Genomic DNA, 68,524 nt, shown 5'->3' with positions numbered 1-68,524 from the left:
TGTTTTATGATTTTTCTGTATGTAGTTTTAGGTTATTGTACAGTGGTGACTGAACTGAAATTTGCCAAAGAGGACAAGGTTATGTTAGCGGTATCTTCAGTAATATAAATATCTTTACGATCTGATGTCGTCATTGATGTATAAGGTAAAAGGTAGCGGGCTTAACATGCATCCCTGTCTTATTCCTTGAAAACACTGGAAGAATTCTGTTAGACCACTGGAAGGTCTGACACATGATTTTTTTGGAATACATGTTTTGCAGGGCTGTCAGAATATTACCATGTATGTTATAGTTGATGACTCGGTACCAAAATGTGAATGATTTAAGTTGTCGAAGGTTTTCGAAAAGTCTATGAAAAAGCAATAGAAACGGACAATCAATTTTGGTCGATATTTTCTGATCATTCCATGCAGAATACGGTGAATATGTTGTCCACCACTGAGTTGTCCTTCCTAAATCCAGTCTGGTTTTCACATATAATACTATTATCAGATGTCCATTGCTGTAAACTTTGAGTTATTATTTTGGTGAAAACTTTCCCGATGACTGATAAACGTTCTTCTCTAGTTATTCACATTATTTAGCGACCTGTCCTTAAGGAGGGGACATATTACAGCTCGACACCACTCGTCGGGGAAATTTCCTGATTCAAGAATCTTGCTGAAGAGTCGTAAAAGTACAAGCGATATCACATCAGAAGGATGGCTCAGTATTTCTGAAGGTGTACCATCACAGCCTGGTGACTTGTTCTGCTTTAGAACAGAACAGAACAGAACTTTTTATTTCAGTAACAGGCCTCCGGCCCAAAATACATATATAAATTGATGGATAATTAGAGCACATATAATGTATTTCATTTAGATTTGTTTCTCTTGTCAACAAAGTATAAAAAATAGACATACATCCTTGATGATATTAACATTTTTACTCTGTAAATTACAACACCGAAATCGGGGAAATATAACTTTTAAATATTGAGGAATATCATTATTTATCAAGTAGCTCCCTACATTTAACAAAGAATTTAGTAAAAACATTTACAGCTGCTATCCAAAGACGATTGTCAGGATTGGAATAAATTATCATGTAATCTCTGTTTAAATGATAAAATAAATATTTTGTGATCACGAATTTCCTGGCTTATCCAAACAAATCCAAAACCAAATTGAAAAAAGAATATTTTTAATTCTAGTTGCCCATGAATTTCGACCTAGCCTGTCTAAAGATAATAGCATAAAATAACATTGTTTTGGTAATCTATAGTCAGGCATGTTTAGAAGTCTGCACCAGTATTTCACTGCATTGTTCTGCTTTAGTTGTTCTTGTTAGCTCAGTTAAAGTTATAGGTGCATTAAGACACTGCGCTGTTCCATTTTCACAGTTAATACACTGGTTATCGTGTAGCGCTGTTCCATTTTCACAGTTAATACACTGGTTATCGTGTAGCGATAAGAAATCTGCCATCAACGTCAGTTTCTGTTCATTGTTTAGTAAACTGTCAAAGTGTTTCAGCCTCCCTATTGTGTTAGTAGATTTTGTTTTCAATTTCTTGAGTTCCTTCCAAAGGTTTTCATTACTGTGTTTAATTGACAGAAGATTATATACTCCTTTCGTGTTCTTCTTAATTTGTTTCTACAAATATCTCTGAATGTCGATTTTAATGCACCTGGCGCATGTCTATCTCACGCTATGCAGATCTGTTTTGTTCTTATATGAGTCTTGTCATCTACCTGTCACACGTTGATGGACGCACACGTGTCTAGAGTAAGTGAGTTAAAATTTACACGTTTCTTGAGACGTCGAGGGGAACGTCATGTTCAAAAAAGGTGAAATACGTCGATTGTTTGGTGGCGGTAGTGGAAGTGGAGTCATAAGTGCAGAAATTGCATGTGATAGGTGCACTATCGGGCACCAGATATCGGGACGTGATCCTGCAGCATCATTCTGCACACAAACGACTGCTACAGATGCCAACGCCAAACCATCCCGTATTGTTCTCATGGTGTAATGATCTTTAGTTGCTTTTGAGGTTTTGTAATTAGACTTTGAAAGATAATGTAATGTGTCCTTATTGAAGAGTGTATAACAAATAAATCTGAAAATTGCCAACTTGGAGAAACTTTGGCAAACCATTCCTTACAATCTAATTACATACCTCGTGTTCACAGGTACCAAAAGCAGCAAGAAAATAGATTTGAATATTGATTACTGAGGATTACAAGGAAACTTGTTCACTCCATGAATAAGGCACCGACGTTGAGCAAGCATATGACACTGCAGCGTCAGTCATTATTATAATAATAAATGTTAATTTATAATGCGCCTTGTCCATGTACAACAAAAGGCACATGCTCAAAGCGCTAACACAGTGGATGGATAAAATACATACATACAATGAGGGAATTGTGGCTGGTCATAATACAATGAGTCTTGAGCAGACGTTTGAAGGAATTAAAGTCAACTGCTGAATTAATGGTGATAGGGAGAGGGTTCCAAAGTAGAGGGGCAGAACAAGCAAAGGATTTCCTTCCAAACGTATGCAGTTTGAAACGAAACATGGAGAGTAAGTTCAGATTCTGAAACGGAGCTGTCTTTCTTGAGTGTAAGTGGTAAGAGGTTCTTGTAAGTATTCCGGATTTGCGCCATTGAGGCTTTTGTACACAAAACACAAAAAATTAAAGTTGATTCTTGATTTAAGAGGAAGTCAGTGCAGGTGTTTCACGACATGTGTTATGACAAGTGTTAGAAATTCTACTAATGATTCAGGCGGCTGTATTTTTGACATTTTGTAATTTTCAAAGCAGCTTCTGAGAAATTACAAAAAGGAGGCTATTGCAATAGTCAGGTCTTCATATTGTATTAGGCGCGTTTTAATAGGCAGCCAAGTGACAGGAGTTTCAATGCGGAATGTACCCTGATGTTTCCCTGCTCATGGTGTTATAGTGGACTTGTTGTGCGTTGTGTGATATTAATATAAGGTGGAAAAACTACAAAACCAGAAGAACAGTGTACAATTCCTCTTCGCTTCAATGGCATCTGTCAATCCTTTCAACTAAATATGACACAAGGCAGAAATGTAAATACTAATGATTTATTCTGTTAAATGAAAGCAAGGAAAATAACAGAAATAATAACAAAAATAGCTCTTCACTCAAGAACCTTCCCTACACTACATTCTATATATCCTACTTTATTCCTATAACTAATTTTAACCCCTACCCACACTACCTACATGATATAAAAATACCAAACAAATATACTACATCACAACATATGTATATATCTACCCTATTGTTATTATTATTATTATTATTATTACTGCATAATTCCTATCTCTCCTTTATCCCACCCGGCTACCGTCAACAGCACATCAACAGCTAGTCTTAAGGAAAACCTAACGAGCCAGATGGAATATCTCCCGCAGAGGCAGTGGACTTACTGCTCGTATCACCTACATGCAAGACAATTATATCGGTCTTATATACCCCGTGAGCCAACCTCCTGAAGGTCATCACGACGTGTTACCATTGGTTAAGACCATAGTAAACAACTTCACCGCGGCACTACACATCTTTCGCATCCGCACCAGCATGACGGACAGCGAAGCGATGCAAAAGATACCCAGTTACTTAACATGACCGACGAGGGAAATTCCAAAGGAATTATACCGCCAAACGTAAGTAATAAGTAGAATAAATGACAACACGATAACGACGTCAATACAGCGCTTAAATAATAGGTGAAAACGTAATTATATGCCACATGATTAACCTGTGAGATAATTGTTTACAATCACTCAAAAACATGTACTGAAATCCACCCAAACTCCCGATGAATAAATATAAACGACCCATAATTATAACACTATTTCAAACCACCCAACAAGCCATATAAATATAAATAAATACACCCGATTTCCTACAATATAACCCCCTAAACAAGGCTGTGTACTGCATCACGACTGACAAGATTCTGCCAAAGATTCTGCCAATGGCTCTCATATGAAAGAGGCATATTCTGCAGAGTTAATTAACATGGTGTCCATCACCAGGTGTGAGTCAAGTGTAACTCCAAGGTCTTTAACAGAGTCCACTGGTTGTGTCACTGCGTCTGCTACCAAAACTGTACTGGCGGCAATTTGCTGTTTTTATTTGCCTGGATCCAACAACCATAATTTCAGTTTTGTCATGGTTTAACTTCAGCATGTTGTTTCTCATCCATGACTTCACATCCTCAGCGCAGCTTGTGATGTTATAAAGACCAGTGTGAAAGTCCTTGGGAGTTGAGTTGTTCTGAAGTTGTGTGTCATCTGCAAACGAATGATGGCAAATACCATGTTTCACAATTACATCCGCGACATCGGTTGTGTATGCTATGAAAAGAAGCTGACCAAGTACAGATCCCTGGGGTACATCACAGTTGACCAAGAGAAGTTCGTGATTGGATGTTTTCCAACAGAACAGTCTGACTTCTGCTTTCATGTACTGCATCACGACTGACAATTGGATCGGCACCAGATGAGGGGCACCCCGTGGATTCCAAATTGTATAGAAGGCAGAAGAGAGATCAAGCAAGATAAAAATAGCTAGTTTGATGTGAGTAAGTCATTGGATACCCTGAGGAGAGCTGACTCCGTGCATGATTCGATCTGTAGGCCGATTGGAATTTATCCAAAAGTAAACAGACAGGGAGATGATCCTTGAGTTGACTGCTATCTCAAGCAGTTTGGAGATTAACATTATGTTGGAGACGGGTCGAATGCTTTTCAGCACGTTTGGATCAACGTTATCATTCTTCTTACCTCCTGAAACACTTGCCCTGGTTAGTGTTTGTAAAACCTAAATTATTTAATATGTAGACAAACCAGTTTTCCTCCGTGGTTTGTTATCATTCTTAACCAAAACATGGACGTATTGCACAAATAATCTTTAACTAGCTGGTCAACAATCAGTTAGTCTGAAACTTGGAGTCCCATAACATATATAGTAACCTTCAGTCTGGTTTCAGAAAATCTCGGAATACAATTAGAATCGTTTATTAAAAACATCTTTTGAGTGAGTGAGGGAGTTAAGTTTTACGCCACACTCAGTAATATTCCAGCTATATGGCGGCGGTCTGTAAATAATCGAGTCTGGACCAGACAATCCAGTGATCAACAGCATGAGCATCGATCTGCGCAATTGGGAACCGATGACATGTGTCAACCAAGCCAGCGAGCCTGACCACCCGATCCCGTTATTCGCCTCTTACGACAAGCATGGGTTACTGATGGTTCATTCTAACCCGGACCTTCACGGGTTCAATCTTTTTCGACATAAGACATAAGATACGATGTGAAAATGTGTTTTAAAAGATATGCAGTTGATATCTCTGTACCACCATTGCCCTCCTGTGTGGCCTGACAATCATATTATGTGTGTATTATCAAGTACTTAAGCCAATTCATTGCTGAGTATGTTGTAATATTGGCTGGTATTACGTACAACTACCAGCGGCTAAAGTAACGCATAATCACAATATCGTGCCGGAAGCTGAGATACAAAGTGCATCGTGAGCTGACTTAGGTTTAGTTTCTGTGTCCTTTAGCCCCCTTTTTCACAGTTGTAAATACGTTTGTTGTGTGAAAATATGTTGGACAAATTTGCTTTTATATATGACTTAGTATTTGTGATGCACTTTCATATATGTCCTCGCTGTCGTCACTGTATTTCTTTCGCTATATATTTAGATTAAATTCCTCGTACGAGTGAGCACACCTTTTGATTATTACAATCACGAAGAGTCCATCAAGGCAGAAGCCTATTTGTCATTTTTAACAGTATAGTGATTATAAACACATGTGTTGATGGGTTGCACTTTGCGGATAATGTTAAGAATGCATACAGTTGGAAGACAGCTGCAACTGTGGGTAAACTAAATGGTTATTAATTAGCCAATGTAAATGGCTTCAACTCTTTTTAACCCCAAACAAATTCCATTTGGGTTTGTCGTAAATATAGACTGCACAAAGCTCCAGAATTGTTGATAGATGGTACTCCCATCAAGGAAGCCAACTGTCTGGATCTCATTAACACATCTTAAGCATCTGAAGGCCGAGTACCTGAACCCTCTTCACTTGTTTCAAAGTGTGAGTGGAGTATCACTACAATACATCAAAAAACTGTTTTCAGGACCATCAAACCCAGCACATAACTCTCATAAACAAGAAGTTATTTATTTAAACAGATTTCTTTGGTCACAAATAGCGCTATTAAAGTCCACAATACACTTCCATTCCACGTTGAGTAAGACGACACCAATGTTCCAGTATATTTACTCATTCCAAACAACTCAGCTTAACTGGGAGGTTCTTTCTTGGTGGTTATTTTACTGCTCAAGGAAGAGCCACGTGCCAGGATTATCAACATGGGTGCTAATACTAACGTAATGTATCGCAAAGGGGCTCGTTGACGTCCATTGCAAGAATCGCTGGCTCCCAGCAACCAGTCTCTTTCCTGCAGAGATGACGACATTCTTCCAGCTGAGCCAAAATGGTCTGTACTCGTTGCAGGATACAATAGATGATTCATCATGGGATTCCATGACAGTGGTTCCCAAAACCACAAATAACCCCCTCGAACGCAGCAATGGTATACGTGTTAGGATTTATGTGTTGGGCAAAGTTGGTATCGTTGCATGTCTTGACTAGAAATATGACGATAGAGGTGCCGCCTGTCATAGTTTGAAAGTCCAAACATGGGCGGATTGAGGGAGAGAAAGAGAAAGAGAGAGAGTGTACAGTATACAAAAACATATGAACATATACATTTTAAGTTAACTAAACACTCTAAACACAATCATATTGTTATGAGAGTGCGTTTTTTTGTAATTTGTACTTTGTAATAATATCACACTGATTAAGTGATAATTATTATGGGTCACAATTTTTAAAGTCTTGAGTGTGGGTTTTGGCTCGCATCTCGCATCATATATGTTCAATGGCAATAGTATTTTTAGCGGTTCGCGTTCTTGATAGCACTTCAGAGTTGCCTCCCTTGGCTGGCTGGCTTTATTTTGTTTTGACTTCCAGTGGTATGTTCGAGAAAATTGCCTAATGTTCTGAGAGAATAATGAGGGAGCCTAGCTGTGCTAGAATGCTCGAGAACTGTGTAAGAGCTATGTAAAGGCTGGTTGTTGAGTAGTGCGAAAAGGGAATTTTCACATGACTGGAGTTTCTCAACATTTCAAGACTGACCGTGCTTGCCTGCTGTCATTGTAAACAACCTTCAGTCAGTATATCTGCTCTCACTGTAAATGTCAAATGTGAGTTAATATTTAATATTTGTTACCCAATATTTTAGATTTGCCACTCAATTGCATTGTACTAGATATCTGTATTGTCATTTATTGTAGCTTGCTCATTTGTTTGTTCAATATATTATTGAATATTTTAGACTTGTCTATGTTCTATTTTGCTGGTTCAAAGGGGACTCTTAAACCTTTCGTCACGGCAAATTATTAACTGTAACAACATGTAGAAAAACCTTTACACACGTACATACTAAAGTAAATACCTACATTCAAACACATATAATGCACGCGCACACACACACCTTCATTATAAGATGAGACATTTATATATCAGATTGCTGCATTGTTGAGAACAGGTCGTCTCGCAGGTCGTTGTACATATCACAGTCTACAAGGAATTGGATTTCACTTTCTATTTTATCCGGGCAGACGGGACACACCCTTGCGTTGAGAGGAGTTTTTGTCAATGTTTAATTGCTGGCTTCCACAGCGAAGAAGTGCGATTATCTTTCTTGATTATCGGGGAAAGGATCAACGCAAAACATAAGCTTCAGGCTTCAAATCTTTCTTAGTTAGGCGGTATGTAATAATGGTAATACACATTGAAACTGACTTTCAGTCAATCTGTCAAATAAATCGATAGTAAATTGACTGAACATTTCAGGCAATTTACAAACTGACATATTTTACATGTTGACTGTAACATATTTACTAGATCTAGCTATCGATTTAGACCATGGAGATAACGGTTAACTAAATATCGATCAGATAACTATTCATATCAGAGACGGATCTTTGAGCAAACAGGTGTATACATTTATCTGTGTTACTCTAGTAATGTTACTGTCCACTGAGATGTTTGGGTTTGTTCTAAATGTATTCATTTTAAAAATATATAAATTGTTCTCGTCATATGGCTGAAATATTGGCCATGTAAGGTAAATTGTTAACTCACTCACTTATCTGGGGGGTTCTTTCAAGACGACTGTTTTACTGCTCTAAGAAGAGCCACGTGCCAGGATTATTAATTTATGTGCTGATGCTAACGTGATTTATCACAATGGGGCTAGTTGGGGTCCATTGCATAAATGTCTGGCTCCCGGCAACTAGTCCTTTCCCTGCAGAGGTGACGCCATTCTTCCAGCTGAGCCAATATGGTCTGTACTCGTTGCAGGATACAATAGATGATTCGCGGTGGGAAGCCATGTTCCTGCAGTGAAGGCATTTATTGATAACGGACCTGGAAATACTGATTCCACCAATTGACACCTCATACATAGCAGCAGTATCCGTGTTGAGACTTGTGTGTAGGGCAAAGATGGCATCGGTGCACGTCTTGACCAGAAATACCACGGTGGAGGTGCCGCCAGTGATACTCTGAAGGTTGCTGGTTGATATCTGTTGGAAGGTGTATGTGCCGATACTAGGTGTGGTCAGTCTGATGTAGGGACCTTGGAATGAAATGATTTGATTTGATTTGTTGATAATTGTTAGTGAAAGTGAAGAACAATAGTAGATCTGTCTTATTAACCATTCTCTCAACTGTTGTTCGGTTGAGCAGGCCAAATGGGAATACACAATATGGAAGGCTTTCGGATGCGACCCAGATTCGTGTTTCACTCTTAGGTTTACTGGTTTAACGATGAAGAGACGCAGACACACCAAGCCATCATCCGTGTCAAGTGGTATCAGTCCTAAATAAATACACCCTTTCTGTGTAACAAACAGTTGCTGACAGACACAAAAGCACCATAATTTCTTTGGAAAAACGTTTACTTGTGCAGTTGATCACGGGTAGAGTCCAGCTGCCATCAGCCATGCAGGTGTTGTTGACGAGAGCAAATTATCAAGCTGAGAGAGAGAGAGAGAGAGAGAGAGATTGGTCACATAAAGATTTGCTGGATGGCAGGACCTTTTGCTCCAGAAGCTGTTCTTGTCTTGAGTTCATTCCTTGCAAGGGCACAACAGTCTGTAAACTGCCAAGTTGACAGTGGCTTACCAAAGGACCATGACATGCCGAAGAGTGACACTGATGAAGCTGATGTTATCATGCGGAACAGTGACTATCACTACACAAATTAAGGAACTTGAAGGTGCTCTCACCCTTTGAAATTAAAGACCTGTCTTCAGAATAAATTAAATGATAAGTGTTTGAAAACGTTACTTGAACTTACAATTTTGACTCTTATAAAACCAGCAAAAAATTATGATTTAAAGGTATCAAGTAAGACCACTTGATATTAAGAAGCGTTTGGTGGTGAGATCGGTTCAGGCATGTGCTTTCTTCTTTCTGTATTCACAGTAAGGCGACTTTTTCTGCGTGTAAAAGTATTGACCGGTTTGCGTGTTCAATATACCGAGTAGTGTTATTCAACCTTTCGTCTCTTCAGGAGCCCGTCAGAACCGTGTATAAATTACAATTGGGGCTTCATATGTGTCAAGTAGTCCTTAAAATACACGGGCACCCGTGAAGAGCCACCTCCTCGTGGTGGGTGCTGGGTAACGCTAAGCGCTCTTCGACCTCCGTTGTGACCCCGGTGGTATATTTGGTCCACCAACCCGTTTGCCGTGGGTTGCGCCCCAGTGTCGGTGGAGGAAGGGATTCTGGTGGTTGAGGGCACTGGTTCCAGGAACAGTGTTCCTTTGCCCAACACACCACTTCGGCCCTAACTTTACCTAGACGGGTGGTAGAACTGGCCCGGTTCTATCAATCGACTGGTCACGCCAAGCCCTGTGCATTGATTATATGTAACTGCACAAAATTTGATTTGGAATTGTTGAAATTTTGGTCTTGGCACCCTTTGTTCATTTACACTAATTGATTTTGTAATATGTTTATCATGAACTTTGCCTAGAGTCTTAATGCCCAGAAGGCGGTGGCTCAAGGGCCAATCTGGTAGGATTTATCTTTTCAAGATTTTTTCTGCTTGAGTATACCCTCCTAGTATCTTTGGTGCCGTCTGCTGGAGATCCACAGACATGAGGCATCGTCCTTGTTGACACTCCATGGTGGGGGGAGCTAGGAGGGTGAATCATATATTTTTCTACCATGGCACCCCCACTGAAAAAATGTTCACACGAATCGGATGATTCGTTGTCTTCAGATGATGAAGCGCAAACACCTGTCAATAACCCTGATAATTGGCCTCGTTTCATTGTGATGTGTGCCCCTGACGGTGGCCCTCTCAAGCTAAATCCCTTTGCCGTGTCAAAGGGCATTGAAGGTTTGGCTGGGGAGGTGAAAGACATCAAAAAGTTGAGATCTGGTTCCCTGCTAATCGAATGCAGGAAAGAAATACAGTCCAAAATTTTGCTCAAAACAAAGTCTTTGGCAAATGTTCCTGTGGAGGTGTCCCCTCACAGGACATTAAATACCAGCAAAGGCATCGTCCGTGATACTGGACGTTGCCTGTCAGACATGAGTGAAACTGACATCATTACTGAACTGCAATCCCAAGGCGTTACTCATGTTAAACGATTTACAGTAAAAAAGAATAATGATGTCTTCAAGACAAGCACTTACCTGTTTACATTTTGTCTCTCGATTCATCCAAAATCTCTGAAAGCAGGATATTGCAACTTAAGGGTTGATACGTTTATCCCCAACCCCTTAAGGTGTTATAACTGCCAAAAGTATGGTCACGAGTCAAAGTCTTGCCACAATCCAGCTGCATGCCAACGATGTGCTGGAGCGTGCCAAGACAGTACCCTTTGTGATAAAACACCTGTATGTGTCAACTGCTCTGGTTGCCATCCTTCCTCATCGAAGGAATGTCCTTCCTGGAAGTTATAATCAAAGATTTCACGAGTGAAGCATGAGCAAAACGTTTCGTTCTTTGAAGCAAAACAGATTGTTCTAGCACAAGAACAGTCAGGCCCGAGTTATGCTACCGTTGTGTCTGCTTCTGTTCAGGCCTCTAAACCAAAACATGTTTCATGCAGTTCAGTCGGTTGTCAAACGGATTATACATGGGCTAGAACATCAGCTCCCACATTGCTGTCTGCTGAAATTCAGGCGAAAACTCTAAAAGTAACTTCCAGTGTACAAACCATTGTTCAGACCAAGGCATCTTCTGAGACGGATTCATCCTCTTCTCGGAAACAAGCATCTAAATCAGACTCAAATGTGAAATCAAATGTGAAAACTACATCCAGACCGAGCAATGAAATCAATAAGAAAAATCAAAGCAACAGACCTCCGAAGGGGTCAAATGACCAGGTCCAACTGTATAATAAGTTTGGATCACTTGAGGACATGGATGTGATTCCCATCTTTGAGATGGCGAATGCTAGATTTAGAGCCCTTACCCTTGATTTTCTGAATCATATTCCACACCTTTGATCAAAGCAACAGACCTCCGACCTCCATAGCTTGTCACCCTCAAGGAAGGTGAGGGGTAGATCTCCTGTACATCCGCCGAAGAAGTAATGTCTTCACCTATAATTCAATGGAGTTGTAGAGGACTCTGGAATAATTTAAACGATTTACAGCTATTAAACCAAGATTTTACACCTTCAGCGTTCTGCATCCAAGAAACTTATCTGAAACAGACAGATAACTTTGACTTACGTCAGTTCAATGCATATCACTGTTTTTCTCCTCCGGTTGATAGAGCTTCTGGTGGATCATCCATCCCGGTGAGGAACACTGTCATCCATAGCTCAGTTCCACTTAAAACAAATCTTCAAGTCGTGGCAGTTCGACTTACATTACAGGTTGCTTTTACTTTATGCTCTTTGTACATTCCGCCTTCATCGGCTGTTCAACTAACAGATCTGCAAGCTCTTTATGATCACTTACCTAAACTCTGTATAATCATGGGTGATTTAAATGGCCACAACCCGCTCTGGTGTGGCACTAATAAAAACACCAAAGGTAAATTACTGGAGGAATTTATTTCCCATAATGATTTATGCATTTATAATGACGGCTCAAATACGTATTTACATCCTGGCACAGGAACATATTCAGCTCTTGATTTGTCTCTTACTGACTCCAACCTATTGAGTGAATTCGAATGGTCAGTCCACGACGACCTCTGTCGAAGTGACCATTTCCTAACAATACTGAAACCTGTGGATCCATCTGATGTTCCTCCATCATCAAGATGGAATTTTAAAAAGGCTAACTGGCCTCTGTATAAAATTCTCTGTGCTGACAAACTAAAACCTGAACTTTTTAATGATATTCCTGATGCCATACAATGTTTTTCAGATGAACTAAATAACATAGCTGACAAGTGTATCCGAAAGTCCTCTGCAATTCCACACGTACGAAAACCATGGTTTAACGACGAATGCAAACAAGCAAGGAAGGCACGGAAGAAAGCTGAGCATTATTTCCGTCGCCATGCTATGGTCCACAATTAAGACAAATTTAGAATTTTAAACGCTAAAGCATGACGTACTTTCAAGCAAGATAAACGCCACTCTTGGCGAAACTATGTCTCAAAAATCCATTCGCGCACACCAATATCAAAGGTGTGGAATATGATTCAGAAAATCAAGGGTAAGGGCTCTAAATCTAGCATTCGCCATCTCAAAGATGGGAATCAGCTATTGACTGATAAATCAGATATTGCAAATAAACTTGGTGAGACGTTGGCCAAACATTCCACCTCATCTAACTATGTACCTGAATTCCAAAAATATCAAAAACAGCAAGAAACGAAAGCTATAAATTTCAATTCAGATAATGGGGAAGATTACAACGAAACCTTTTCAATCCACGAGCTTCCTACTGCTCTTGACCAGGCTCATGAAACTGCTTCCGGAGCTGATAACATCCATTATCAGCTCCTGAAGCACTTACCAGAATCATGTTTAGAGACGCTCTTATCTATTTTTGATGATATTTGGACATCTGGAAAATTTCCTTTGTCGTGGCGCGATGCTATAATTGTGCCCATCCCTTAACCTGGACGTGATCATACTGATCCTTCCAATTATAGGCCAATTTCACTAACTAGCTGCGTTTGCAAGACCATGGAACGCATGATAAATAATCGACTTGTTTGGTACTTGGAAACAAATAACCTTACAACAGATATACAATGTGGTTTCCGTAAAAACAGAAGTACTGCCGATCACCTAGTGCGTTTGGAATCATTTGTTAAAACTGCTCTAATTAATAAACAACACGCTGTGTCTATCTTTTTCGATCTTGAAAAAGCATATGACACTACGTGGAAATATGGCATTTTAAAAGATTTACATGGCTTCGGATTGCGAGGCCGTTTGCCTCAATTTATAGCTAACTTTTTAAATGACAGACTATTTCAAGTCCGCGTGGGATCTACCCTGTCTGATCATTACAATCAGGATCAGGGTGTCCCACAAGGCAATATTTTGTCTCTCACATCGTTTAGTATCAAGATCAACAGTTTATCCAAGGTTTTAAATGATTCAATCGATGGATCACTTTTTGTGGATGATTTTAATATTTCTTGTCGTGGTTAAAATATGCACACTATTGAACGACAACTGCAGTTGTGTTTAAACAAAATAAATAAATGGTGTCTGGAAAACGGCTTTAAATTTTCTAAATCCAAAACTAATTGTATACATTTCTGCCGTAAATACAAACTGCATAAAGACCCTGAACTATCTCTAAATGACACACCCATCAAAGTTGTTAAGGACGCCAAGTTCTTGGGTTTAATTTTTGACTCGCACTTAACGTTTCTGCCACATATTAAATCCCTTAAAACTAAATGCCTGAAGGCCCTTGATTTGTTGAAAGTTGTTTCCAGTGCAGTGCAACAGATGAGAAACTCAAACCTCTTGTAATCGGTGAAGCTGAGAGACCAGCTGTTTCAATTATGTTAATATGGAGACTCTCCCCGTGACTTGGCGAGACAATCAGAAGGTGTGGATGACCTCACACATATTCAGTGATTGGCTAGATCAAGTCAACAGACAGATGAAGAAAAGAAGGAGGCGTATCCTCTTGTTCATTGACAATGTTCCGTCCCACCCTCAAGACATAGTGCTCAGCAATGTTACTGTAAAATATATTCTGACAAACACAACGTCAGTTCTCCAACGTCTTGACCAGGGAATAATTCGAGCCTTCAAGCATCGATATAGGAAATTTCTGATGAAATCCCTGATATCACGGATCGACACATGCAGCAGTGTGACTGAACTTTCGAAGAACATTAATGTGTTAGACGCTGTGCACTGGATCCACAAGTCTTGGCAGGATACTACAAGTTTGGCAATCTTGAAGTGTTTAAGTGCATGCGGGCTTTCAACGTGTGCACTGGATTCTGTAGAATCGGACAATGAAGAAGATGACATTCCACTGGTTGTGCTTGTTACAAACATGACAAGTAGCGCATGTAAGGTGGAAGAGTTTGTGAATTGTGACTGTGACATTCTGACAGAGGACCCAGAAAGTATCGACTGGGAAGCAGGAATTTTGAAGAAACTGCATAGTGGTAACGAGGACAATGAAGAGTGTGATGAAGAGTGTGGCAATGACAATGAAGAAAGTGATGAGTGAGTTATTATTTAACTTCACATCGGCAATATTTCAGCCATATCGTGACGAGAACATATGCGACATTGAAATGGAATAGATGTATATTATACAATAAACTGTCGACGAAGGACAGTAAAACAACTAGAATATCACAATTACAACTAAAACTAGTGTGGAAAATTAAAACTAATAGCACTATTTGGACAATACAATATAAAAACTGGCTATAGATCGCCAACAATTGAAGGTAGATCACCAAACTAGGGACCATGGGGACAAACAGTACTTTTGCAACCTGCATGGGCCCTAGTTGGATTTATATCACCCCTTCAGCCGCTGGCGATTGGAGTCAAATTTAGCCAAAATTAAAAAGACAAGAATACTACATTTAAAACAGCTGGTAATATTTAAATTTCCTTTGAATGTTTCGGGACTTACGTACCCTCGCAGGAGGACAATAATTTTTCGCTACTTCAACCCCCTTTGAGGGTACAGCCACTAACAATCTCAGGAACTAATCTAAACTACCAATAATAAAATATGTATCTTTTTACAAATCAGTTAACAAGTCTTATTCTTTTAAAAATGCATTAATTAAACGAGAACTTAAATTAATAAAAAGATCCTTCATAGTTTGTGATTTGAAATAGATATCCCTTGTGATGGAATATTCAACACAGTCAAGCAGGATCCTCACCTTTTAATAGGTACTCATGAGTATATCTTGTGTGGCCAATACGACATCCTCGTATGATGACCTCTTTAAATCTGGACTGACAACCCAAGTAAGTGTAACCGATAGTTGGTTTTATTGCATGTAGTTTATTGATACTTACTTGGGTGTCCCAATTCTTTTGCATCAGATCACGGATATAAGATCTTATGGCAGCTTTGTAATCAGAGTATGGGATCAGATTTGTTGAGTGCTGCCTTTTAGCAGCAATATCAGCCATTATATTCCCAGAAATGCCAACGTGGCTGGGTAACCAACAAAAGACGATGTCGCATTGGCCAGTAGCAAGCTCACTATACAATTCAATAATTTCTAATAAAAGTGGATGTTTACAAGAAAGATGTTTAATAGCCTGAAGACACGAAAGAGAATCGGAAAATATTATGTATTGTTTATATTTTTGGTGTTTATTAATATATTTAAGAGCTGTTAATATGACGTTAGCTTCTGCTGTGAAAATAGAGCTGTTATTTGGTAGTCGAGAAGATATTGTTCTGGATCCAATGACAGTGGCACATGCCACCGCGCCACCATCCTTGGACCCATCTGTAAATAAGGATTTGTATGTATTACATTTATTTTTTAATTGATTATATTCTTGTTTATATTATGGGACTCAACACGAGAGCACTGTCTTATCCGAAAACTGTCCCAAGACATATACAGACTGCCGCCTGACATGGAGATAAGATGCAACCCAAGAGAGCAGTGTTCCACTGATACCAATTTGATGCTGTAAAATATCCAGAAGCTTGGAATGATCAACCGTATCAAACGCTGCACTGAGATCTAAAAGAGTCAGCGTTGCCATGTCACCAGAATCCACTAGACACCTGAGATCATTAACAACTCTCAGGAGCAAGGTCTCTGTTGAATGCTGCTGACGATAAGCAGACTGATAGTCATCAAGGATGTCATGGAGGTTGATATGCTTCATCAGTTGTCTGGTAACAGCTTCTCTTGAAGAAAAGTCAAAATGTTTCGGGACTTACGTACCTCACAGAGAAAGGATTTCAGAAAAAATGCATTTGAAGGATTCTCATTAAATTTCTTAATATGTTAGCCAATATTATAGGATTCAAAATATAGGGACCACAAATCTTGAACTCAATCCAGCCTTTATTGCTTATTAATGAGCAAACTTCACAGCTGAATAGGTGCAAGCTTAAACAAACAGAAACACAATAATAAGTAACTGTCGAAAATACTACAAGAAAAAATATTACAGCTTTCCGGATTTTAACATCGAAAATAACTAGTGCACTAAATCTTAGCAATTCTCAAGAAATATTTACTGATATTACTTTAGGCATTTGGATATTGCAATTAGGTTATATTAACAACATTATTAGCATACTTACAAATTTATATGCCCTTGAACCCTACATGAAGTTGAAACATGCAACAAATGCGACTGGCCGTAGCCATGATTGTTTTTAACGAGATAACCGGGACTAACCAAAAAAAAACCTGGACAAAATGCTAAATGAAGCACCTATAAAATGACTTCATAGGCCATGAAAACTAAAAAATAATGCTTGAAATCTAACATTCCGGCCCCTTAAATGTAGGACATTTAACGAACACTAAATTATGCTAAGTCTTGAACACTTGAAATATGTTACTTCACACCCGTCACATTTAGTGTCTATAGAGTTATAGTTCTTGATGTTCACAGTCCTTTAACAGTCCATTCACAGTCTGTCTTCACAGGCAGATTCCAACAAGCACAGTTTGTAGATTGGCCTGGTCAACACGGAATCCTAGGTCTTGACCTCCACAGTTCTCACCAAGCCGTCCCTCCCTGGGTACACCTGAGTGACTCTCGCCAGAGGCCACACATATCTAGGGACATTTTCATTCATGATCAGAACGATGTCTCCGACTTTCAAGTTCACTGTTGATTGGAACCACTTTTGGCGGAGTTGCAGAGTAGGCAGATATTGTTTAAGCCATCTAGACCAGAACTGATCTGAAAGTGACTGGATGTATCTCCAGCGCTTACAGTATCTGTCCTTCAGTGAAAATCTGCCTGGTGGTGCAGACTTTGCTGATCGCAGGAGTAAGATATGATAAGGAGTCAGAGGTTCACTGTCTTTGTGATTGTCAGGATTTACAGTAATAGGTCTACTATTTACTATTGACTCTACTTCGCACAGCAAGGTTGATAGTCCTTCATCCTGTAGACTGTGTTGCTGATATAACAGAGCATTCAGCACTTTCCGAACAGTCCGGATCTGCCTCTCCCAGACGCCACCCACGTGAGATGCTGCTGGGGGGTTGAACATCCAGGTAATTTCCTTCTGAAGCATATGCTCCTGGATCACTTGTTGGTTCCAGTCTCTAATGGCTTCTTTTAACTCCTTTTCGGCTCCCCGAAAGTTAGATCCGTTGTCAGAACGGATTAGCTCTGGAGCCCCTCTACGGGCCTGGAAACGCTTGAAAGCATTAATGAAGGAATCCGTATTCATGCTATCAAGCTTTTCCAATTGGATAGCTCTGGTGTTCAAACAAGTGAATAAACACCCGTATCGCTTCACTTCACTGCGTCCTCGCTTTATCAAGAACGGGCTGAAGCAATCTATCCCTACATGAGAAAAAGGAGGTTTGCCCGGTGTAACTCTGTCTTTAGGAAGATCAGACATTTTCTGAATTGACTGCTTTCCTTGCAGTCTCCTACATTGGACACAGTCTCTTAAAGTTTTCTTGATTGTGCTTCTGGCATTTATTATCCAATACTTTGTCCTCACTTGGGCCAGAACATGTTCTGTACCCGAATGTCCTAATTGTTTATGGCAGTTTCGGATAATGATTGTGACAATTGGATGTCCCTTTGGTAGAATCATAAGATGTTGGGACTTGTCAGGGATAGGTGCGTTTTGTAACCTTCCACCGACACACAGGATACCGTCCTGATCGAGAAATGGCTCAAGTGGATGGATAGGACTTGATTTCTTCACAGGACGAGCATTCATGAGAAACTCCACTTCCACTGGAAATGCTGATCTTTGCACATACTTGATGATTGCCATTTCAGCATGCTTCATTTCAGAGACGCTCAGAGGTTCCAGTGAAAGCTTTGTCTTCTGTTTCCCATTTACTTGTTTCTCATTGACTCTGTCCATGAGACATTTCTTGAGTCTCAAAATCCAGGCTACAGCCTTTTTCAGCCGATACCACGAAGAATAATTCTTCAGGAGTTGATCTGTACATAAGTCAACATTCTTTGACTTAGCGAAGTTCACCTTAGCTTTCTTGATTTCCAGCTGAGCTGTGGATACACTCAATACTGGAGGTTGTTCTGGCCAGGTCTCTTTATTCTGCCATAGGAAGCTTGGTCCTTGAAGCCAACTTTTATGGTTCAGCATAGCAGCGGTATCTAGCCCACGGGAGGCTGCGTCAGCGGGATCTTGAGATGATTCAATATGTCTCCAACATTCTGGTGATGAACCTTCTCGAATGGTAGTGACCCGATTGGCTACAAACACTTCGTACCTTTGGGACTCATTCTTGATGAAATGTAGGACTATCATACTGTCAGTCCAAAATACTGTCCTTTCTATCTTGATGCGCAATTCTCTGCGCAAAGCCTCATCTAATCTTATGGCGAGAACAGCCGCACACAGTTCAAGACGGGGAATCGTAACACTTTTGATTGGAGCCAATCTAGACTTCGACATCAGGAATGAACACCATATTTGTTCTTCGGCATTCTTCATTCGCTGGTATGTCACAGCTGCATATCCTACACTCGAAGCATCTGCAAAGATATGCAATTCAACAGAGAGTGCTTTGTCGAAACCTTCTGGGGTCACACATCTTGGTATTGAAAATCCCTCGATGAGATTCAATTCTGATAACCATTTTGTCCATCTTTCATTGTGCTCTAGCTCTATTACCGCATCCCATCCCTTGCGGAGTCTACATTCATCTTGGAAGATCTGCTTTGCACTCAAGATCAATGGGGTGAGGAATCCCAGAGGATCGTATATCGAAGAGATGACACTTACCAGTCCTCTCTTGGTGAGTGGCTTGGACTTTGGAATGAACTTGAAGTAAAGCTCATCTGTTTCTGTGTCCCACTTAATTCCAAGAGCCTTATCTTGTGGGAGATCACTCGTTCACAGATCCAGATCTTTCAAGTTCTTGGCTCGCTCTTCCATAGCGACATTGCTCAACACTGTTCTGCTATTGCTCAACCATTTGGTGAGTCGGAAGGATCCCCTTTGCAGGAGCTCACACAGATCCTTGATCAATTTGATTCCTTCCTGTTCAGATTGGACTGACTTTAGACAATCGTCAACATAGAAATTGTCCTTCACAGTCTGTATGACATCACTGTCAAAATCGTCAACATTGTCCAAGGCTACCTTCTGCAGTGCGTAGTTAGCGCAGCTTGAACTCCATATTCCTCCAAACAGGTGTGAAGTCATTCTGTAGATCTCCACTTCACCTCCTAATACTTGGTTTTTCCACCACAGAAACCTCAACGAGTCCCGATGATGATCAGCCACCTTCACTCTGTGATACATTGATTCAATGTCACCTGCCAGAGCTATCTTGTGCTGCCTGAATCTCAGAAGCACACCGAGTAAGGAGTTAGTCAGGTCTGGCCCTTGATACACTGCTTTGTTCAAGCTTGCGTCACAGTAGGAAGCTGAACAGTCGAACACTATCCTGAACTTACCAGGCTTCTTGTCACTGAGGACGACATGATGTGGGATATACCATGTGTACCCATTGTCAACGTTCATTTCTTCGTGTGGAACTCTTTCCGAATAGCCCTTCTGCAGCATATCATCAATACCTGCCTTGTAGCCTTGAGACAGTCCTTCGTCTCGCATTAACTTCCTGGTTAATGATTGTAGCCTTGATTCTGCTGCACTGTAGTTGTTCGGCAGTCTTGGTGGGTTTGACTTGAATGGAATTGGCAGTTTATAATGTTTGTCCTCCCTCTCAACTGTAGAGTCCCACAGCTTGATGACTTGTTTGTCTTGAAATGACAGCGCAATGTCATTTGTCATAACTTCACTTAGTTGCCAAAATCTCTCCACTTGTGTTTCAAGATTCTCTTGTACGAAGTTGACAGTGACATGCTTTTGTGAGCCTCTTCGTAGGGGTCCATTTATAGCCCATCCTAGTTTGGTCCTGGTAGCATATGGTTGGTTAGCTTTACCAGTTCTGACCTCTATTAGTACAGTAGGATTGTCTTGTCCGATTAGTATTGTCACCTTTGCTAATGGTCCGTCAAGAATCAGAAAGTCAATCCCCCGAAAATGCTCCCAATCCTCAATGTCTCTCTGTGTGACGACACTTCCTTCCACTAGCGGCATTTGTGGCAGCACAAACACATGTGACATGTCGACAGAATTCTTTCCCTCGACGTCTGTCAGTTTCAAGGAGACAACTTTACTTTGTGATTCACTATTTCTGTCAGTTAGTGTACTCAATGACAACAATGTTCTATTTCCTTTTAGACCCAGAGAATTGGCAAGTTCTTCTGAACAGAAACTATTTGTGCTTCCAGGATCAAGTAAGGCGAAAGTTCTGATATTGTTGTTGTGACCCTTAACACAGACTGGAACTATAGGTAAGGCTATTCTTTTACCTCCGGCCCCATTAGCGCCATACACGGATCCATTCACAAACATGTTCTCGTTCTTAGTCTGTTCGCTTGATGGCAGATGACTTTCTAATTTTGTCGCAGACTTGTTGGATGAAGGTTCACTTGACTTCTCATAAGATCTTGAATGATCATGCAGCAAGTAAGAATGTTTCTTACCTCTCCGCTTGCAACTGGTCACATCACAAAAAGTCTCTCTCTTGCAATCGGGTAATATGTGTCGTGAGGAAAAACAGTTGAAGCATAGCTTATGCTTAATCACGAGCTCCAGCCTCTTTGGAACACTGAGTTTTTGGAAAGCCGGACACTGGAATAACGGATGACTGCCCTGACAGCATTTGCATGATAACTGAACTTGTTTCACACAAGAGTTTTCAGTATCACCTTGATTTGCTTCAGCTAAAAAGTTGGATGATGACTTAAACTTGGATTCACGCCTTTGCGTAGTCTTGCAGTAGAGACATTCACATTAACCCCGAATACTGGATCATCCAACTCCTCAGCCACATTCTCAATGAAATTGGCTAAGTGTTCAATCCCTGGATAAGACCCTGTGTGTCTCAACACACTCACTGCTTCTTTCCGCCAACTATTTTGAATATACACAGGCATCTTGTCAATAATTTTCCTCATTCGGGGTTGATTGTCAATTTCATTCAGGTTGCTCATAGCTGATAATGAAACAACACAACTTCTGATAGAGTCTGCATACTTGCGCATGCTCACACTATCATTAGGCTTCAGGTTGGGTAATCCTGTCACCTTGTCAATCCAAGCTTTAGCAATGATATGATGATTGCCGAATCGCTCGAGCAGGAGTTGTCTTGCCCGTGTATATCCTTGATCTGGGTTCATTATCAGGCAACATTCCACAACCTCTCTTGCAGGTCCGTCACAATACTGCACAAGATGATTTAACTTCGCACTTTCACTGATGGTTGTATGACCAATGCTATTGTCAAAAGATCTGATGAAAGTCCAGTATTTGAGCGGATTACCATCAAATGTCATAATTTCCACCTTGGGCAATTGCAGAGCATCATAAGTGTCAACACGAACTTGAGGAGTCTCATTAACCTTGCTTTGACCCATCCATGGCGGTGCATTGGGATTAAATTGATTGACAGGTTTCTTGTCAGGAATTTTCCTGTTCTGCACATCCTGAGGAGTATTGTCCTTATTTTCATGATGTACAGACTTTTGTACCCCACTTATTTCTTCTATGGCCTTTATTTCAGCATCTGCGATGGCAAGTTCTGTTTCAATGTTGTGCTTTTCTTCATCCATTTCAATTTGTAACCTTTTCAGCTTTAATTCTTGAGATTTCCTCAAAGCTTGTTGCTTTACTTGTAGAGCTGCCTTCTTAGCTGCTATCTTAGATTTTGTAGAACTTGTGCTGCTTCCCACCTGACTGGCTGAGTCACCCGGGTTTACCGCATCTTGACGTCGTGCTTCAACCTCTACTTTCACCTTATATAGTCTATCAAAGATTTGCGATTTGTAGAATTCGAGCTTCTCACCTTCCTCTACAGTAGTGCATTCTTGAATCCGTCTCACTTTCCAGATAAGATTTCATAAGTTTTTTCAACAGACTTCAGTGAATCTTCAATAACACTCATGTCAGAGTTTTTGTCTGCTAGGAGGTCATTTAGTTTATTTACTGTCTTTGTAAATGCAGCTTGCAAACCTGCCCTTTCCTTATTCAATTGAAGAACTCGCTCTGAATTCACCTCATCTTGATTCATAGTCACATTAGGCTCCGTATATGCCCTCAGCCAACTGTAAATTTCACTGGGTTCTTTATTCATATTGTCTTACTTGAATTAACTTGAACCATAAATTTCTTGCACTTTTATATAGGATTCAAAATATAGGGACCACAAATCTTGAACTCAATCCAGCCTTTATTGCTTATTTATGAGCAAACTTCACAGCTGAATAGGTGCAAGCTTAAACAAACAGAAACACAATAATAAGTAACTGTCGAAAATACTACAAGAAAAAATATTACAGCTTTCCGGATTTTAACATCGAAAATAACTAGTGCACTAAATCTTAGAAATTCTCAAGAAATATTTACTGATATTACTTTAGGCAATTGGATATTGCATTTAGGTTATATTAACAACATTATTAGCATACTTACAAATTTATATGCCCTTGAACCCTACATAAAGTTGAAACATGCAACACATGCGACTGGCCGTAGCCATGATTGTTTTTGACGAGATAACCGGGACTAACCAAAAAAAAACCTGGACAAAATGCTAAATGAAGCACCTATAAAGTGACTTCATAGGCCATGAAAACTAAAAAATAATGCTTGAAATCTAACAAATATAATCTCTAATGCCCAGGAATTATTACGACTTTCACCTTATCACAATAGTTTGAGATGAATGTTCAAATCTGCAGTATGAACTCAGTCGCCAGCGTATATCTCTCCTCTTTACAGCGGGAAGCGACGTATGTTTATCTAATTATTGATTAATATACATACGCCACTGTCACTGAAGTGATACCTGACGTGTTTCAGAATAAATTCTTATACCATTATCAAGGAAGATTTCACTTCACTTCAGCACAGAACAGACATCTAGACATATACTATTACACATGTAACATGGATTAAATAAGACAACATGCATCAAAGTTATTCACAACAAGAACAATGGATATTAGCAAATAAGTCTGGGAGACAAAGCTGGTCTTCTGTTGACTTTAGATGTAGTGTGAGCTGAGAGGCAATAAGTCGCTCCTCTATCTTTCCATAAAAGAATCCGAGAAAAATCAGCAATAGTCCCGAAGGCATATGGTTCAAGAATAGGCTTTCCAGATCCTTCTACTTTGTAATCAGCGCCACTGAAGAAGTCAATATGGTTGCATAATGCTGCATAATCATCACACGAGGGGCAGCAAGTTGAGACAAAGCCATGCATAGTTAATGCAAACTGTATGTAAGGAGATGTATAAAATCGATATTCTGCCGCACAGGATGTAAACACATGGGATGCATGGAGCTACAGCAACACAAAACTAGCGTCGCTGTTATCAAACTGCAGCGCATTAAGATGGTCCCGTATATTCTGTGTTTCATTGTAAGTTTCATTTGTCCAGTTCAGCTGTTTTGCTTCAATGAAGCATCAATCACAGAAGATGACCGTTATCTGGAAAACAACTTATTTGGCATCATTAAGGGAAGGGTGTCTGCTGCACGTGAGTGTGCCGTGGAATGCTATGCCCATCTTGGCTGTTCCTCATTTGGATTCGAACCTAATCTGCGCACCTGTCACCTTCACAAGAAAGACAGTTCATCAGCACCAACCGATCTGGTGACGAAACCACCGTGGAAACACAGCGATATTTCACACTGGCCGAAGGTATGTCTCCCCATGTATGAATGTGCTTTATATTGCCAATACGTCTATGAACGTGGATCCAGAGGGGCAGCGTGTGTGTGTGAAAATATACTGATTATGTTGTCGTATGAGAAAGTCATTACCCAATGACAAAGTGACATGTTTAGGGGAGGGATACACTCGTCTTTACCCGGAAACAAGGTGCCACGACTATATGATTGTGATACACAAGTAAAAGCTGCAAACCCCTTTCCACACCATAAGATTATTTTGCTAAATATGATGATAGTATTCGTGAAAGATGATCGTATTCTGCCTCATCGGTGGCCCCGTCATTAACACATACAATGGCTAGCCAATCGTCCATATGATGCAAAAACGGAAACGTATGGTACAAGTCAGAATTAGTAACTGCCTCTGACATCCATTTGTCACCGATGATTATGATACTCATAAGTGCACATTGGACCAAGCATATGGCTGAACGGTCATGCTTATGGAAACGGTTTGGTGGTTTTATGACAAGTTGTTATTCAACCACTACCTATCAATGCCTGATGTTCCTGGCTAACGATGGATATTTGTGCCCGATATATTTGCATTCATTTTTATATATGACTTCTTTTTTTTCATGAGTAATTTCCAATTAACACTGGGAATGTATATAATTGCTGAAAATATTTTGTTTATTTTAAGGAACTCGTTGGCCCCTGCGCAGATCACACGTGTCCGTCAGGGAGGCGATGCAGTGTGCATCGTGTGACTAAATCCCCGCTGTGTTTAGAAGGTAGGACTTTGTTCTGTATGTTCATATGGACTCTATTATATTCTGAGAAAGTGTATTTTTTCGCTATTGAATTGGTATGTTTTATACCTAAACTTTGATACTCAAAATACTATTTTACTTTCCTTTGATGAGATACATTTAATTAAAGTCGGCTTGTTCTCATCGCAATAGTGCAGATGCGATTGAAAATTCTAATTCACTCACTCGTATAAACGTTACACCATAGCTGTCGATAGACCTAAGAGAAACATGAAAATTGTAGCATCGGCGTCAAGTGAGACGTCAGTTTCCAATCACAATGAGAATCCGTATCCCCTACTGGAATTTATCCTCGTGAACTATACCGATTCTGAAAGTCTTCTTTATGAATCGTGTAATGTAGTCTCCTGGCCCTAATAATATCGGCTAGTGCGATGGGGTAGCCCAGAGGCTAAATAGCTGCCTCGTCGCGCCGAAGACCGAGGTGCGATTCCCAACATAGGTAAAATGCGTAAAGCCTCTTCGTGGTGTCATCCGTAGTGATATTGCTGGAATATTACTCAAAAAGGCGTAAAACCTTACTCACTCACTCACTCACTCACTCGACCGTGCGTGACTCTCCGAGCTGGGCAGCAAGCCTGTTACGACGTAAATTGTAATAAAAACGCAAATTGTAATACTTGCAGCAAATTGTAATAAACTTGACGTAAATTGTAATAAAAACGTAAATTGTAATAAAAATTGACGTAAATTGTAATACGCAAATTGTAATAAAAATTGACGTAAATTGTAATAATTTTCGTTGCGGTAAAATGTAATAAATGTTTACGTAAATTGTAATAACAGTTTTAATCACTCGTAAATTCGCGGGTGTTTGTTTTTCGGTGCATTTCATACATCAAATAAGCTTGTTAGGGCGATAACTCGAGAAAAAAATGATGGATTTTGTTCAAATTTGGTACCAAGGTATATTGGCGAGATTCACCGACACAAGTGAAATGGAGTGACCTTGAGATAATTTTCAAGGTCACAGCAAAAATCTGAGGGTTTTGCCAATATAAAGATTATTAGCGCGATAACCCAAGAATGAATTGACAAATCTTAGCTAAATGACGAAAATGATATTCGTCCTGATATATAATCGATATAAACTGTCCTCTGTATCATGTCTTTTCGCAAATATCTTTTGAGGTTTTGATATGTATACATATATAAAAGGGGGGTGGGGTAGGGGTGGGTTTCAAACGGGTATATCTAACACACTTGCATGCATGTAGAGTCGGAGAGGTGGGTGGGTTTTCTAATGGGTATAACTACGAGGGACGTTCAAATAGTAGTCAGCCTCACCTAGAATATGATACAAATGCAGCTGTTTTTATGTTTTATTTTTCTACATATTATCTGTCAGCCTCAAGCAAATTGGTTTTGCTATGTTGCAGCCTCACGATCCCCATTTTGTGAGACTTTGTATCTTGGCTTGGTACTCCCAAAAAACATAAAATCTGCAATAAAATGCATCACAAACTTCAGGAAACAAAATATGCGATGTTTGAGATTGGTAGAAGTCGGCTAGAATCAAACTTAGATATTAAATTGCACAAAAAAGCAATTTCGAAACTACAATCGCTTCTTCAAATGACTACCCATTCTGTTTATTGAAAGAACTCGAGAAGGAAATGAAGGATTTTGTTCAAATTTGGTACCAAGGTTTATTGACTGGAGATTTGAGATTTACCGACACCACTTGAATTTAGTGTTTTGCACATGTCTAACTTTTTAGTGCGAAAATACAAGACAGAATTAATATGTTTTGCTTAAAGGTAGTACCAACATGCGTTGGGAGTATCGTCTAACGCCAGTCGAATTCAGTGACTTTCGGATTATTTTCAAGGTCACAGCGAGTATTCTTGCGATATCTCCAAACCTAATGGATGGAATTTGTTCACATGTTGTATCAAGGCATCAGATGACAGTTTCGGTAACGTTTACATAATTTTCAGGGTCAGACAGAGGATAATTGCGACATTCAGATATCGACATGTGGCGGGGGGTAATAGCTATATGTTTGTGACAAACGCTTTGTCATTACTAATTTACTAATTTTTGTTAGCATATGGTTTCTATAATTTCATGTTAATTCTACCAGCTGTGAAATAATTCGTGACACGTCTTAAAAAAGCCAGAGATTATTTGGGTAATTTTTGAAAATTAAAGTTAATTGTTTTTCATTATGGAGTTATTTTCGATGTTGACGCGAGGACATATTTTACGAGCAATAGCTTTCAATAATTTAATGTTATTTCTATTACATTTTGAAGTTCTTCATAGCATATCCCAAAATAACAGGATATTGTTTGTTTACGCTTGCACGTTTCTTTTTCTTCATTTTCGAATTATTTTCAATGTTGACGCAATGACATATTTGAAGTTAATTTAATGTTTTAATCATATGTGATTTATTATGATTTATGTTTCGATCATACATTCATATATTGCGTTGTCATAGTTTAACCTGGTTCGTATTATTTTCTTCATCATATTACTACATATTATTGTATTTTTATGAGAGGGAATTTTAAGTTACATTTGCTAAGGATATCATAAATCGCTGGCGCCTGGTTATTCCTTGCCACATAGCTGTGATAGAGTCGGTAGAGAGGCTAGTGTTGAGGGGTTGTTGGAGGTTGTCAATTCTGTGGCGTAGTGCTTGAAGGGCTTCTTCCCGAGGTACATTGGTGAATAGGTCCACAACGGATCCATACGGATCAATACATCCACTACAACTCCAACCACCCCCCTAAAGTCAAGACCGGCGTCATCTCTACATTGACCAGAAGAGCCAAAAACATCTGCTCAACAAACCTACAAGAAGAAATTGAACACCTAAGGAAAGTCTTTGTAGAACGCAACCACTACCCACCTGAAATAGTCAACAGAACCATCGAAGCAACGCTTTCACCTCCTGCCAAAAGATCTAAACCAGAATCAGCCCCCATCAAGATATCCATTCCCTACATAGGTAAACCATCACATCAAATCAGCCGACTCCTGAAACAACAGGCAGGCATAGACACAACCTTCTCAGCGTCCTCCAGCCTCAACAACCTCCTCCATGCCAACGGAAGAAAACAACCCACCGTCAACAACAACAACCCGAAATGTGTTATTTATAAAATAAACTGTGATTGTGGACAAAGCTACATAGGTGAAACATCCCGACCCATCAACACCCGAGTCAAAGAACATCGCACCTCTGTTGCTAACTCCGACACCAAATCAGCTATCTCTGACCACATCAAAGCAAACCCCAATCATCAAATAGAGTGGTCCGACTTCACCATTCTCGCCAACAACCAAACGGACTTCACTAAACGCAAGCTCACCGAAGCCATTCACATCAAACGCCATAAGCCCACCATCAACCGTGACCAAGGATACTTCATTCCATCAGCTTATGATCCACTCCTCCACCAAGCCCAATCTATTGTATAAACATCGCACCTATTGTATAAACATCTCCTTCATTGTACCAATCCTGTATTTATACATCTCTGGCTTCCATTGACTATCCTTTGTGTACTCACTTGCTTCATCAGCTTACTGCTTTACCAATTATGGCAATTATGTTGTTTCCTTTGTCAATTACAATGTATGTAGTTTCTTTGTTATACACAGTATAAATATGCAGCTCCTCCACTTCATGTATCACTCTTGCTTGACAACGGTACAAGAATCTGTATCGAAACGTCGCACTCACGAAATAAAGAAGTTGTTATCCATAAAAACTTGTTCCATATTGTACGTCTTAACTTCTAAAATGCCACTCAAACAAGTTAATGCTTATAACATACGAGGGCAAACATATCGGGGATAATTTGTTTTCATGCAATATGCACCGGGTAAAATATCCCTTTGTCATGGTGACATGACATCATGAACAATGTTAAGACGTCACGTTGCTTCCAAGAAGCCGCCTTCTAAATACAACGATGACGGAGAGCCTGCATTTGTTGGAAAGTAGATTATCGCGTAATTTCCGCAATTAAAGACTTCGGTAATAAATAGAAAATTATATTCGTGACCATAATATGCTAGGTTAACGACCTAAATATCGGCATATCCCTTCTCTGGTTTCGAAAATACCAAGATTTAGGCAGTTGCGTTGTAAACTGATATTTATCTTCTATTAAGTCGGCTATATTCAAACCATGAGAAATGTCGTCAAATAATGTCTGATGACAGTTACCAACAAATAGTGTCCATATATTTTAGATATCTATAACAATAAAGCACAACCTCACTACTTTTTATGATAAATGACAAAGGATGAATCAACCACATTAAAAGGTGTTCAGGCTTGAAGGACGAAGCTCATTAAAATCTATTGCCAGCTCCCTTTTAGAGACTGATAAAAGGTTCGAAAATTTGGGTCATAAATGCATGAAAGTTTTTATTGTTGTTCATACCCGTTAGGCCTCCCGCCTCTACATGTAGTTGAGATATAACCGTTAGAACCACCACCACCCCCCTCTGTCTTAAAGTATGCTAGATATAACCGTTAGAACACACCACACCACTTTTCTGCCCATTTATTCAATTGGGCTAAATCATAGTTGAGAGTTTCTTCTATGGATTTTACATACTTTCCCGCAACGACGATTGATGTGTCATCGGCCAACATTATTGTGATATTTTGTAAATTTCCAGGTAAATCATTGATATATACAAGGAACACAAATTAACCAAGGGCAGATCCTTGAGGAACCCCTGCAGTAACATTTAGTTTTTCATAATGTTCCATTAACAGAGACACACACTCGTCTATCAGGGCCCGGTTGTTCAAAACTCGGTTATCTTTAAACCAGCCGTTAAGTACATTTAACCGAGTGTTACCTAATAACAGAGGGTTATCTTGTTGTTCAAAACTCTGTTAACTTTTAACAGGCTGTTAACGTGACGTTAAGTTAACACACCTAAGGACCGCCGCTAACATAACTCGCAAATGGCGTTTATGGCTAACACTGCTTTCATGACGCCAGTTCAGCAAAGAAAGGATAGGGTGTATCGTGGACTTGACTTCGATATTGGAAATTATTCTGACGAAGAGTTACATACGAAACTGTAACTATGCACATCATAGGAACTAAAATACATGTTGTACAAGTACATGATGCCTACGTTTAATCTTTTAACACTTGTGGAAAGGTTTATATATGCTTTACTACACTAAATGTGTGAATTTCTTCTGTAAATATTATTCAAACAAACACTTTCAAAGAATATAACACGTACACCCTATACCCACGTATGATATGATATTGAACAAGGCTACATGTAGATAATTAAATTAGTTTCATGAAAAAATATCCGAACGATTATATTATGATACTGAAAGTGTAATCGGCGGGATGTGGTGATTGTATATTCTACCGACCTTCACCTCAGAGAAATTGCCAAATACACTCCCATTTTAAGATAGAGAACAAGCCAGAAATGCCGATTATTACCGTTGTCGTTCTGCGTGATTTTGCGTCAGTCATGGCGTCACGCAGCACAGAAACTTGACAGTTTCGTGTAACTAAATCACATTCCTGTATTGTATCTATTTTTAATTTCTTATTTCTTGCTACTATGCTCTTTCCATGCAAATGGGTGTCTGAAAATTTGAGAAAATGCTACACAGTATAACGTCTGAAATTTTCTTTGTTTACATTTCAAACAGGTGTTGTCTTTCGAGCACAGCAGTTGTTTCCACCCCCAATATCTTTCGTTTCACTTTATCTAGACACTGGGTATTGGTGCCAAAAAAACCAGTTTTAATTAGATTCTAAAATGTATTAGGAATTCAGTAGGACTGGGACGAGTAGGAAACAATGGAATTTAGTACCCGCATGTACGTACCCGAATCGGAATCGAGTACCCGGAAATGTAAGAAATACATTCGGGTCAACTTTCTGAATATTCAATCACGATTTGACAGAGATTATTGTAGAAAAACTTGAACATTAAAACTGACCTCAAGCTATTTAATTTACGTCTGTTTAACCAATATAGAGAGTAACACCATTACTTACATTCCTCGTTATAACAACGAACGTTTTGTTCCTGCTGCTACTGTAACTTAACTATTCACTGCTCATGCACAGATAAATTACAGTAATTAAAACTATGCTCCATTAATCGGACAATACCAATGATGTAAAAACCCGTGAATTTCCGGGTTAGAATATGGATCTTCAGTAACCCATGCTTGTCGTAAGAGGCGACTAACGGGATCGGGTGGTCAGACTCGCTGACTTGGTTGACATATGTCATCGGTTCCCAATTGCGCACATCGATGCTCATGTTGTTGATCACTTGATTGTCTGGTCCAGACTCGATTATTTACAGACCGCCAACATATAGCTGGAATATTGCTGAGTGCGGCGTAAAACTAAACTCACTCACTCACTCACTCAATGATGTACATGTGTGTTACGTCAAAAAATGAAAAAGACAAGCTATTGTCTGCCTTTGTCATTACAGAGCTCTCTCCCTTTCCGGAAACTCGATTCCTAGATATAGGACTCGATTCCAGCTGTACCCGACCCGAATTCGAGTACCCGAGTACCCGTCCCAGCCTTAGAATGCAGTGATTCATTTGTCGTCGCTGAATATGAAATACAAGTGATGTAATTGGCGTTTCAATACCGGCCTTCGCGAAACTTGATTTTGTAAACACTATCCAATAGGGCACAAAGTGCACATGGGCGTTCGTGTGAGTGTATTTATGAAAACATCTGAACACGATTCCAGGCTTATCGGCAACGTTTCAGAATTATTAGTGATTTTATTAAAAACTGATATCATTGTTAATTAATATGCTATTTTTGAAAGTCTATACTCCAAGTAATTATCCGATGTCCGTCTGGCATCCCTTCCCATAGATCGATTTTAATTATATTTTTACTAATCATTTCAGTGAGTGAGTGATATGCAGGCCTACTTCGTAGTCACTTTGATTAAATGTTACACATGTATTTGAATATCGAAACCTTTTTGTCACAGCGAACACAACACTATCTCTTGTCATATTACACGATAATATTTGGAATTTTTAACTTATTTTATAACAATATCTGAATGCTAATGTTATACATCGATGGGTTCATATAAGGAATACTATGGCACAATAGTATTTCTCTGCCGAATCGTTGCAGCGTTCTATAATACACTTATGAAATATAATACATGTTTTCCGTCCTTGAAGTCATTAACAAGAATTATGCATTTCCTGCAGTCACTTGAGAATTGAACTAAATGAAGGTTCATCTGATTAATGAGTATCGAGGAAATTATGTTCATCTATAAATTAGACGCAGCTTCATGTTTTTCAAGACATCTTTCCGGAATATGCGTCTGTGGAGGCGTTCAGATAATGACGATATTGCACAGTATTATTCATGAGATTCTTGACAAAAGTAAGGTCGGAGAATAGATGGATTTTATTCAGCAGTGTTGGCCCTGGGGCCTATAGTACGATTACAGTTTGATTACTTGCACGTGGTGCTAGTAACATATTAAGTTTCTATTGGTATTGAATGCATATTTCAGATAAAAGCTATGGTATTAATTACCCAACATCTATATTGTTTGATGTTAAAAGATTTGGCAATGTGTGTTCATACATTACAATTTTTGACAGACTTGGCAAATAATTAATAAATGATATTGATAGCATCTTCACGACTTGGCCATACAGTCATGACAATTTTAAGGAGTGAAAAGTGAGCGATAGGTCTTGTGGGAATTCAAAGATTCATTAAGACTGTAGCCGTCTAAGCGTAACTCTGTGTGTAATATTTATAATTTTCTATCCACGGACAACATGCTTCTAATATTAATATTATTTTCATGGATTCATCATATTTTATCTATAGCTGTGCTATAGTTTTTCATTAAAATGTCTTTTCTGTTGCTGGAATTGAAGTAAGTCCCACACAGAGCTGGGATCATATGTCTTTGAAATATAAATTATGCAAACGGCTGGAACCTTTTGTTCCAATACAAAATGTTCGTAACGCTACGACATTCGCATGCCTATGATAAACTATTGAGTTGGCCTCAACCATTGACTGGATAACATTCTCTTCGTCAGCAGAGAAATTTCGACTTCTCAATTTCCTTGGGGTGCAGGCGACATTTTGCGTTTCCATTTTTGGTAAACCGGAAGTAAACGGAACTATGGGATATATGGAAGCTAACCAGTGACGTTAACCACACTGTTAAACTTTGATGGCGACGGTAGCTAACGGCATGACTAACCATGTTTTGAACAACGCATATTTAACGTTCGGTTACCTAACGGCCGGTTAAGGATTTATCCGGCCGTTAGGAGTTAACCGGCGGTTAAGATAACCGAGTATTGAACAACCGGGCCCAGATAGATAGTTAGTTCACCAACTAAGTACGTTTCCACGAACACCATCATTTTCTAATTTGTGCAATAAACCTTTATGCCATGCCCTGTAAAAAGCTTTTGAAATATCACAAAACAGCATACAGTAAAGGTGGTGATTATCGAGGACTGAGCATATATTATGATAAATGTCTATGATGAGATGTAGTAGAATGACTAGCAATAAAACCTGACTGGAATTTACTTAAAATGTTATGTTCATGGAAGTGGTCGTGCACATGCTTTACCATTATTCTTTCAAGGATTTTCCAAAGGATAGGTATTAAACTAATAGGTCTGTAATTAGTTTGGAGGGATGCATTTCCTTCTTTCAAAATAGGAGTAACATTACCCGTTTTCCACAATGTAGGAAATACAGTCACTCAGTGATATATTATACAACAAACAAAGAGGTTCAGCTATAGATGTACAAGTTCGTTTTAACACTCTCATGTTAATGCCATCAGGTCCACTAGATTTGTTTGCTGGTAAGGTCTTATCAGATACCTCCTTTTCAGTTACAATGACAGTTGTTATACTGTTAACACAGCGATGGCTAACAGGTGGCAAAGTCTTGCCGCCATCAGTAACATTTGAAACAGATACAAAATATTCATTTAATGTTTGAGCTTTATCCAAATCTGTAAAAACTGAAGGTATCCCAGAATCATCAGTGACAAGAAGGGGAGTGGGTCCCGATGAAGTAGTAACCACCTGATTGAGTAGACTGAAGTGATAAATAGTTATCAAAAATAGATTAAAAGTTTCCCTTGGCTATTCTTTTCAGATTATTTACTTTATTCCTTTGCTTTTTGTATTTAAATAGCTCAGAAGTATTCAGAGATCGAAATGCTTTTTTCCTTAGACGTTCTCATTTCTTTTAAGTATGTTACGAGGGGCGTTGCAAAAGTAGTCAAACTAACTATATTCTCGATGTCCAATGTTTGAAAAAAGCTTCCATTTTATTTTGAAGGAATCATTAGCAAAGTCATATCCAAAATTTCATGTGGGTAATGTGGTTAACGAGATATTAGTCATCACAACATTGGGGTATTATGTTTCTTGCAAATTTGCAGAAAATGGAAAACAATATCCCATTTGGTATCTAGTAATAGTAATAGTCCGCTTATATGGCGCTCACATCCAGGCACATTGCCTGCTCACGGCGCTACGTACATTACTATCCCCGATCATAGGACACTATCGTAGTTTCCGATACTTTTTCAACTCCCTGGGGACTGTACAGCCATGCTGCCTGTTAGGCGCAATGAACTAAACACTCACATTGCCAGCACATACTCACGGGTACCCATTTTACAGCTGGGTCAACTGAGACAGTGTAGATCTAAGTATCTTGTCAAAGGATACTACGCAAATGTGCCCATCTTGGGAACCGAACCTCGGTGCCTCCTCGAAACAGGGCCTTCAGCGTGATAGGCAGACGCCTTACAACTGCACTATTGCGCTATCTCTTGGATAATGGTATACCCTCAGATAGTATCATATAAAATATGTTCAGCATAGTATTGGATGACTTCCCGTCATCATCAACATTCAAAGGTTTGGATTGCTGGATTTACATTTAGACGGGGACTGTTTTTTAGGACACCCTCATTTTAAATTTTCAAAAACATTGTGTCCAGATATACAACATATTGAGAGCTGACACTTGTGTGACCATTCAGTATTTAGTTTGAACCCTTGACACCATGTAGGAATAAGTGAAAACTTTAGGATGAGTTATATCCTTATGATGATGTCAACTGAAAGGGGGTGGGTAGTATCTCCAAAACAAGCCCTTTCAGTAAACATGAAGGTGGAGTCACTTAAACAAGCGATTATAGTTTAAAATTGCTTTTTTGTGCAGTTTAATATCTAAGTTTGACTTTAACCAACATACAACATGTTTTTTGCATATTTTGTTTCAATTGGTGTAGGGGGATTCCCGCCAATACACCTTGTTATAAAATTGGATCAAAATCTATTAATTCTTTTCTAAGTTCGCGGCTACCAAGCATGGCATGTGAAAAACTGTCACACCTTCGCTGTGACCTTTAAAATGACCTCAAGGTCACTAAATTCAAGTGGTGTCGGTAAATCTCGTCAATAAACCTTGGTACCAAATTTGAACAAAATCCTTCATTTCTTTCTCGAGTTCTTTCAGTAAACAGAAGGGGGAGTCATTTGAACAAGCGATTGTAGTTTCAAATTGCCCTTTTGTGCAGTTTAATATCTAAGTTTGATTCTAGCCGACCTCTACCAATCTCAAACATACAAAAATGTTTCTTGCATATATATTTTGTTTCCTGAAGTTTAATTTGTGATGCATTTCATTGCTAGTCAGCTAGGCTATTCCATTTGTCCGAACCACAACATACGGGGACAGATCATTTAGCAGACCGGACGCTGTACTCTGGAATTGATTACCTGAAAATGTCAGAAAATCGGAAAATATCAACATTTCGGATCTTGTCGCAAAATCATCCTCTTCAAACGAGCATTCGACTAAGCGCACATGAGCAGGACCCTGGATATGTAACGCTATACAAATGTCTAATTTGATTTGATTTGATTTGATATACCCGTTAGAAAACCCACCCCACCCCACCCCACTTTATATTTATACAAATCAAAACCTCAAAAGATATTTGCGAAAAGACATGATGCAGAGGGCAGTTTATATCTATTATATATCAGGACGAATATCATTTTCGTCATTTCTTTCTTGGGTTATCGCGCTAACAATCTTTATATTGGCAAAACCCTCAGATTTTTGCTGTGACCTTGAAAATTATCTCAAGGTCACTCCATTTCACTTGTGTCGGTGAATCTCGCCAATATACCTTGGTACCAAATTTGAACAAAATCCATCATTTCTTTCTCGAGTTATCGCCCTAACAAGCTTATTTGATGTATAAAATGCAACGAAAAACAAACACCCGCGTATTTACGAGTGATTAAAACTGTTATTACAATTTACGTAAACATTTATTACATTTTACCGCAACGAAAATTATTACAATTTACGTCAATTTTTATTACAATTTGCGTATTACAATTTACGTCAATTTTTATTACAATTTACGTTTTTATTACAATTTACGTCAAGTTTATTACAATTTGCTGCAAGTATTACAATTTGCGTTTTTATTACAATTTACGTCGTAACAAAGCCACCCTACCATAACGGTGTAGAACAGTGCTGATCGCTGTGTTTGTGCACCACCCTTTGGGGCACATTTGACGGCTATACTTAAAGAAGGGTATTGGTGAACAGTGCAACGATTTAAAGTGTAAATATACTTACATTGTTTTATTATATTTGGTTTACGTATTCGTCTGCTGAAAACTGATTAAAACAGGACACATATTTGTAAGTCTTTTTTCTTTCTCAGTATACATTGTCGATGAGTAGTTAACAAGCTACAAGCAGATGGAGATGGACCTCCTAAGTGTATCTCTTGCGATGAGGTGTTCACCATGAAGTATATGCCCTTTGACAAATGCAAAAGTGTGCTTTTCAAATGCAAGGGATTCACATTATCAAGACATCTTTTAAATATCTACTCAGGAGAAATTGGACTGTATAATGAATTGTATTATGTTTGTGTATGGCAAATTGTCAAAAATAATACTGTCAGAATACTGAAGAAATATTTTAAGAAACTCTTTTAAAAATTGTACTTGAAATGGATTGGTGTCGCTATGCGGTTGAGGTAATTCCGATACGACCTAACTAACTTACAACTCACTCACTCACTCGTTATAAAAGACGTTAAGGATTACTCGGCTCTGTCATATGGTCATTCTAATTCTGTCATGCCATACAGTTGAAGAATCGAGTGCTTCTTAATTGAATAAAAGAGTATGTTTTGTATCAAACTCTGACAGAAAGGAAACATAAATCATCGGATACGTTGCGATCTGTAGTTCATTTTCCTAGGGGAACCGGCAAAGAACTGGAAATATGAGTTCCGTATTTTTCTGTACACAGTAAGCACATTGTTTCCCCAAACAATGCGGCTGTGTAGAGTCTGTTGCTGCATACTACACACCTACAATGCAGCTGTGTAGAGCGAGTTGCTGAATACTACACACCTACAGTGCAGCTGTGGATAGAGTGTTCCTGCATAATACACACCTACAATGCAGCTGTGGATAGTGTTGCTGCATCATACACACCTACAATGCAGCTGTGTAGAGTGTTGCTGCATAATACACACCTACAATGCAGCTGTGTAGAGTTGTTGCTGCATTATACACACCTACAATGCAGCTGTGTAGAGGTTGTTGCTGCATTATACACACCTACAATGCAGCTGTGTAGAGTCTGTTGCTGCATTATAAACACCTACAATGCAGCTGTGTAGAGGTTGTTGCTGCATTATACACACCTACAATGCAGCTGTGTAGAGGTTGTTGCTGCATAATACACACCTACAATGCAGCTGTGTAGAGAGTGTTGCTGCATAATACACACCTACAATGCAGCTGTGTAGAATGTTGCTGCATAATACACACCTACAATGCAGCTGTGTAGAGTATGTTGCTGCATAATACACACCTACAATGCAGCTGTGTAGAGGTTGTTGCTGCATAATACACACCTACAATGCAGCTGTGTAGAGGTTGTTGCTGCATAATACACACCTACAATGCAGCTGTGTAGAGTCTGTTGCTGCATTATACACACCTACAATGCAGCTGTGTAGAGCGTGTTGCTGCATAATACACACCTACAATGCAGCTGTGTAGAGTGTTGCTGCATAATACACACCTACAATGCAGCTGTGTAGAGTCTGTTGCTGCATAATACACACCTACAATGCAGCTGTGTAGAGTCTGTTGCTGCATAATACACACCTACAATGCAGCTGTGTAGAGTCTGTTGCTGCATAATAAACACCTACAATGCAGCTGTGTAGAGGTTGTTGCTGCATAATACACACCTACAATGCAGCTGTGTAGAGTGTTGCTGCATAATACACACCTACAATGCAGCTGTGGATAGTGTTGCTGCATAATAATACATACACATCTACAATGCAGCTGTGTAGAGGTGTTGCTGCATAATACACACCTACAGTGCAGCTGTGGAGTAGTGTTGCTGCATAATACACACCTACAGTGCAGCTGTGTAGAACGTTGCTGCATAATACACACCTACAGTGCAGCTGTGTAGAGTGTTGCTGCATAATACACACCTACAGTGCAGCTGTGTAGAGTGTTGCTGCATAATACACACCTACAGTGCAGCTGTGTAGAGTGTTGCTGCATAATACACACCTACAGTGCAGCTGTGTAGAGTCTGTTGCTGCATAATACACACCTACAGTGCAGCTGTGTAGAGGTTGTTGCTGCATAATACACACCTACAATGCAGCTGTGTAGAGTCTGTTGCTGCATAATACACACCTACAGTGCAGCTGTGTAGAGTGTTGCTGCATAATACACACCTACAGTGCAGCTGTGTAGAGAGTGTTGCTGCATAATACACACCTACAATGCAGCTGTGTAGAGTGTTGCTGCATAATACACACCTACAGTGCAGCTGTGTAGAGTCTGTTGCTGCATAATACACACCTACATGCAGCTGTGTAGAGTTGTTGCTGCATAATACACACCTACAATGCAGCTGTGTAGAGTGTTGCTGCATAATACACACCTACAATGCAGCTGTGTAGAGTGTTGCTGCATAATACACACCTACAGTGCAGCTGTGTAGAGTGTTGCTGCATAATACACACCTACAATGCAGCTGTGTAGAGGTTGTTGCTGCATAATACACACCTACAATGCAGCTGTGTAGAGTCTGTTGCTGCATAATACACACCTACAATGCAGCTGTGTAGAGTTGTTGCTGCATAATACACACCTACAATGCAGCTGTGTAGAGTGTTGCTGCATAATACACACCTACAATGCAGCTGTGTAGAGTGTTGCTGCATAATACACACCTTCAATGCAGCTGTGTAGAGTGTTGCTGCATAATACACCTACAATGCAGCTGTGCAGAGTCTGTTGCTGCGTTATAAAAACCTACAATGCAGCTGTGTAGAGGTTGTTGCTGCATAATACACACCTACAATGCAGCTGTGTAGAGTCTGTTGCTGCGTTATAAGCACCTACAATGCAGCTGTGTAGAGTCTGTTGCTGCATAATACACACCTACAATGCAGCTGTGTAGAGGCTGTTGCTGCATAATACACACCTACAATGCAGCTGTGTAGAGTGTGTTGCTGCATAATACACACCTACAATGCAGCTGTGTAGAGTGTTGCTGCATAATACACACCTACAATGCAGCTGTGTAGAGTCTGTGCTGCATAATACACACCTACAATGCAGCATAATACACACCTACAATGCAGCTGTGTAGAGTGTTGCTGCATAATACACACCTACAATGCAGCTGTGTAGAGTGTTGTTGCTGCAGCTGTGTAGAGTGTTGCTGCATAATACACCTACAGTGCAGCTGTGTAGAACGTTGCTGCATAATACACACACCTACAGTGCGGCTGCATTAGAGCAGCTGTTAGAGTGCTGCATAATACACACCTACAGTGCAGCTGTGTAGAGTGTTGCTGCATAATACACACCTACAGTGCAGCTGTGTAGAGTGTTGCTGCATAATACACACCTACAGTGCAGCTGTGTAGAGTCTGTTGCTGCATAATACACACCTACAGTGCAGCTGTGTAGAGTCTGTTGCTGCATAATACACACCTACAATGCAGCTGTGTAGAGTCTGTTGCTGCATAATACACACCTACAGTGCAGCTGTGTAGAGTGTTGCTGCATAATACATACACACCTACAGTGCAGCTGTGTAGAGTCTGTTGCTGCATAATACACACCTACAATGCAGCTGTGTAGAGGTTGTTGCTGCATAATACACACCTACAATGCAGCTGTGTAGAGTGTTGCTGCATAATACACACCTACAATGCAGCTGTGTAGAGTGTTGCTGCATAATACACACCTACAGTGCAGCTGTGTAGAGTTGCTGTTGCTGCATAATACACACCTACAATGCAGCTGTGTGCAGCTGTACACAGCTGTGTGTTGCTGCATAATACACACCTACAATGCAGCTGTGTAGAGTGTTGCTGCATAATACACACCTACAATGCAGCTGTGTAGAGTGTTGCTGCATAATACACACCTACAATGCAGCTGTGTAGAGGTTGTTGCTGCATAATACACACCTACAATGCAGCTGTGTAGAGTGTTGCTGCATAATACACACCTACAATGCAGCTGTGCAGAGTGTTGCTGCATAATGTTGCTGCATTATACATAATACACACCTACAATGCAGCTGTGTAGAGGTTGTTGCTGCATAATACACACCTACAATGCAGCTGTGTAGAGGTTGTTGCTGCATAATACACACCTACAATGCAGCTGTGTAGAGTCTGTTGCTGCATAATACACACCTACAATGCAGCTGTGTAGAGGTTGTTGCTGCATAATACACACCTACAATGCAGCTGTGGAGAGTGTTGCTGCATAATACACACCTACAATGCAGCTGTGTAGAGTCTGTTGCTGCATAATACACACCTACAATGCAGCTGTGTAGAATGTTGCTGCATAATACACACCTACAATGCAGCTGTGTAGAGTGTGTTGCTGCATAATACACACCTACAATGCAGCTGTGGATAGTGTTGCTGCATAATACACATCTACAATGCAGCTGTGTAGAGTCTGTTGCTGCATAATACACACCTACAATGCAGCTGTGTAGAGTGTTGCTGCATAATACACACCTACAATGCAGCTGTGTAGAGTATGTTGCTGCATTATAAACACCTACAATGCAGCTGTGTAGAGGTTGTTGCTGCATAATACACACCTACAATGCAGCTGTGTAGAGTGTGTTGCTGCATAATACACACCTACAATGCAGCTGTGGAGAGTGTTGCTGCATAATACACACCTACAATGCAGCTGTGTAGAGTCTGTTGCTGCATAATACACACCTACAGTGCAGCTGTTGCTGCATAATACACACCTACAATGCAGCTGTGTAGAGTCTGTTGCTGCATAATACACACCTACAGTGCAGCTGTGTAGAGTGTTGCTGCATAATACACACCTACAGTGCAGCTGTGTAGAGTCTGTTGCTGCATAATACACACCTACAATGCAGCTGTGTAGAGTGTTGCTGCATAATACACACCTACAGTGAAGCTGTGTAGAGTCTGTTGCTGCATAATACACACCTACAGTGCAGCTGTGTAGAGGTTGTTGCTGCATAATACACACCTACAATGCAGCTGTGTAGAGTGTTGCTGCATAATACACACCTACAATGCAGCTGTGTAGAGTGTTGCTGCATAATACACACCTACAATGCAGCTGTGTAGAGTGTTGCTACACACCTACAATGCAGCTGTGTAGAGGTTGTTGCTGCATAATACACACCTACAGTGCAGCTGTGTAGAGACTTTTGCTGCATAATACACACCTACAATGCAGCTGTGTAGAGTGTTGCTGCATAATACACACCTACAATGCAGCTGTGTAGAGTCTGTTGCTGCATAATACACACCTACAATGCAGCTGTGTAGAGTCTGTTGCTGCATAATACACACCTACAATGCAGCTGTGTAGAGGTTGTTGCTGCATAATACACACCTACAATGCAGCTGTGTAGAGGTTGTTGCTGCATAATACACACCTACAATGCAGCTGTGTATAGTGTTGCTGCATAATGCACAGTGTGTTGCTGCATAATACAATGCAGCTGTGTAGAGTCTGTGTTGCTGCATAATACACACCTACAATGCAGCTGTGTAGAGTGTTGTGTTGTTGCTGCATTATACACACCTACAATGCAGCTGTGTATAGGTTGTTGCTGCATAATACACACCTACAATGCAGCTGTGTAGAGTGTGTTGCTGCATAATACACACCTACAATGCAGCTGTGGAGAGTGTTGCTGCATAATACACACCTACAATGCAGCTGTGTAGAGTGTTGCTGCATAATACACACCTACAGTGCAGCTGTGTAGAGAGTGTTGCTGCATAATACACACCTACAGTGCAGCTGTGTAGAGGTTGTTGCTGCATAATACACACCTACAATGCAGCTGTGTAGAGTCTGTTGCTGCATAATACACACCTACAGTGCAGCTGTGTAGAGTCTGTTGCTGCATAATACACACCTACAGTGCAGCTGTGTAGAGTGTTGCTGCATAATACACACCTACAGTGCAGCTACAGCTGCATAATACACACCTACAGTGCAGCTGTGTGGAGTGTTGCTGCATAATACACACCTACAATGCAGCTGTGTAGAGTCTGTTGCTGCATAATACACACCTACATTGAATCTGTTTAGGAGGAGGTCATTATGTTGTTTATTACATATTCTAAGTAACGTACCGATTCTAGTACTTTTGTTAGACTGAATCGTATCCAGGATTCAAACCTACACTCTCTGTCTCAGGCAGCTAATCACCAGCACACAAAGTTAGCCATCTAACCTACTCAGCCACTACGGCTTTCGGACAGCTGGTTATCTCGGATTTCTCACAAGTGTAATTTCAACGACGTATGCGACACATGAATATAGTTCCACCTGAATGAACCAAGGACGTGGCTGCATCAGTCCCTAAAGATAATCCTCCATATGGTCCATCAGCTGGAACTTGTGAGTGAGAAACTTGAGTAAGTAAAGTTGAAGCCACTTTTAGCAATAATCCAGCCAAGAAATGGTGGGGAGTACCTGAAACGGGCTCTACAAATTGTGAAGAATTGAACCCAGGGCCTCCTTTCACCAAGCGCTAAGGTGATCGTAAGTCACTAAGGTAACCTTAGTGCAATGTTAAAGAATGGGAGTTACGGTTAACCTTAGTTACGGTTGCTTCGTGAAAGAAGCCCATGTTCTCTGGCATGTCGAACAGAAGGCTGCAAAATGACGCCTGTTCTGTTCTGCTGCTAAACCCTGGCAATTTCCATGGGCCGTTACGAACTGTGATGTTGTATTTCCAACAGCGTGCTCTTTCTCATCTGTATATTCATCTTCTTCTACATACAAAATCAACAACAAAAATTCTCAACAATGAACGTGAAAGGCAATTGTTGGGTAACTGAAGGCACATACCTGACTACTGCAGCAGACAGACATCATGTCAACAAATACCTGACTACTGCTGCAGACAGACATCGTGTCGACAAATACCTGACTACTGCAGGAGACAGACATCGTGTCGACAAATACCTGACTACTGCAGCAGACAGACATCATGTCGACAAATACCTGACTACTGCAGCAGACAGACATCATGTCGACAAATACCTGACTACTGCAGCAGACAGACATCGTGTCGACAAATACCTGACTACTGCAGGAGACAGACATCGTGTCGACAAATACCTGACTGCTGCAGGAGACAGACATCATGTCGACAAATACCTGACTACTGCAGGAGACAGACATCGTGTCGACAAATACCTGACTACTGCAGGAGACAGACATCGTGTCGACAAATACCTGACTACTGCAGGAGACAGACATCGTGTCGACAAATACCTGACTACTGCAGGAGACAGACATCGTGTCGACAAATACCTGACTACTGCAGGAGACAGACATCGTGTCGACAAATACCTGACTACTGCAGGAGACAGACATCGTGTCGACAAATACCTGACTACTGCAGGAGACAGACATCGTGTCGACAAATACCTGACTACTGCAGGAGACAGACATCATGTCGACAAATCGACTACTGCAAACAGACATCTCGACTACTGCAGGAGACAGACATCGTGTCGACAAATACCTGACTACTGCAGGAGACAGACATCGTGTCGACAAATACCTGACTACTGCAGGAGACAGACATCGTGTCGACAAATACCTGACTACTGCAGCAGACAGACATCGGTGTCGACAAATACCTGACTACTGCAGGAGACAGACATCATGTCGACAAATACCTGACTACTGCAGCAGACAGACATCATGTCGACAAATACCTGACTACTGCAGCGGGAGACAGACATCGTGTCGACAAATACCTGACTACTGCAAATGCAGAGGAGACATCGTGTCGACAAATACCTGACTACTGCAGGAGACAGACATCATGTCGACAAATACCTGACTACTGCAGGAGACAGACATCGTGTCGACAAATACCTGACTACTGCAGGCAGACAGACATCGTGTCGACAAATACCTGACTACTGCAGGAGACAGACATCGTGTCGACAAATACCTGACTACTGCAGGAGACAGACATCGTGTCGACAAATACCTGACTACTGCAGGAGACAGACATCGTGTCGACAAATACCTGACTACTGCAGGAGACAGACATCGTGTCGACAAATACCTGACTACTGCAGGAGACAGACATCGTGTCGACAAATACCTGACTACTGCAGGAGACAGACATCGTGTCGACAAATATCTGACTACTGCAGGAGACAGACATCGTGTCGACAAATACCTGACTACTGCAGGAGACAGACATCGTGTCGACAAATACCTGACTACTGCAGCAGACAGACATCATGTCGACAAAAACCCGACTACTGCAGGAGACAGACATCATGTCGACAAATACCTGACTACTGCAGCAGACAGACATCATGTCGACAAATACCTGACTACTGCAGCAGACAGACATCGTGTCGACAAATACCTGACTACTGCTGCAAGCAGACATCATGTCGACAAATACTTCACTACTGCAGCCGACAGACATCATGTCGACAAATACCTGACTACTGCAGCAGACAGACATCATGTTGACAAATACCTGACTACTGCAGCAGACAGACATCATGTCCACAAATACCTGACTACTGCAGGAGACAGACATCGTGTCGACAAATACCTGACTACTGTAGCAGACAGACATCATGTCGACAAATACCTGACTACTGCAGCAGACAGACATCATGTCGACAAATACCTGACTACTGCAGCAGACAGACATCATGTCCACGAATACCTGACTACTGCAGCAGACAGACATCATGTCGACGATCACTATGCATCAGAATAATTTCGATTCAGCTATTTGTTTTCTGTATATTGAGTGAAACTGTAATAGTTGTCGACAATTATTGTTATCCCCCCGGCATGTAATGCGAGGGGATATAGTCGACGCCTCGTCCGTCTGTCCGTCTGTCCGTCCGTCCGTAATCATTTTGTTTCCGGAGCATAACTCAAAAAACGTTCAATATCTTTCAACAAAACGTGGTAGATATATCAAACAGAACCTACAGTGGTGCCTTTTGCTATTTGCAGGTTTTTGTCATTTTATTTTTATTGGTTTCCATGGAAACGTTTTGGAGGGGTGATTTCGTTTCCGGAGTACAACTCGAAAATTGTTCAATATCTTACATCAAAACTTTGTAGATATACTGAACAGCCACAGAAACGTCACTCTACCAAACATTTTGCCAGATATGTTTCTTCTTAATGTTAATTAATTTTTCGCTATTTATATTTGGTACACCTGGTTCGTAGCCAATGTTCAAGAAAATTTGGGTTCAGATGCTGCATTTGATACAAAAAAAAGTCGTCAAAACGCAGTTACTAAAGTAATGATGGGACGAGGTTTTTGTGCGTATTTCATGAAAATGACAATGCACGTGCATCCCGAGGTGTCATCCCTATAAGAAGAGCCACCGAACATGCACCGAATCATTCACTGTTCGACAGTAGCGACATGCCACGATTATCAAGGGAACAGAGGGACCAAGCTTTAGGAAGACTGAATGCTGACCAGACTGCAAGACATGTTGCAAATCATTTTTGTGTTCATGTTCGAACAATATACCGCTTGCAGCAACGAGTCCAAGCCACTGGAAGCACAGCCGTCCGTCCTCGCAGTGGAAGACCGCCTGTGACAACGTTAAGGCAAAATCGGCAGATTGTCCGTCATCACCTGCAAAATCGTTTCGCTAGGGCTACGGAAACTGCACAGACAGCAACCATTGGCAATCACAAGAGACCAATCATCGCCGACACAGTGCGAAGGCGTTTGAGGCAGAGAAACGCCAGATGTCGCAGGCCTTACCGGGGTCCGATCCTCACTGTTCGACATCGTCGTGCTCGTCTCCAGTGGGCCACACATCATCGGAATTGGCGTCACCGAGAGTGGCGAACTGTAGTCTTTCCGACAAAAGCCGATATTGTGTCTCGACGGCTGATGGCAGAGTGAGAGTGTGGCGTCGACGCGGGGAGCGTTTTGCAGATGATTGTGTCCTGGAAAGAGACTCGTTGGGAGGTCAGAGCATAATGCTGTGGGGTGCTATTGCTCTCAATCACAAACTAGGCCCTATGGTGTTCCAGAATATTGGTCCTGGTAGAGGAAATGTTGTAACATCTGCCGGCTACATTGATCAAGAGTTGAGACCCTTCGTTGTGCCACATTTTGGTCGTCATGGAAACCACGTCTTCCAGCATGACAACGCGCGTGCCCATACTGCCGGAGCAACTACAGACTTTCTCCGTCAACACGGCATACAAACTCTTCAATGGCCTGCCCTCAGTCCAGACTTAAACCCGATAGAACACTTGTGGGACGAGATTCAGAGGAACCTCAAAGATGTGCGATCAAGGCCGACAACTGCCGCTGAACTCTCTCAGGCGTATCACCGAGTATGGGCACAAGTTCCTACGGCCTTCATCAACCGTCTCATCCACTCCATGTACAGACGATGCAACGCTGTTGTCAACGCTCAAGGAGGCCATACGCGTTATTGACTTTCGGATCGCACTGCTGCGCCACCTGTCATCATTTTGACTTGTCATTGTTTAAAAAATGATAATTTAAGTATTGATTATCAAACATGTCAATTTTGAAATCTTTCCGACAATTATTATGTTATTTACATGTGTTTGAATTAAACTGATTACCAATTTCAAAAAGGGAGTGACGGTTGTTTTTTGTGGTTCAGTATATATAAAACAGGACCTAATATGGTGCCTTTTGCTATTTACAGATATTTGGCAATTCTATTTTTCCCGGTTTCCATGGAAAGATTCGGACTTAGTCTCAAAGGGAGGGAACATGGGGTTTAGACCACAATACAAAGAACAAACCATTGCAGCGATTTGTGTTGACTAACATTCTATCACATGATTTTTGAGTACGCACTAACGTTGAAGATGCAGTGGTTATGTACAAGCCAGCATACACAACAAGATCTTTTTGAGTTACAATCTTCTCCCCAGTGTAAAATGATTGACATGTATGTTTTTGGGTATTATCAAACAATAAGAATACACTTTTGTCGGCATTATATTGAAGATGCCATTTACAAGAGTACTCAAAACACACATTTAGTGCACACTGTAGGCCATCTATGGCTCCACTAACAATAGTTAAGTTGTGTCATCTGCTAATAAGATACCTGGCACATTACCCCATGGAAGACTTAAACCGTGTTGTAATGATTCTAGTGTGTATAATAGGTCATTAACATACAATGAAAATAACCAAGCTGACAAAACACAGCCTTGACCAACACCTTGTTTTACAGGAAATGGAGAAGATGCAACTCCCCCTATTTTAACACAACATTGCATTGAAGTATATTTAATACGTAAGATACGCCACAGTTTACCATTTATACCAAAGTGATGGAGTTTATAAAATAATCCACTGAGCCATATTCTATGAAAGGCCTTCTCGTTGTCTAGAAAGACACAATACACTGGTGAGTTTCTTTCCCTGTAATAAGCTATACTTTCTAACAGTGTTAATGCAGCTGTTTCAGCGCCAGCACCTTTACGGAATCCAAATTGATACTTGTGCGGGAAAGATCTACTAAAACAACAAGCTGGCATAGATACCACCTTCTCCGCGTCCTCCAACCTTAACAACATTCTCCATGCCAATGGAAGAAAACCCGCCACCGTAAAGAACAACAACCCAAAATGTGTCATCTACAAAATAAACTGTGATTGTGGCCAGAGCTACATAGGCGAAACTTCCCGACCCATGAACACCCGAGTGAAAGAACATCAGACCTCTGTTACCAATTCCGACAGCCAATCAGCCATTTCCGACCACATCAAAGCAAGCCCCAATCATCAAATAGAGTGGTCTGACATCACCATTCTCTCCAACAAACAAACAGACTTCACTAAACGCAAGCTCACCGAAGCCATCCACATCAAACGCCAAAAGCCCACCATCAACAGAGACCAAGGATACTTCATTCCATCCGCTTATGATGCACTCATCCACCAAGCCCAATCTACTGTATAAACTCTGCTGTATAAACATCTCATTATTATTTGTACATCATTGGCTTCCACGCCTGTCCTTTGTCTACTCTCTGGCTTCATCAGCTTTCTGCCTAGCCAGTTATGTCAATTATGTTGTTTTCTTTGTTACATTGTTACATCCAGTATATATACACTTCCCCCCTTCTTCATGTTCCATTATGCTTGACAACGGTACAAGAATCTGTATCGAAACGTCGCATTCACGAATAAAAAGAAGTTGTTATCCATAAGGTTTGTTCTATATCATGAGAAGTTGTTTTGAAAGTGGGCCAAAGTGTCTCCCGTTTTTTACACAACAAGGAACCCAGCACAATGAATTATTACTTTGATTGTCCATGTTATCTGAATCAAGAAAATGGCAAAGCGAGTTACACTAGAAGCTTTGGGAGGCTCGGGTACGTGAAAACTTGAAAACAGGAGCAGTCGTCGATCGCGGAGGGAGAAAGGGAACATTCCACGACCATGCCAGGTACAGTGTAAATTTCTTGAATTAAGCAATAGCTCATGTTATGTATAACCTTTAATGTACATAAGTAGCTAGGACAATAAATATGAAATTAAAGTTATAGATTTGATGGAACTCGATAAGCAATTGCGTGTCGAAATGTTGGCAAGAGATATGGCTCCCTTTACTTAGTCAACTCAAGAACTCGATTGGGATTTCGATCAGGTCACATACGACTAAATGGTTCATTATCGTAATGTATGAAATATTGTCTTTGCAAGAACAATATGAACCACAAATATATCCAGCAATGTCACGATGTCTACATTCGAATATTATTGCAAGAAATCCAATGATTGGAAGTTCTATTTTAAAGTTTGTTATTGAAAATTGCTTTGATATTTGTACCACCGAAAACAATTCAGTGGGGGATAGTGAGTCATTTTGCATTTATAGGAATTCTCTGACCAGATTTAGTGCATGGTTAGAGTGAAGTTTCAAAATTCTTTGTCTAGTTATTAGAGTTACAAGACAGCCTATGACAAAAAAATCGACAATATTGTTCAGCCAACTTTTAAGGCGATATTTATCATGATACTATAATGCTGTTAAGTTGATAAATTGTCAACACAATATTTTTGGAAACTGTTTTTTAATAGGTTTTCAAGTCAGTATAGGATAGATTACTGATGTATGAGGTAATTTAAGTTATCATCTGATGTAAACAATTTTACACTTAGAATGTTAAGATATTTAACTCTGAATGAAGAGATGTGGATTTTGTTAGATCCACAAAAGAAGTTTGCAAAGAAAGTTGATATATAGAACGTTTAATAGGATATGTTGGGGAAATATTTCTTTTCACATTATTTTCAGAATAATGGATAATTCGTAGTTCTATACATATAATATCAAAGCATAATGCATGTAACATTCAGAAAATAAGTTATAGCTTTCACATGAGAATTTCTCGGAAATATAGGCAATGATAGCATGAATTTAGTGTGCATTCCTAAGAAATGTTATTCATTCAATGTCAATGTTTTCTATAAGTCACAACTGTTATTTAGTGAAAGAAAATCTTTTTTTGTCAGTCATCAAATGTCCAACCAAAGCTAAGGAAATGCGTCTTTCTCTCGCTTGTCTCTCTACTCTTACAAATTTCATTAAGTTCTTCTGCGATTGAAACTTTTGTCACTTTTCAGGTCAAATGATCAGTTTTGATTTATTGAACTTCGTGCTTATTGGACAGTGGTTACAGCTTATTTTTCCTCAAGCTTAAGGAACATTGGACAGTTTTCCTTTCTCCAGCTAGCGATATTGTTGACGAATGCTTGTTTGTACTGACTGTTTATTGTTTTCTAACTTTCAGAAGCTGGAAAGCAGGAGGAAGGTCCTGACAACGATTGACTGGCCGGAGTAGAAACAAAAGTTATTCCTCTCTTGGGGAAAGAGTTAACATTTCTCAAATTGGAAAACCAAATAATATGGATTCATCTACATTGATGAGTTTAAGAACACATCCCATACTCACTGCAATTTATTCCCTTATTGCTTTTAATTATTTATGCATTTTGAAAATTCAGTTTTTATTAATGTGAACATTACAAATATCAGTTGTTTATCAGCAAATTGTTGAATGTAAATAAAGCTATCATGACTTTGTGTTTTATTCTGTTATTTGTCATCCTGGCGGTTTTACCATTGTGCAATTGTATAAAATACCTGATTTGGTATGTGTGTTTGCATGAAACACAACCTCTTTTCTGGAGGAGCGGGTAAGGGGCCAGCACAACAGATTCAGTTTCATGGAAACCAGGTTATAAGCTGGGAGCTAGGTTGGAAACAACAATAAACTAAGCACCAGCAGGAGCCTCCATGAACGAGTGGGCAAAGTCCCGACATGGATACTATCCAGATATTGGTGCAAAATGTAGTTTCAGTTTTAATGGAAACTAGGTTATAACTTGGAAACTAGGTTGAAACCTACAACTAACTAAAACATGTTAAGCAGGATGAAACCTACAACAAACTAAAACATGGAAACAAGGTTGAAACCTACAACTAACTAAAACATGTAAAGCAGGTTGAAACCTACAACAAACTAAAACATGGAAAGCAGGTTGAAACCTACAACAAACTAAAACATGGAAAGCAGGTTGAAACCTACAACTAACTAAAACATGGTAAGCAGGTTGAAACCTACAACAAACTAAAACATGGAAAGCAGGTTGAAACCTACAACTAACTAAAACATGGAAAGCAGGTTGAAACCTACAACAAACTAAAACATGTAAACCAGGTTGAAACCTACAACAAACTAAAACATGGAAACCAGGTTGAAACCTACAACAAACTAAAACATGGAAACCAGGTTGAAACCTACAACAAACTAAAACATGGAAACTAGGTTGAAACCTACAACTAACTAAAACATGTAAACCAGGTTGAAACCTACAACAAACTAAAACATGGAAACCAGGTTGAAACCTACAACTAACTAAAACATGTAAAGCAGGTTGAAACCTACAACAAACTAAAACATGGAAACCAGGTTGAAATCTACAACAAACTAAAACATGTAAAGCAGGTTGAAACCTACAACGAACTAAAACATGTAAAGCAGGTTGAAACCTACAACTAACTAAAACATGTAAAGCAGGTTGAAACCTACCACAAACTAACATGGAAAGCAGGTTGAAACCTACAACAACTAAAACATGTAAAGCAGGTTGAAACCTACAACAAACTAAAACATGTAAAGCAGGTTGAAACCTACAACAAACTAAAACCTGGAAACCAGGTTGAAACCTACAACAAACTAAAACATGTAAAGCAGGTTGAAACCTACAACAAACTAAAACATGTAAAGCAGGTTGAAACCTACAACAAACTAAAACAAAACAGGTTGAAACTGGAAACCAGGTTGAAACCTACAACTAACTAAAACATGTAAAGCAGGTTGAAACAAACTAAAACATGGAAACAGGTTGAAACTGAAACCTACAAAACTAAAACATGGAAACCAGGTTGAAACCTACAACAAACTAAAACATGGAAAACCAGGTTGAAACCTACAACAAACTAAAAAACAGGTTGAAACCTACAACAAACTAAAACATGTAAAACCAGGTTGAAACCAGGTTGAAACCAGGTTACAACTAACTAAAACATGTAAACAGGGTTGAAACCTACAACAAACTAAAAAAACAGGTTGAAACCTACAACAAACTAAAACATGGAAAGCAGGTTGAAACCTACAACAAACTAAAACATGTAAAGCAGGTTGAAACCTACAACAAACTAAAACATGGAAAGCAGGTTGAAACCTACAACAAACTAAAACAAAAGCATGGAAACCCAGGTTGAAAACATAACTAAAACATGTAAAGCAGGGTTGGAAACCTACAACAAACTAAAACATGTAAAGCAGGTTGAAACCTACAACAAACTAAAACATGGAAACCAGGTTGAAACCTACAACAAACTAAAACATGGAAACCAGGTTGAAACCTACAACAAACTAAAACATGTAAAGCAGGTTGAAACCTACAACAAACTAAAACATGGAAACCAGGTTGAAACCTACAACTAACTAAAACATGTGAAACCAGGTTGAAACCTACAACTAACTAAAACATGTAAAGCAGGTTGAAACCTACAACTAACTAAAACATGGAAACAAGGTTGAAACCTACAACTAACTAAAACATGGAAACCAGGTTGAAACCTACAACTAACTTAAACATGGAAACCAGGTTGAAACCTACAACTAACTTAAACATGGAAAACAGGTTGAAACCTACAACAAACTAAAACATGGAAACTAGGTTGAAACCTACAACAAATAAACATGGAAACCAGGTTGAAACCTACAACTAACTAAAACATGTAAAACAGGTTGAAACCTACAACTAACTAAAACATGTAAAGCAGGTTGAAACCTACAACTAACTAAAACATGTAAAGCAGGTTGAAACCTACAACAAACTAAAACATGGAAACCAGGTTGAAACCTACAACTAACTAAAACATGGAAAGCAGGTTGAAACCTACAACTAACTAAAACGTTTCAAACAGGTTGAAACCTGCAACTAACTAAAACATGGAAACCAGGTTGAAAACTACAACTAACTGAAACATGGAAACCAGGTTGAAAACTACAACTAACTTAAACATGTAAAGCAGGTTGAAACCTACAACAAACTAAAATATGGAAACCAGGTTGAAACCTACAACAAATAAACATGGAAACCAGGTTGAAACCTACAACTAACTAAAACATGTAAAGCAGGTTGAAATCTACAACAAACTAAAACATGGAAACCAGGTTGAAACCTACAACAAACTAAAACATGGAAACAAGGTTGAAACCTACAACTAACTAAAACATGTAAAGCAGGTTGAAACCTACAACAAACTAAAACATGGAAACCAGGTTGAAACCTACAACTAACTAAAACATGGTCGACTCGGTTTGTTTGTTTAACTAATCCCACACGGCCTTCACTAGTAGAGGGAATGATTTTGGTTCAGTTATTACATGGCTGTTCTCCATACATCTCCATGTTCCCCATACATCTCCATGTATCTAGAACAGCAATAACTAACAATGTTGTTTTACTGTAAGGTATATTAGTTGCCATGTTATGGCAAGTCTTCACTCTATCCCATGATGGCAAATGCTTTGGTGAACGTTCAGTTTGTTCCAAATGGTCGAGGTGCTAGAAGTTTAGTGTATCAGGGATATAAGTTTTGAATTATGACTAGCAAGCGTGATACGACACATTGGAGATGTTGCTATCCTTCTTGTTGAGCAACGATTAACACCAGGGACGACTTGATCAGAAGCTACAGAGACCATTTCTTTGGTGACTAAATGGTTAATACATTATTCGCTTTAGATCACGTTGAATAATTTCTAGAGAAGTCAGTACACAAGTTCATATCACAGATGATTCCAGAAACAAATAGTTTATGAGATTCTAGTTTATGAAAAGCATTAAAGGGCCACTGATCCAGAGCGATTAATGTTTCTCGCCAACAGTCTAATTTACGAAACCTAGCTGCAAACTGGTCAGCCCCTGCTCCCTCAGCCGTGACTGACGCGGGGACCCTGCTACTGTCCGCCTTGGCAGAATTTCTTGTGTCTGGAGTAAATACTCATCATTATAAATAGAGGTCTGATGTGGCAAATGTATTACATCTTATGTAATACGCGCATGAAAATGCAGTAAGAGGAATTATCAGCTGAGTTACAGAACAAACATCGATCAAAGGATTAACCGATAGCACGCTGATTGATTAATTGCTTTTATCCTGCACAGCGGATTTGTCAAAAGGTAGTGTTTATGTATGTAGATTCACTCATCTATACAGAATACAACTTGTCGTAAAGTGCCTGTGTAAAAACAACGTCCTTCCTTCAAAGGATTAACCGCCAATACATTGATTGATTGCTCATTACTGGCTAACTAAATTACTTTTTTAAAGAATGGCGGACATCCTGCAATTAGTTGCCAGGTGTGCTATCTTGGGTGATCAATGGGACTATACACCAATGTGAAAAACCTGAAACAATAGATCACTCTTTCGCATATTAGACTGTTTAGAGACACATGACGTGGAACAGGATTGTCAGCTGCATATGATATGTGGATATTGATGGATAAATTCCCCGAACAAGGTAATAGCCTGATATTGTTGCCATAACTTTAGTCTGTTTTAATTTTAATATTTGCATTTTGTTTTTATTTATTTGTTATGACATTCAACAGAATCATTTTTTTTGCCGTGAAGTGTAATAAGACAGACAACATACACTAGGTCGCACTCAGGGCGTGTGTGTGAAATATGATACACGTTGGCAATCTATAAAATGTCTAGATATTACAATCTTGTTATAAATTCACTAAGTATAAGCATTCCATTAAGTTTCAAAATGCATACAAATATGTTAGTAAACTATTTAGGATTATAAGACAAAATATAAAGACGTACATTGACTTCGTTATCAGTCCTAACATTTTTTACCACTGGCAGATGGTTAAACTTAAAATCTTAAAACCTGCATTGAGAATACAACACCAATCGTAATCCAATGCTTGTTTGATCAGCATCAGGTATTATTTGAATTTCTTTACATTTAACAGAGAATGCAAATAAAAATATGCTTGGTGCAAAAGATGTAGTGTATCAATATGAGAAATGGTGGCTGAATAATGTTAACAAATGATGCTTCTTTGGCTGTAATATTACACACACATGGACACCACATATATCGAGTGCAAGTATCCACTTCTGAATACCAGCCTGATTATTGAGTGCTAGTAACGACTTCTAAATCCTAGCCTATTCACAAAGTCAACAATCGGTTCTAAAGTCATGTTTTTTATGCTGCTTGTTAAGAACCAGTTCTTAAGTCAAGCCTATTTATGTTAGCATCCACTTTTTAAAAGTGATAAACAGTGCCAATACCACTCAACGCGAGTACGACAAGGTAACATTTGAACTGTTACACTTACAAATTCCATTCATATATGTATGCCTGTATGGACCAATGGATTATAAGTGACACTGGGCGGTGGGACAGCCTTGTGGACACGAAATTGTGCAGAACTATGGATTGACTAAAAACTAAATTTTACATTGTCGTATTAGACTGGGATGCAGCAACTTGGACACTGCATTATCTAATCTTTGAAGAACTGTTGTAATATATATTAGTTTGGGGAGCGACATTAATATAGGGGAAACACTGTTTGTCAATCCCACTGTACACTACTAGTGGTACAAGAATAAATATTGTTTAAACTATACGCACACTTGCATACATATTCAATCGTGTCGCATTGTAGATATACACTATAGCCCTAGAACAAAGGCTCACGCTACAGTGGCTAATGCTTATTACCTGGCTCGCATCTCTCCCCTAGCCACAGTGCAATGTTGTCTTAACAAGACCTTTTAAGGAAGACTCTGGCTAAGTGAGAGTGAACCGTTTCTGAGCTTGGTGAGCCATGAACAGTATTCACCACATGCAAAACAATTTTAATCAATAAGTGTTCACAATTTGTAGCTTCAATTATCAATTGCTTATGCTGTCTCCCACGTAGTTGGATTGTAAATATTTGTATTGTGTTTGTTTTTGATTAAAATGACATTACATGATTATAAGTTATATATGTATCATTTATTTATCTGTAAATAAATTTATAACACTAATCATCTGCTTAAAATGATAAAAATGTAAAAGAAACATTATGTGACTATAAACTATTATGTTATATATGTATAATTTGTTTATTTTTGTATATCTGTAACTTTATATATAACATAAATCGTATATATTTTTGTAAATTTTGTAAAATGAAATAAATTGGCAAAGTGTTGAATCCCCAACTAATCCCCTTTGTTGCACCATTGAAGTTAATAAATTGCTTGACAATGAAACTGGCAAAGTGGGAGAACACCATATTATTAAAGTACGACTTTACAAATGCCAATTTCTTGTTGATGCATAGAGGGGAGTTTCCATATTTATTCCCACACCGTTATCAATATAAACGTTACTACAACCAGGTGAATAGAAGTATATATGCATAATGACAACCAGGAAATTAACAGATAATTTAGCAAGTAGCACATCGTTGGATGGAGGCAGCAGGAGAGTAAGATCAACGAATTGTAAACAGGCTGATTGGATGCTAATTGAACAGCTGATTGACAGATTCTAGCTGTAAATCAACTTCAGTATGACAAAGTCGAAATCCACTCCACTGTCAAAGTGATGGAATCAATCAACATTCAACCAGCTTGTTTATCTTGAACGATGTACATCGAAATGCCGCCCTATTCAATAAATAGGGAGTTGTTATCACTTAAGTGATATATTTCGTTATGTATTCCCATACTGTTTACTGCAGTATAAGTGAGATCTGATTCAGTTTGCGAATGACCACACTTTTGAAGACTATTTAAGTTCTGCTTTAGTAAACTGCATCCTAATAATGTGATTTCAGATTAAAGCATCTCATTCCGAATTTGTGTAATCCTATTTCAGGTACTACGAAATACTGTATTTTTACATATTAGATATAAATCTATCAGTACCAGTTTGATATGTCTGGTCATTAGTTAACTAACATAATGATTATATATTTATTGTCATTACATGTGTCATCAAGCGTCATTTATGCCATTATAATGTTCTCTGATCCATTTCATCGTACAGCATTTATTTCATTCAATGTTTTGAATATCACATGATGACATGAGAAATGTTCCGGTTCCAGTTCAGCTCGTTCTTCAAGTGTTCCAACCAATATAGTCATTATGGTTACAAACGGCCTGATTTTAATACCTATCAAGTTAGATGTTATATATGAGTGTATGCACACACATTCACACAAAACATACGTAATTTGTGAATTCTGTTCAGACGAAAAAGAAATATCTAATTTGATAAGAAACACTACATAAAGTATATTCCCTCACTCTGAGAGAAGCATGGCACTATTCGTTAATTTTTGAATAACTTTATCTGCATATAAGAAGGGATTTTAAAAAATCTGAAACAAACTGCCGTATACTACCATTTCACCAACATTGCGACATTGACCAAGGAATCATGTTAATTTCAGTCTGATTTTAATGTCATAATTATGCGAGGTTCCTCATTCACACATTCATACAAATTGACAGCTCAACACAAAACAATATGCAGCCAACCAATTTAAATACAATACAACTTTTACCGCCTGTGCATACCACACTGTTGATTTTGTATATTTGTATACATGCAATATTGTGTATGCATATGATGTTACATGCAATATTAGTAAAATTAAAAATGTCACCATATTTTCAAATAACTCATATTCGTATATTTGCTATTGCTATATGCAATAAGCAAAATGTGATGAACTTTACTGTTTACCAACAAGTGCTGGAATACTTGCTTTTCTACAACAGACTATAGCTTTAATCCCCATTGTTGTAAGGATTAGTACGGTCTAGTAATTTCAATCTCAAAACAGTACATGCAGGCAAAAAGAGAACACCCCGAAGCTTGGAACTTGGTTTTCCTTCCAGAGGCCGTCTTAACTGACTTGACTCACTCATGAATTAACAAGGCAGTACGCCTTGTTAATTGGTGAATCTTAACTGCCTTGAATCACTCGTCAATTAACAGGGGATTGGGCCTTGGGGCGTGGAAACTACAATCATTTGCCATCACCCACCAGTTATCTCCCCTTGTGGACATTTCCAAAATTGGAAATCTCATATTTCCAAAATTGGAAATGTCTTGGAAACATCTTCTTTCCAAAACTGGAAATGTCTTGGAAACATCATCTTTCCAAGACATTTCCAAGCTTGTAAATGTGGACTTTTTTTCCAGTGATGACTCAGTACAAATCGTTTGTTTCTATTTGTGGATACTCCTGAGAAACACTTTTTCCAGTAGTTAGTAAAAGTTACGTTTCTTCTGTCTGTTGACTGGTTTCGTCTCGTGTGTGAGGAGTACTGGTTGTTAGTGACGTAATCTACTGTACCAGTGTCCACAGGAGGGTTGATATCATAGCTTGTCTGGGTCTCCGCTGTGACGTCATCATTGAATGCCTGGGGTGTGCTGACAGGGCTTGATTGACTATCCCTGGGCTCCATTGTCGTCCTGCTTGGCGTGGTTACATCAGTGCTTGTATCCTTGAGGGCCTCTGAATACAGTAGCTTGTGCCCTGTACTTACGCAATCAATTTTGCCCTCAATTGCTCGTAAGCACTTTTCAATGGAGTTGAGCTTTGAATTTAGGCTATCTTTTGTGTCTTTCAGTTCTAAGTCTTTCTGCTTTATCTGATTGCGTAATTTCACAACTTCTGACTTGAGAGTTTTTTCACTATGGCGAAGAGAAGTTATCTCTTCTTTACAACACTTGACCTCGTCAGATTTTCCATCATAGGCTTCAATCAGCTGCATCATGTCTCTATCATATTTTTCCTCAAAGGTTTTGTAATTGTTTACATACAGACTCAAAGTTCTTTATCATATCTTCATGAATACACATCATCTTAGATAGCATTTGCTAGGCAATATCTTTATCCATATCATTTAATTCATGTTGAACTTTGGGCTGGACCGACTTAACCCTGCTCAGAATTTCAGTCTGTATAACTTGTGACTGTATAGCTCCCTTGTAGAACTTATACAGTAGATACACGTCAGATGCATACTTTTCTGCAATTGACTTTGACTGGCCATTTCTTTTCACCTTCTTCACAAGAGTTCCCTCCGGAAAATCCTGACACTCAGTTTTAGCAATATCATATATAGCTTGTCTGATATGGTTCAAACCTTCATCATCATCGATATTTGAATCGACCAGCTTTTGTTCACACGTTTTCCTGTCATTAGCACCTATAATGTCATTAAGTTCATTCAAAATATTATAATCTAGTGGATCAGGGTTCTGTGTTTGATAAAACTGTGAAGAGTTCATGTCGGCCATGATAAGCTCACGTTTAGAGGGGAAAGTTGTATTTACCTCAGGCAATAAGTCCATCCATATCATAATCCATGAATATTATAATCCACAAGTGCAGAATTACATTCTATAGACACAGAGTCATGTAGGTCCTCGAGTTCAAATTCGTGATTACATCATATATTAAGAGCAGAGCTCTCAAAAGCACGTCCGTTCACCTCGACACCCCAAGCCAACATGTATAGTTGAGGCCACTTTTAGCAATAATCCAGCCAAGTAATGGTGGGGAGTACCTGAAATGGGCTCTACAAATTGTGAAGAATTGAACCCAGGACCTCCTTTCACCAAGCTCTAAGGTGATTGTAAGTCACTAAGGTAACCTTAGTGCAATGTTAAAGAAGGGGAGTTACGGTTAACCTTACTTACGGTTGCTTCGTGAAAGGAGCCCATGTTCTCTGGCGTGTCGAACAGAAGGCTGCAGAATGACGCCTGTTCTGTTCTGCTGCTAAACCCTGGCATTTTCCATGGGCCTTTTCGAACTGTGATGTTTTATTTCAAACAGCGTGCTCTTTCTTATCTGTTTATTCATCTTCTACTTCATACAAAATCAACAACAAAAAGTCTCAACAATGAATGGGAACGGCAATTGTTGGGTAACTGAAGGCAAATACCTGACTACTGCAGCAGACAGACATCATGTCGACAAATACCTGACTACTGCAGCAGACAGACATCATGTCGACGATCAATATGCATCAGAATAATTTCGATTCAGCTGTTTGTTTTCTGTATATTTAGTGAAACTGTATCAGTTGTCGACAATTATTGTTATCTCCCCGGCATGTAATGCGGGGGATATAGTCGATGCCTCGTCCGTCTGTCCGTCCATCCGTAATCATTTTGTTTCCGGAGCATAACTCAAAAAACGTTCAATATCTTTCAACAAAACGTCGTAGATATATCAAACAGAACCTAAAGTGGTGCCTTTTGCTATTTGCAGGTTTTTGTCATTTTTATTGTTATTGGTTTCCATGGAAACGTTTTGGACTTAGGCTCAAAAAGAAGGGGTTGGTTTCGTTTCGAAAACTGTTCAATATCTTTCATCAAAACTTTGTAGATATACTGAACCGCAACAGTAACGTCACCCTACCAAACATTTTGCCAGATATGTTTCTTCTGAATGTTATTTAATTTTTCACTATTTATATTTTGGTAGACCTGGTTCGTAGCCAATGTTCACGAAAATTTGGGTTCAGATGCTTGATACAAAAAACGTCGTCAAAACGCAGTTACTAAAGTAATGATGGGACGAGTTTTTTGTGCGTATTTCATGAAAATGACAATGCACGTGCATCCCGAGGTGTCATCCCTATAAGAAGAGCCACCGAACATGCACTGAATCATTCACTGTTCGACAGTAGCGACATGCCACGATTATCAAAGGAACAGAGGGACCAAGCTTTAGGAAGACTGAATGCTGGCCAGACTGCAAGACATGTTGCAAATCATTTTTCTGTTCATGTTCGAACAATATACCGCCTGCAGCAACGAGTCCAAGCCACGGGAAGCACAGCCTACAGTCCTCGCAGCGGAAGACCGCCTGTGACAACGTTGAGGCAAAATCGGCAGATTGTCCGTCATCACCTGCAAAATCGTTTCGCTAGGGCTACAGACACTGCACAGACAACCATTGGCAATCACCAGAGACCAATCATCGCCGACACAGTGCGAAGGCGTTTTAGGCAGAGAAAAGTCAGATGTCGCAGGCCTTACCGGGGTCCGATCCTCACTGTTCGACATCGTCGTGCTCGTCTCCAGTGGGCCACACATCATCGGAATTGGCGTCACCGAGAGTGGCAACTGTAGTCTTCTCCGACAAAAGCCGATATTGTGTCTCGACGGCTGATGGCAGAGTGAGAGTGTGGCGTCGACGCGGGAGCGTTTTGCAGATGATTGTGTCCTGGAAAGAGACTCGTGGGGAGGTCCGAGCATAATGCTGTAGGGTGCTATTGCTCTCAATCACAAACTAGGCCCTATGGTGTTCCAGAATATTGGTCCTGGTAGAGGAAATGGTGTAACATCTGCCCGCTACATTGATCAAGCGCTGAGACCCTTCGTCGTGCCACATTTTGGTCGTCATGGAAACGACGTCTTCCAGCATGACAACGCGCGTGCCCATACTGCCGGAGCAACTACAGACTTTCTCCGTCAACACGGCATACAAACTCTTCAATGGCCTGCCCTCAGTCCAGACTTAAACCCGATAGAACACTTGTGTGACGAGATACAGAGGAGCCTCAAAGATGTGCGATCAAGGCCGACAACTGCAGCTGAACTCTCTCTGGCGTGGAAGGAGAGTATTGAAAGGTTTTTTTAAAGTTCTGCTCCAGAAAGGAGCACTATCACCAATTTAAGTCTCTGTCAAACTTGTTGCCATGGAAATACCAAATTTATTTTATTCAGAAATCCAAAACTACCAAAAGGCACCAGTACACAACCAGATCTATGTATGTGCCAAGATTGGTGAAGAAATAGTGAACGGTTTTAGAGTTCAGCTCCGGAAAAGAGCACTACCACCAATTTCAGGCTAAGTAAAACTTGTTGCAACGGAAAAGCCAAAAATATTTTATTCAGAATTTCAAAACTACCAAAAGGCACCAGTACACAACCAGATCTATCTATGTGCCAAGTTTGGTGAAGAAATAGTTAACGGTTTTAGAGTTCTGCTCCGGAAAAGAGCACTACCTCTAATTTCATTCTAAGTAAAACTTGTTGCCATGGAAACGCCAAAAATATTTTATTCATAATTCCAAAACTACCAAAAGGCACCAGTACACAACCAGATCTATCTATGTGCCAAGTTTGATGAAGAAATAGTTAACGGTTTTAGAGTTCTGCTCCGGAAAAGAGCACTACCTCTAATTTCATTCTAAGTCAAACTTGTTGCCATGGAAACGCCAAAAACATTTTATTCATAATTCCAAAACTACCAAAAGGCACCAGTACACCACCAGACCAATCTATGTGCCAAGTTTGGTGAAGAAATAGTTAACGGTTTTAGAGTTCAGCTCCGGAAAAGAGCACTACCACCAATTTCATTCTAAGTAAAACTTGTTGCCATGGAAACGCCAAAAATATTTTATTCATAATTCCAAAACTACCAAAAGGCACCAGTACACAACCAGATCTATCTATGTGCCAAGTTTGGTGAAGAAATAGTTAATGGTTTTAGAGTTCTGCTCCGGAAAAGAAAAATGTGCACGGACGGACGGACGGACGCACGCACGCACGGACGGAGTCCATTTTAAAAAGGGAGTGACGGTTTTTTGGCGGTTCAGTATATATCAAATAGGACCTAATATGGTGCCTTTTGCTATTGACAGATTTTTGGCAATTATATTTTCCCCGGTTTCCATGGAAACGATTCGGACTTAGTCTCAAAAGGGAGGGGTGGGCTTCGTTTCCGGAGCACAACTCGAAAACTTCTTAATATATTTCAGCAAAACTTGGCAGATATGTGAGGCAGATTCCAAAGTGTTGCCTTTTGCTATTTAAAGAATGTTGGCATTTTTTTTAGTCTAAAAAGACATCAAGCTGGACTTTAAGTAACTGTCAGATGATTTGTTCTTTCAAATATGTGGGGGCCGGGGGAATATGTCATCTTCTTCTTGTTTTCATCTTGTCATCGATATACTATTATCACTTGGTTACTAAGGACACCTGCTTTATGTCAATCAATCCTTTTGCTGAAACGGAGAAATTGATTTGATCAAATATTTATTACTCGTGCTGTCAGAAGCAGATTGATTTATCAGGAAAACGTTGCTCTATTATACATGTGTACACAATAACCACGAAATGCACGTTCAGAATGGCTAAAGAATTCATGGCACAGAAAAACTAAGCCAGTTGCGCGATCATTTCCAGACACTTTCCCTTTCTCGTCAGTAATGGGCGTAGACGTATAATCAAATTGATCAAATATTATTACTCGTGCTGTCAGAAGCAGATTGGTTCATTAGGAAAACGTTGCTCTATAAATGTGTACACAATAACCACCACGACTATCATTGATGTTGTTCCACGGCACTGTAGTACACCTGGATGTGCTACAAACGCTTCCAAACATCAACTTCATCACTTAAGCACTTAAGCTGTTGGTGGCCTATGCTATTAAAATGTGATCTGCGTGTATTTTTAGGACTACTTGACAAATATGAAGCCCGAAATTTAATTTGGACACGCCTTGTCTTCTGTTTGGCTGTATACGGGGTGAAAAGATGAATAACGCTACTCTGCTTCTGACTAACTGAATAAGTTTTACGTCACTGTTAGCAATATTCCAGCAACATCAGAAATGGGTACCCATGTTGGGAATCAAACTCTTTTCTTGGGCGTCTTGGGCATAATGAGAGAACACTTTAACCACTTGGCTACCCCACTGCCCTTCTCTGTTGGCGTTTTCACAAGGACCTTTCCACGAGCGTACTGTTTACACAGAAAGAGAGACAGTTTAATCAGTGAAAAGGCCCTAACTACAGGCATTGTTTGGCTGCATTAATTGCGCATATCAGTGAAACTGAGTTTCCCTACGCTTTTGGACTTGCTATAAATATAGCCATGCGTTACATACAACACCAAAGTGTTCACATGAAATAATATTTAGCGAGCTCTTTATACTGTCATGTTCAACCTGAAGGCAAATAATTGCAACCTGTTTATAGTATAGTACTGCATACTTCTCTTCAATTATATCTCATAGAAGAATCGGTTATAGAGTGAGTGGTTGTTGGCATTGATGTAAGGAGGCACATTAGGTAGATACTGTCAGTTGTCACCCAACAACAATGTAATTCAACTTGGCTTCTCCAGCAGAATATCACTATTCATCACAATACTGATGTCTTTTGTGATTTGATTCACATATAATGTCTTAATCGTAATATACACGCAGCTTTCAAAAGAGATTTTTAAGAGCATACACTCTGTCGGTTTTGCTCCACTACTAAATCATTTCTATACTGAAGTACAAAAGAAAGCACACATCTGATGTTTTGAGACTATTAAAACAGCGTTAATGTTTTGCTAGTAATGTTCCAATTGGGTACGATATCTATGGTGTTATTGCAGCACGTACACAATGCTTGTGACTTGTGAGTCGCAATCAAAGCACTTTTCTAAATAGTACGCTGTTTTCATGAAAACATTTTACCAAAGCATCAGGTGTGTACTTTCTTTGTACGTCAGTTTATTATTCCAATCAATTAATCTCGTAATTGTCAGTCCCTAGTATGGTGATCTACCTTCAGTTGCAGGCGGTACTCACCCCGTTTTTATATTGTATTGTCCTAATTTGAAATCCAACTTTACAGAATGATGCTATTTTAAATTGTTGAAACTGAGATATTCTAGTTAGTTTTACTGTCCTTCGTCAAATGGTTTTTAAAATATATGTATTTATCATGAATTTATAACTATTTGTCGTCACGATATGCTTGAAATATACAGCCGCTGTGAATATAAACTTTAAATCACTTACACAAAATTGTCAATACACAAAACACATGCATGAACTCATATCTTCCCACCACCTGCTACTACGAGATCCCTGCAGAATTTTATGGGGTTATTTAATCCACAGATGATGTCAAAAAGCCAGATGTTTGTTCTGAAGAACCTGTAAATCTGAAGAACTGCAATCTGTAGTTATAGCTACGTATGATGTCCACACCAGATTGTTTGCAGGCCACTGTGGTTCGATTGAATTTTTGCTTATTGTATTATGACATTGTTCGTGCTGAAAAGAACGGGACAGTCTATGACTGTGCAATTTCAACTATTCTCCTCCACAGGTGAAATCTATCAACCAGATGTCTGTTCTGACGAACCCATTCCCAACGCAGTCTGTAGTTCTGAATCCAAGCTGGCAGGGGGTGTGAGGTCATGTATCTGTCACACAAACTACAGAGATGTAACGCTGGACGTCGTCAGTGTCAACAACACCTGCATGGTTGATGGCAGCTGGACTCCGCACGTGATTAATTGCACAGGTAAACATCTTTTTTAAAGAAATTATGGTGCTTTTGTGTCTGTCAGCAACTGTTTGTTTCGCAGAAAGGGTGTACTTATTTAGGACTGATACCACTTGGCGCGGATAATGGCTTGGTGTGTCTGCATCTCTTCATTGTTAAACCAGTAAACCTGAGAGCAAAACCCGGGTCACATCAGAAAGCCTTCCATATAGTGTATTCCCATTTGCTCTGCTCCAAGAGAGAAGGGTTAATGTTTGTTCTTTACTGTCACTAACAATTACCAACATACTCAAATCATTTCATCCCAAGGTCCCTACGTCGGAATGACCACACCTAATATCGGCACATACACCTTCCAACAGATATCAACCAGCAACCTTCAAACTATCACAGGCGGCACCTCCACCCTGGTATTTCTAGTCAAGACGTGCTACGATGCCAACTTTGCCCTACACACAAATCCCAACAAGTATGCTACTGCTATGTATGAGGTGTCATTTGGTGGTCACGGTAACTCCAGGTCATTTATCAATGGGTGCCTGCAGTGCGGTAACAAGGCTTCCCTCTATGAATCATCTATTGTATCCTGCAACGAGTACAGACCATTTTGGCTCAGCTGGAAGAATGGCGTCATCTCTGCAGGAAAGGGACTGGTTGCTGGGAGCGATCAATTCATGGAATGGACCCCAGCTAGTCCCATTGTAATAAATCACGTTAGTATCAGCACCTATAGTAATAATCCAGGCACATGGCTCTTCCTAGAGCAGTAGAACCGTCGTCCTGGAAGAGCCTCACAGTTAAGTGAGTGGGGTAATATTTAACTTCATATAGGAAATATTTCAGCCAGATGAACAATTTATATTCTAACACACATCTACAGCAAGACAAAACAAATATGTCAACAAGGGACAGTAAAATTGGTATCATAAAACGATATCACTGTGGGGACCACTACAATATAAATACTAGGGACCATGTGGATGTACAGTACCTTTGCTACCTGCATGAACCCACGCTTGGTTTACACCATCCCTTCAGCCGTTGGCGATTGTACTCCAATTTAGCACGGAGGATGAAAAATACTTTGAATGAAATGGGACTCACATACCCTCTAAGGGGGACCATCGTTTCATGCAACTAGACCCCACTTTGAAAGTATTGCCACTAACAGTCGAAGTTAGGAATTCACTTTTACAAATACAAAATCACTGACTGTTTACGAATTATGAATAATATCAATTTCCTTTTGAAAACAAATAAAAAATAAATGAGAACTAATATAAATAAAAGGATCCTTCATACATTTGACATATTGATTCCTTATGATGGAAAAATCAATGCAGTCAAGTGATTTGTTTAATCACAAGGGATACAAAATGAACGATCCTCAACTTTTAATGATATATATCTAGCATGGAAAATGGGTCATCGTCGCATAATGACCTCTTTAAAAATTCACTTTTAACTCAAGTAGGTGTAACCATTAGTTGGTTTTATTTGATGTAATTTATTTATACTTACTTGAGTTTCGCGCTTCTGTTGCATTAGATCACGGATGTAAGATCTAATGCTGGTTTGTAATCGGAGTATGGTATAAGTAATTGTGTCGCAGGTTTTAGCAGCAGAAGCGACCTTATGTAACCCGAAATTTCAACATGGCCTGAAGCCAGATCAATATATAATTCAATTATTTCAATTACCAGTGGATATTCAAAAAAGGTTGGGTTAGCTTGAATTCACGCACTGCAAATAAAAATAGATTTACAAGATTGCTAGATGCTTGTACATTTCATTTTTGTAGATATAAGATTTACGCAAATTCACAATTTTATAAATATTCACAAATGAAGATATTGGTGTGTAATGTTTTATGCTTTTTCTGTATGTTGTTTTAGGTTATTGTACAGTGGTGAGTAGTAGAGGTAATGATTGTCCGGGACCAGGTCCAACAAAAGCCTCTGCAAAGCCTTATTTCCCAAATAAGGCTTTGGTCGGACCCTTAGCTCTTGCTACCATTACCCCTACTAGTAAAATGCCCCCGGCAGCCAAAATTCCCCAAGGGAGAAATAGAAATGTATTGCGCTTCCTCCCAAGGGGAATTGTGTCTCTCACCATGAGAGAACCTCACATCACACAAAGTTGCGACGGTGGGATACGAACCCACATGTACAGCTTAGCGCAGACTATACATAATGGGCCGCACCACTCAACCGACTGAGCTACCGCGGACTTAGCTGAAGTAGGTCAGTTTAACGGGTATTGTATCACACACCCACGCATCACGTGCTGTTGACAGGATCAATAGTCTTCTGTCTGGCCCATCAAGTAATACTAGGTAGGTTCGTCTTATTTTATTTTCATTTTATCTATGTCCACGTGCCGCTATGTCACGTTGACCTCAATGAAACAGTTTAATGTGAATCGCCTATGATCTCTTTGGTGTTCATAATAAAGGCTTGCTGGGCTTTTTTCACCCCTTGTTCTATGTACTTTTTTTTCTCAGCCTCGCTGATAGCAGTACTTTTACGAGACTTGGACCGAATCTCTTGTTTCATTTTGTCATATTTTGTGAGTTCAGAGAGTATCAAACGAAACTCCT

At 39.6% G+C, this 68,524-nt stretch overlaps 3 protein-coding genes across 3 annotated transcripts; 2 read left to right on the top strand and 1 right to left on the bottom strand.

The window, feature by feature from the left end:
• The first annotated feature begins 14,120 nt into the window (after nucleotides 1–14,120).
• On the top strand, nucleotides 14,121–14,798 carry LOC124266110 (tigger transposable element-derived protein 6-like). The gene has a single exon (XM_046700923.1). The coding sequence runs from the start codon at nucleotides 14,121–14,123 to the stop codon at nucleotides 14,796–14,798; it is 678 nt and encodes a 225-aa protein (XP_046556879.1).
• A 2,475-nt stretch (nucleotides 14,799–17,273) lies between these two features.
• LOC124266109 lies at nucleotides 17,274–19,190 on the bottom strand. Its single transcript, XM_046700922.1, has one exon. The coding sequence runs from the start codon at nucleotides 19,188–19,190 to the stop codon at nucleotides 17,274–17,276; it is 1,917 nt and encodes a 638-aa protein (XP_046556878.1).
• A 5,014-nt stretch (nucleotides 19,191–24,204) lies between these two features.
• LOC124266108 lies at nucleotides 24,205–66,695 on the top strand. The gene is made up of 4 exons (XM_046700920.1): nucleotides 24,205–24,513; nucleotides 25,189–25,279; nucleotides 65,746–65,943; nucleotides 66,235–66,695. Exons 1-4 carry the CDS (start codon nucleotides 24,205–24,207, stop codon nucleotides 66,693–66,695), a joined length of 1,059 nt encoding a protein of 352 aa, XP_046556876.1.
• Nucleotides 66,696–68,524: the final 1,829 nt, after the last annotated feature.

This window comes from Haliotis rubra, unplaced genomic scaffold, assembly GCF_003918875.1.
Source record: "Haliotis rubra isolate DU_JTF1 unplaced genomic scaffold, ASM391887v1 Scf123, whole genome shotgun sequence".
Taxonomy (NCBI): Eukaryota; Metazoa; Mollusca; class Gastropoda; order Lepetellida; family Haliotidae; genus Haliotis; species Haliotis rubra.
Note: the sequence above shows the minus strand (reverse complement) of the source record. Positions and strands in the feature narration are given on the sequence as shown.

Excerpts from the sequence above, each read along its gene's own strand:
- LOC124266110 (XM_046700923.1), top strand. The coding sequence starts at position 14,121 with ATGGAGACTCTCCCCGTGACTTGGCGAGACAATCAGAAGGTGTGGATG.
- LOC124266109 (XM_046700922.1), bottom strand. The coding sequence starts at position 19,190 with ATGTCGAAGTCTAGATTGGCTCCAATCAAAAGTGTTACGATTCCCCGT.
- LOC124266108 (XM_046700920.1), top strand. The coding sequence starts at position 24,205 with ATGGTCCCGTATATTCTGTGTTTCATTGTAAGTTTCATTTGTCCAGTT. Across the intron at positions 25,280-65,745 it reads ATCCCCGCTGTGTTTAGAAG|GTGAAATCTATCAACCAGAT; the intron begins GTAGGACTTTGT and ends TCTCCTCCACAG. Across the intron at positions 65,944-66,234 it reads GCACGTGATTAATTGCACAG|GTCCCTACGTCGGAATGACC; the intron begins GTAAACATCTTT and ends TTTCATCCCAAG.